The sequence below is a fragment of the Vipera berus genome (genome assembly GCF_964194415.1).
Source record: "Vipera berus genome assembly, chromosome: 4".
In the NCBI taxonomy this organism is placed as follows: domain Eukaryota; kingdom Metazoa; phylum Chordata; class Lepidosauria; order Squamata; family Viperidae; genus Vipera; species Vipera berus.
Window position 1 is genome coordinate 32,365,085 of NC_138206.1, and position 72,089 is coordinate 32,437,173.

At 39.6% G+C, this 72,089-nt stretch overlaps 3 protein-coding genes across 3 annotated transcripts in view; 2 read left to right on the plus strand and 1 right to left on the minus strand.

The window, feature by feature from the left end:
* Positions 1-8,845: 8,845 nt before the first annotated feature.
* Positions 8,846-14,748, plus strand: GPR161 (G protein-coupled receptor 161; the record flags this gene model as incomplete). The annotated part of the gene is made up of 5 exons (XM_081326616.1): positions 8,846-9,213; positions 9,580-10,304; positions 11,680-11,784; positions 12,439-12,555; positions 14,501-14,748. The coding sequence occupies 5 exons, from the start codon at positions 8,846-8,848 to the stop codon at positions 14,746-14,748; spliced, it is 1,563 nt and encodes a 520-aa protein (XP_081182742.1).
* Positions 14,749-29,520: 14,772 nt separating this feature from the next.
* On the plus strand, positions 29,521-56,533 carry TTF2 (transcription termination factor 2; the record flags this gene model as incomplete). Its single annotated transcript, XM_081327730.1, has 23 exons — positions 29,521-29,548; positions 31,465-31,576; positions 32,155-32,241; positions 32,348-32,414; positions 33,151-34,113; positions 35,003-35,133; positions 35,481-35,629; positions 35,941-36,098; positions 38,537-38,618; positions 39,769-39,879; positions 40,244-40,394; positions 41,030-41,132; positions 41,772-41,962; positions 42,392-42,545; positions 44,006-44,097; positions 45,390-45,466; positions 46,480-46,622; positions 46,718-46,888; positions 48,940-48,992; positions 53,531-53,684; positions 55,115-55,197; positions 55,942-56,016; positions 56,293-56,533. The coding sequence occupies 23 exons, from the start codon at positions 29,521-29,523 to the stop codon at positions 56,435-56,437; spliced, it is 3,480 nt and encodes a 1,159-aa protein (XP_081183856.1). The 3' UTR covers positions 56,438-56,533.
* An 8,371-nt stretch (positions 56,534-64,904) lies between these two features.
* The window catches only part of CPOX (coproporphyrinogen oxidase), an 11,845-nt gene continuing 4,660 nt past the window's right edge, over positions 64,905-72,089 (minus strand). Inside the window, exons 4-7 of the mRNA XM_081326876.1 lie at positions 71,648-71,789; positions 71,116-71,334; positions 69,177-69,281; positions 64,905-67,312 (exon numbers count right to left, since the gene is read on the minus strand). Of these exons, the coding sequence (XP_081183002.1) occupies positions 67,225-67,312; positions 69,177-69,281; positions 71,116-71,334; positions 71,648-71,789 (554 nt within the window). The 3' untranslated portion in view covers positions 64,905-67,224. The remainder of the gene's footprint in view (positions 67,313-69,176; positions 69,282-71,115; positions 71,335-71,647; positions 71,790-72,089) is intronic.

Below are 72,089 nucleotides of genomic sequence, written 5' to 3' on the forward strand. Positions count from 1 at the left end.
GTACAGAGCAAGGTAAGTATACAGTAAAACAATAGTAAAAAACAAATGAAACCCCAAAATCTGTCAGGCCAGGCCGGCTTGCTGGAACAGGTAGGTTTTTAAGTCACGCCGGAAGGTGCGAAGGTCGGGGGCCATCCGGATTTCGGCAGGCAAGCAGTTCCAGAGGGTTGGCGCACCCACTGAGAATGCTCTCCCCCTGGGGGCCACCAGCCGGCATTCTCTGACCGGTGGCACCTTGAGGAGGCCTTCTCTGTGGGAGCGCACAGGACGGAGGGGTGTTGACGCTGGCAGTAGGTGCTCCCGTAGGTAATCCGGACCCATGCCATGTAGGGCTTTGTATGTCATCACTAGCACCTTGAATTTCACTCGGAAGGCAACTGGAAGCCAGTGCAGCTCACGGAGGAGAGGTGTGATATGGGAGTATCGGGAAGCCCCCAAAAGTGTTCGTGCAGCTGCACTCTGCACCAGCTGAAGCTTCCGAGTGGCTCTCAAGGGCAGCCCCATGTAGAGAGCGTTGCAGTAGTCAAGGCGAGAGGTCACAAGTGCATGGGTGACTGTACGTAAGGCATCCAGGTAGGGTCGTAATTGGCGCACCAGGCGAACCCGAGTGAAGGCCCCCCTGGTCACAGCTCCTATGTGATCTTCCAAGGATAGCTGTGAATCTAGGAGGACACCCAGGTTGCGGGCCCTATCAACAGGGGGTAATGACTCACCCCCGATGTTAAGGGATGGAATACTCTGAGTGTCCTGGCATGCCGGTATGTACAGCCATTCAGTCTTGTCCGGGTTGAGTTGAAGCCTGTTCCTTCCCATCCATTCCCGAACCGCTTCCAGGCAACGGGACATCACGTCGAGGGCATCACTGATGCAGTTTGGAGTCGAGATGAAAAGCTGGGTGTCATCAGCATACTGATGGTATCCTACTCCAAAACCACGAATGATCTCACCTAGCGGTTTCATGTAGATGTTGAACAGGAGAGGCGAGAGGACCGACCCCTGAGGAACTCCACAAACGAGAGGCCTCGGAGTCGACCTCTGTCCCCCTGCCAACACCGACTGCGAGCGTCCCAGGAGAAAGGAGGAGAACCACCAAAGAACCGTGCCTCCCACTCCCAATCCCCTGAGGCGCCGCAGCAAGATACCATGGTCGATGGTATCGAAAGCCGCCGAGAGGTCTAATAAGACTAGGACAGAGGAATGGCCCCTGTCCCGGGCCCTCCAGAGATCATTTATCAGAGCGACCAATGCCGTCTCCGTGCTGTAGCCCGGCCTGAAACCCGATTGGCACGGGTCTAGATAATCCGTTTCATCCAGGACCTGAGGAAGCTGATGCGCCACCACACTCTCAACAACCTTCGCAAGGAAGTGAAGGTTGGAGACCGGACGAAAGTTATTCAATGTAGCTGGGTCCAAGGTGGGCTTCTTGAGGAGAGGTCTCATCACCGCTTCCTTCAAGGAGGCGGGGAAATGACCCTCACTCAGAGAAGCAGACATGACCGCCTGGAACCAGCCTCGTGTCCCCTCCCGAGCTGCATAAGCCAGCCAGGAAGGGCACGGGTCCAATAAGCATGTGGAGGAGCTCAACCTCCTCATAATCCTGTCCACTTCCTTTGAAGTCACAGGATCAAATTCCTCCCAGATGACGTCGACAAGACTGCCCGTGTCCTGTTCCTCAGACTCTGCCCAGTTGGAGTCCAGGCCGGTTCAAATCCGAGCGATTTTATCCAACAGATATTATATGCATCCCTGGCGTTCAAATTGGTTTTAATGGTATCCTGTCATATAGGGGTTTGAAAAGGTTTGGATTTTTTTTTCTTGGAGAATGGAAAAAAACTGGCTTCTGTGTCTTTAAAACAAATAGACAAACAAGATTCTTTTCAACTTTCTGCACCATCGAGTTGGCCATTCATGACTTAGAAATAATACAGTACAATAGCAGGAATTCAACTGAGATAGTTGTCAGCTGTCTAGGAGTATAAATCTTTCCATTCCCCATCATCCAATCAGAGCTGAAGAAGCTTCTTGGATGGCAAGCAAAATATCTTCAAAGAAAAAAAAGTCCAGTTGCCTCATGAAAAAGCATCTTTGGGATAATGGAGATAGTTCTGTTCCACGTAAATAATTGGAAAAATAGCACATCTTTTATTTCTGCCCTTTATGAAAGGTGGACTTGTCACTTTTTTATCTTTCATTTTAGTTAACATTAACTAAATTGATTACTAAATTGTAATTTAGTAAACTAAATTGGTTTGGGAAACAGTAAAGGTAACGGTAAAGGATATGTAATCAATTGCTTGCTTAAGAAGTAAAATCTCTGGTACTGTATTCTGTGTTTAAGATGAGGAAAAACATTGAGAATGTTGTAGAAAGAAGAGACTCACTCAAGCTCTTCAGGAAAGGAAAGGTTTATTGCACAGGTTCAGAAGGCTTAAACAAAGCAAAGGGTCTGAACCCCGAAGGGTTCATGAACAGACATATTTATACACCTCTAATTCCTAGTTATACATTGTTATACGTGTTCTTCAGCAACATCTGGAAATCCACCTGTTCTTTGCACTGGGATCATATTTTTATATCAGTTATTTTTTTTAATACGAATAATTTTAAAGTTGGGTCTTTTATTGTTCCAGAGAGAAAAATAGATAACTGAGCAATTACTGCTCTTTCTTTTTTCATTATAACCTGTAGATTAAGCAGACTACCTTACTCCTCTGAGCCATTAAGAAGCAGCTTCTAAAACTAACACTGCACAGTCATACAAACCTTGGATTTAGTTTGTCTGATTTGCTTATTGACTTTTGCTCAATTCCACCTTTTCACTGTTCCAATACATTAAAAAAGCTCATTAAAAAGCACAAGTTAAATGCCATTTTATACCTACTCTCATTATATAATGTTCTTTAACTAAACTGTGGCTTTCTGTTTTATGAGTCATTACTGGGTGAGTTGTTTCTTGAAATGCAACATGTATACCATCGTGGTTTTGGGTGTTAAAAACACAAAACATGGCTAAAGAGATGTCCATAATAGGAGTAACTTGCCACACATTTTTTAACTTAATTTTTTAAATTACCATGAATGTACAATGTTTGCTGTTTCTTGAGTAAATGCACCTTCTATATTTCTAATAATATAAACTAAATGGTAATTTCTGTCAAATAGCATTGCTTGGATTAAGAAGAAGAAAGAAAACAAACTTTCTTTTTTATTTTGTTTTTTACATACCATCTTGTATATTGTGGTTTTCCTTTCTTTTCATCTACTATAACATATTTAAAAGGAAGGAAATTGTACCATATACTGTATTCATTGTAAGTGTTATGTATAAACAAAATTCAAGCAAACTGATAACCTTCCTAATCATTTTTCTATTTAGTCAAATTGCTGCCTCTGTAGCTTTTGACGGTGACTGATGCAATATCCAGTTCGGTAGCCATGTGTATAAACTTTTAGCTGCTCAGTTAAGATAGAATGTTGCCGAGGGTATTGTGGAGATATAGTATCGTGGAGTTTCCTTGGACTGTATTATAACATCTATCTCAGTGCAATTCTATGGCTCTGTATTATAGTTTTTATTATTATTATTTATCTTCATCTTAATAAAAAATAAAATAAAAACAAGTAAAAATTCTATATCTCTTCATTTTAACCAGAAATGTAATTACTTTTTGCTAAAAAAATAAAGTTATAACCATTAACAGAACAAGTACCATGTTCATGTTCATCAATATTTCAAATATTACAACAAGAACATTCTTAAACAGAAGGGCAAGATGAGTAGACATCTAGTATATAGAAGGGGATGTGATGGCTCAGCGGTTAAAGATGCTGAGCTTATCAGCTGGAAAGCTGATTGCCTCAGTTCGAGATCTGAGCGTTTTGAGTTCTCATTATCTGCCACAGTTCTTGCCAATCTAGCAGTTCAAAAGCATCCAAATGCGAGTAAATAGCAAAGGCCGCTTTGGTGGGAAGGCAACAGTGTTCTGTGCACCTAGGCGTCCAGTCATGTTGGCCACATGACCACTGAAGCATCTTTGGACAACACTGACTCCCTCAGCTAAGAAAGAGAGATGAGCACCACCTGCTAGAGTCAGACATGAATGGACAGGGGAAACCTTTACCTACCTTTTTACACATCACTACTATATGGTACGGTTATTTTTTTTTTTAAAAAAACTACAGTGTAGTTTATCTGATTGTAGCTTGGCATATTATATGGACCTGATCATTTGGTGCCAGATACATGAAGCATATTTTATAAGTTGGTATGATATGTGTATCTGGCCAATTGTGTTTGATTCAAGAAACCACGCTAAACAAAGTATGGCTACATCTAAAGTATGAACCAAAGTTGGGAATGATGGAAAGAGTGCAATTTTTAAAAATGAGTTATTTCTCTGCACTAATAAAGACAGTCTAAGGGGAAAAACAGCAATACAGGTAGTCCTCGACTTATAAGAGATCTTTTAGTGACCGTTCAGTTACAGCGGGACTGAAAAAAGTAACTTCTGACATTTTTCACACATTTCAGCATCCCCATGTCATGTGATGAAAATTCAGATGCTTGGCAGCTGACTCATGACAGTTGCAGTGATCTGGGATCATGTGATCACCTTTTGCGACCTGATATGCCAAGTCAATGAGGAAGCCTGATTTGCTTAACTGTGTTACTAACTTAACAACTATAGTGATTCACTTAACAACGGTTGCAAGAAAGGTTGTAAAATGGACAAAATTCACTTAACAAGTATCTCACTTAGCAACAGAACTTTTGGGCTTAATTGAGGTCGTACGTTGAGGATTACCTGTAGGCTCTTAGAGCATGTGCATCATCTCAGCAGTGGTCTAAAAATATAAATAAATGGGCCTGAGATTTATTTGAGAGATTTACTACTGTTCTTGTTCTACACGTGGAAGATTTTAATAGGAACCAAAGCTTAGGGATATGCGTAACTTACAAGCTGTGGAAATGTTAGAATGCTGCTGTTGCTTAGCTTTGTACAACAAACTTTTCCATTGACTCTATTGGTTACCAGACCCACTCTGTAAAAAATATGTCAAGAAAAGTTGCCATCAAGCCATCCTGACCTGGTTTTAATGAAAACACCAAGGAAAGTGACATTATTTTATAGTGTATACGATAGGTCATCTCCTGCATTCTTGTTCCTTCATTAATTATTTTGCTTTGTTCAGAGAAGCTAAACATATTTTCTTTGTAGCTTTTTTAGAATGTACAATGTGACCAACACTGTTCTGTACCAAAGCAATGAAAAGACTTTATAGGTGAAATGACAGCTGCTATAATTTCCTATTAGATCAAAATTTAGAGAGAGAAAAGTAGTACATTTTTTTAGACTGGCATGCAGTTCTGACATCTTCATGTTGCATTAACAAATAACTAGTTTTTAAAATTCTTAAAGGCTGCTGTTCACCTAGAGATGGATGACAAATAGTTTGACTCAAGTCTCACATTGTGCTAAGACATGGTTTACTTGATCATATTCTGCTAAATAAACTGCAGTTAATGGGCTGAAATAATGTAGTAAAACCTTTATAAACCTCTGGTTTATGTCTGCTTATATGACATTGTATGATTGGTTGCTATGTTTTCTGAAATTTTGTTTGAAATAACCACTGGTTTAATTGTATAGTACAGCACATTTTAACACTACAGTAGTTTAAGTTACAATCTGTCACCACTTAACTGAAAGTAAATTCTACTGGTTTCTATTTTAAAGACATATTTATTAATTTGAAGCCAGATGTATCCAAATTAGCCAATATAAACGGTTGGAAGAATGGTGATTTATTTATCATGATTTAAACAATGTTCCTTTATTTAAAATGTGTTTTTTTTTCAATTTACAAAACTTCCCTTTATACTGAATTTGTCTGGTACAGAAGTTGTATCTAAACAAACCATCTCTTCATTTTTGTTTTGCCTTTGTGTAAGTGGTGCTCTTCAGCTCAGGAAAGAAAAACGATGCAGAGGACAGCGTGAAAGTTTAACGAAGAAATGGCATTTTGGTGGACCGGGCTAACTAATATAAATTATTTATTTAGTATTGGAGAATGTTGCCTTTGAAAATTTTATCCCACTCTCTCTATAAACCAGCCTTTTCCACATAAAGACAACTTGTTAAATCTATTTTCTAACTGTAAGAGAATTATACAAAGAGAAAAGATAATTCTTATGGAAATATGAAGTTGGGGGGGGCAAGCTGCTGAAGAACAAAAGCGCAACGGAGTAGAAAGGGCAGGGTGGGGAAGTGGGAGGAGTAAAATGGGGATGGAGGGAGTGTTTCAAGGAAGGAGGGATGTGAAAAAGTAGATGAGGGGATGGACGAGAAAGAAGGGGGGTCGGACTATTTTTCTGGGCCTCGACTGGCGGAGACTGTAGGGGGCCCGGGGGCCGCAATCTGAACCCCCTCGCCTGCATAGGTAAAGGGGTGGCAGGGCCACACGAGAGCAGTTTGGTAAAAAGGTGAGTGGGTCGTCTGACCCCGGTGGAAGGTCCCCGAGACCTTCTGGTGCAGAAGAGTGCAACGGAGCCTTTGTGGTATAAGAGCAGGGTCCTCGCCTCCTCGGAGGGATCCCGTAGACCCTGCTTTGCCTCCAGGCGACGATGGGATTTGGTATGTTGGGCGAGGGAGGTGCCCGGGACAGGAGACGCCCACGATTCTCCATGCCTCGGCAGCGGAGAGAAAGACTGGCTATATTCTGGTAACGAGCCGGGCTAAGCATTTTTTTCCCAAGCCCGAGACGAGGCATATATCGGCTTTCTGACTTCGCTGTACTGTACGGCCGAGCGAAGGCGAAAAAGCAGGCGAGAGTAAGCAGACGGGTATTCCTCCACTTTTCAGGGTGGTGTCTGGAGCATCCAGGCGGGGGCTTGTAGAATGGGCACCGCCTCTGCTGCAGTTACTGCGAGCCTGGAATAAAATTCTGGGTAAATCTTGCATCCAAGTCCCGCTGTGCAGGCCCACCATATATATTAAACAAAAACGAAAATGGGAAGGAGGGGCGGAGGAAAGAAAGAAAAAAACTGGGTGAACTGAATGCAAGATTTGATACGAGCCGTCCTAGGCCAATTTACCTGGTATTTCCAAGACCTTCATTTTCCATCTTCCAACAAACTACTGTATTGTAATTCAGTAGCCCTGGCGAATGTATTAAGAGTCAAGTCACGTGGGGAAAAAGTTTTAATTCCTGCTTAAAAAGTGATAAAGTTATGGAATAAAGAGATTATGAAATCAAAAGATTAAGAAAAGAGTATACTGAAAGAAACTTAATATAATTAAATCACACAGAGGCCCTGAGAAAGAAGTTTAAAGGACAAAAAGCAAATGTATAAATCAATGTACGGAGGTGATGGAAGCAAAGATGGCTTGCAAGGATAGAAAGGTAGGAGATGTATAGTGAATGATGATCACAAAACGGTGTTTCCTTTTTATCGTGTGCCTTCATTTCTTTGGTTTATTTAATCTTTTTCTGTTCTTTGCATACTGTTGTTTACCTTGAATGGGTCTGTATGCATGTAAGTTTTGCCTTTGTTGTTTTTTTATTATGGAACACGTTTGGCTTTGTTGTGTGTTAGGTTTGAGCTCTATAAAATAAGACCTTACAGGCAGCATTTAGATATGTTCAATGCCATCATCATCATCATCATCATCATCATCATCATTATTATTATTATTATTATTATTATTATTATTATTATTATTATTATTATTATTATTATTATTATTATTATTATTGCTACCTAGAGATCATAGGAAATGAAAAGCACCAAGTTCAATGTTGCTAATTTGTTCAGTTCATCCAACATATCCATATTCAACAATGCATACAACATAGATTTTGGGCATATTCTGTCCTAATGTGTTTATCCAGATCTTCTGTTAGTGCACCAATTACCATTCTGATTCCATCCACCTTGCTGGTCATCCTTTTCTTTAATTTACTTCCACCTTTACCAGCATTAGAACCTTGTCGAAAAAGCTAGGTCTTCACATAACATATCCAAAATAGGATAATTTGATTCTAGTCATTTCTGACTAAGAACCCTGGTTTGATTTGTTTGATGATTCCTTTGTTTTCTTGTCTGTCCACAGTCTTCTCAGGTGTCTTCTCCAACACCCAAAGCAATAATACTCTTCCCATCATGGTCCATTCTTCAGGGTCCAACTTTTGTTTCCATAAAGTGTCACAGATAATACCATTGCTTACACCATTTGATCTTTGTAGATATATAGACATCAAAGTACCTGAATATCTTTTCCAAGGCTTTCATGGATATTCCACCATGCTAGTTTGTGGTGTATTAACTGCTTGTGAAATTTGTATCGAACAGCATGGCAAAGATATCCTACTTTAAGAATATCTTTCCTTCAGAAATTGTCTGCTCCCCCAGTTCCCTTCCTCCTCTCTCCAAAAAAAATGTATTCTGGAGGTTTCTAAGGATAGAGTATTCCATTATGCACTTTCAGGTCAAAGTGAAATGCTCTTAAGCAGTGGCCCCCAACCCTGTGGGCACCAGGGAGTAGTTCTGTGGCAAGAGGTTTTTCTGTGGACTGGAGGGGGTTACTTACATAGGAGTTGTTCTGTCTGTCTTTGGCAATGCCTTGCATATCATTAAACATATCCATGTAATATTTTATAACTTGGATAAGCCTTAAGCATGTAGCATTTGTAGTATTTTAACTAATACAATGCAGCCAAGTCCATTCCTTGAGAATTGTGGAACTAGTAACTTTGTTTATGGAAATATAATTGATGCAATATGTGTATCAACTGTTTTTGTATTTCTTTAGCAGATGCTCAGCATGTCTTGGTTGCTCCGACAATGAGCATCAACTTGTCCCTCAGTAAGGAGAATGCCTCAGAAAACCTCACACTGCTGGAAGAGGGAGCAGGCAGAATCACCGAGTCAATTGCTATCATCATTATTGCTATTTTCATCTGTTTAGGAAATCTGGTGATTGTCCTCACTCTTTACAAGAAGTCATACCTGCTCACCTTAAGCAACAAGTTTGTTTTCAGCCTCACTCTGTCCAACTTCCTTCTTTCGGTGCTGGTGCTTCCTTTTGTTGTTACCAGCTCCATCCGTCAGGAATGGATCTTTGGAGTTGTTTGGTGCAACTTCTCTGCCCTACTCTATATGCTCATCAGCTCTGCCAGTATGCTCACACTTGGACTCATTGCTATCGATCGGTATGCCATCCATTATTTTTTTATGACCTGAATTGAGCTGCATGGGGAAAAGGGGTTTTTAGCATGTACCAACATTAAACATGCAGTGGCAGAGAAATATGTTTTAATTAACAATGCTAACAAGTCCATACATTGAGATTGTGGCACCAATAACTTTGTTTGATAAAAAAGCAGCATCTGAATATTTAAGCAGCAATGAAGAAGTGTGTTTCCATGAGACAACCCAAGTTCTCCCAATTACCGTAATCAGATCCAATTTTCAAAAGACAGACTCATTCCTTTAATTTTTTCATGTTTGATATTATTCAATTTCCTATGTATTGCATATATCCTAATATTATTGCACACCCTTTTTATGTTTTTCAGATACTATGCTGTCCTGTATCCAATGGTTTACCCTATGAAGTTTACGGGTAACAGAGCTGTTGTTGCCATAGTGTATGTGTGGCTTCATTCTCTAATTGGATGCCTTCCACCCCTCTTTGGTTGGTCATCTTTAGAATTTGATCAGTTCAAATGGATGTGTGTAGCTGCATGGCATAAGCAGGCAGGTTACACTGCATTTTGGCAGATATGGTGTGCTTTGCTACCATTTATAGTCATGATCATTTGCTATGGTTTCATATTTCGTGTGGCCAGGATTAAGGCACGGAAGATTCACTGTGGCAGCGTGGTCATTGCTGCAGAAGATACACAAAGGAATGGGAGAAAGAACTCGAGTACTTCAACGTCCTCATCAGGCAGCCGAAGGAATGCTTTCCAAGGGGTTGTTTATTCTGCCAATCAGTGCAAAGCTTTGATCACAATTTTAGTTGTGATTGGGGCTTTTGTTATCACATGGGGGCCTTACATGGTGGTTATCACGTCTGAGGCACTTTGGGGTAAAAACTGCATTTCCCCTACTTTTGAGACATTAGCAACATGGTTATCTTTTACAAGTGCTATCTGCCACCCTTTGATTTATGGACTCTGGAATAAAACTGTACGCAAAGAGTTACTGGGAATGTGCTTTGGAGATCGGTACTACAGAGAATCATTTGTTCAAAGGCAAAGGACATCCAGATTATTTAGTATTTCTAATAGGATCACAGGTAATTTTCTTAAAAAAATTATTAAAATGCCTCTAGAAGATACTGTAAATTGCTAGGGCAGAGTAACCACCATTTAATTAGACTGGTACAGCCACTAGTGTTGTCCATCCTTTATTATGTGGTTTCTGTGTCTTCTTCATTATTGAGAATTTTTGGACATGGACACGGCCACAATTCTTGCATATACTCAAAGCAGGCAGGACACCTTGGAGATTCATTTTGTCCAATTATCCATTTTATTCAGATAAACTTCACTGAATTGATAAGACAGAATTGGAAAATTAAGCTGAGTGCTTTCAGGAGGCATCTTTTGCCTATGTATATTTTTGTGGTATCCTAGAATCTACAACCTCTGTTTTCCATTTATTTGTTTATGATTTTAAAAAAATCTTATCCTCAGTTTAACTTTTCTGTGTAATACTAAAGTTGAAAATGGGGGTTCAACCAATGGTATAGATTAATTTATCACTACCATTACAATATCAATTGCTTTTACACAATTCTTTCTCTGTCTGTGATTGGCTCTGTTTACATTTAGCTGCTTTTGTCCTTTCATCACAGTTGGCACAAGCATTATCACATGTTTTAACCTAGATAAATATAAATGCTCAAAGCATTTCTTTAAAAGGTTTTCAGAATAAATAACAGAACAACAGAGTTGGAAGGGACCTTGGAGGTCTTCTAGTCCAACCCCCTGCTCAGGCGGGAGTTGTAGTCCTTAACCGCTGGGGCACTCCATGTGAGGCCATGGCACCCAGTGAATTTCTTGATCGCTGTCTCCCCTGGGGGCGCTGGATGACTCCAGGCATGACCAGGTCAATGGGTGCGGTAATCCAAGGCGCACCTTCATTCACCTCAAGTTTATTACTTTTGAGATATTCAATTTTTACTATTTTTGAGACAGTCAAACTCCAATACCAAGCAAAAAAGGAATATAAAGGTTTTTTCCATTGGCCTCATTAGATACAGGTTCCCAGTGATATGAAGTTTTATTCTGAATTATTTAAGAGTCCTGTTTAATAAATTCAGATGTTTACAGCCTCTCTTTTTTATTCCATTCAATCATGTCTAGTGATTGGAGACTGACTGGACGAGCCCTGCAGTTTTCTTGGCAAGGAGTGATTTGCTGTTGCCTTTTTCCCTGGGCTGAGAGAAAGTAACTGGGCCAAAGGTACCCAGTTGGCTTTGGGCCCAAGGCAGGACTGGAATTCACAGTTCCTAGCCTGATGCCTCAACCATTACGCTAAACTGGTTATTGTTACAAACGTAGCTATTATTAAATCAAGCAATGTAGTAAAATGCACTGAGGCTATTTGAAGATATTTGGTTATGATTCCAAAAGGTAATTTGTTTGGATGCTGAAATACTTTTGCAGATCTAGGATTATCTCCACATCTGACAGCGCTCATGGCAGGGGAGCGGACTTTAGGACACAGCAGCAGTACAGGCGATACAGGCTTCAGTTGCTCTCAGGATTCAGGTAATTGTTTCTTTGAATTATGTTGCAATGTACAAGAGCCAGGAGTATGATACAGCCGCAAAAAAAGAAGAAGCTTGCAATAAACGTGAAATGCAACTTAGTAGAACTATCCTAGTGCTATCCATAAAAAAATATTATGAAGCTATCATGGGATTCCCCCCCCCTCCCATAGGTTTTGTGTGTGTGTCTGTGTGTCAGTGAAAAATAATGGAAAAGGCATTGGGAAAAAGACAACTGGGCAATAAGAGTGGACTGCCCTGTAAAACTCCATGAATGTAGGAAAGATGGAGACAGCTGTTTATGTAACTTGATTCTCTCCTGCAAATGCACTGAGTAAGTTTAGTGATTAGTCAAATACAATTCAAAATGAAATTCATAACCAAAGATGGCTTGTTTATAAGAAAAACTGCAAAAGAAAGTTGAGGCATTCTTTCCATTCACTTGTTTCCTAACTCTATAATTAGCATCATAAGCAAAAGACATTTTTGCTACCTCACTTTTCCGCATTGTAAAATACATCTGCTGTTTTCTAGATGTGAGGGAGAGTACAGCTCAATGCCCATATCACAAAAATACTGTTTTTGCTTATATCCATTAAATGATTTATCCCACTAAATGATTTTGTCAACTGTCTAAGCCAGGATATCTTTTTAGGGACAGATGTTATGCTGCTTGAAGATTATAGTTCTGATGGAATCAATCACCCACATTGTGTTTACCCTCATCGACGGAGTTCTGTAACTTTTGAAGATGAAGTGGAACAAATTAAAGGTATGTTGAGGCTAGGCATGCCCATTACTGAACTGTATATAAGAGGGGAATGCTTGAACCAAGAATTCAGTCCTATGCTGCTATTTGATTTTTACTTAATTTTACTTTGAATTTAATTAACTCATTTGAATTTAATTATTTAATATAAAATTAGAACTTATAAAAGACTTGAAAATGAAATAAATGCACTAGAAAGTCTTATACCTCATTATAGCTTATAGCTCATATACATACATAATCCAGAAGGGAAAAATTAAGGAGGCAGAGAAAATAAATTCATTTTGCATAAAAAAGTTGATGCTTACTGGGAATGGAGACAACACTTCTCTGAAAATCTCTTGAATCTCTTGTCCTCTGTCGGAATCTCTTGAATATTTCATGTACTCAACTTCCAAACAACTGAACTTTGAATATTATACCATCTTGCAAACTTTAATTTGGAGAGTATAAGGGAGACTATTTTTTTTCCAGCAAATTGTCAGTCTAAAATGTAAGGCACATATGTTGGCTGAATTAATTAGCTATAAGGAAATTGACATAACCTTGAATGTTGACATTCCTGGAAATTTAGATATTGCTAAAATGTTTTTTTTTTTGTTTGGTTATCTGAAGTGCCATATTTCTGCTAAATTTGGCAAACAAATTTCATTATTTTTTTTAAAAAATACATATTAACTCCAATTTGGTCTAATGGTTAAGGTGTCAGGCTAAAAACCAGCTCAGTGACTTTGGAGCAGTTACACTCTTTCAGCCCAACTCTCCTTATAGAATGTGGTGGAGAAAATAGGAGAAGGAAGGAATATGAGGCATGTTTGCTGCCTTGTTATTTATTAAAATAATAAAGCCAACATAAAAAATATGTAGCGATAATTGCAATTATTTAAACTTATTCTTTAAGGGGGAAATAGAACAAGCAGATACTTTGCAGAATGTGGATTTATTGGACATGGTCAGTAAGTGTGGCTTTGCTGTAAGCAATTGGAACTTTTTAAACATTTTTCCCTGTAAATTTAGTAATGGCCATGCATTATTTATATTCATAGACACACGGTATAGACATATATTAGCAATTGCATCCTCACTGTCTAAAAACTGTTGATCTGTCTATGTGTCTAAAAAAAGTAAAAGTAAAATGAATTATACTGAATTCAGGAAGGATAAAGTAAACACACATTATAAAGAGATTCCTTAAAGAGAAAAGGACAAGCAAGGGAGTTTTCCACATGAAAGAAAGTACAAAGGAAAATGAAAAATATGGAAGGAAAACAGCCCCATGGATTTGTAAGGAGAAGGAGAACTGGGAAACTGTTCTAGAATGGAGAAAAATTCAGTTCTTCTTTTAGCTTTACTTAGATACTAGTATTGACTTAACAAATCATACACAAAAAGTGCAGTGTACCTATAGAAGAGAAATCTGCAGAGCATTTTCAGAAAAAACAAAATGAAACCATATATTGTAAGATTGCAAGCTCAAAATTAGAACTGTAGATGGAAGATTTAATCTGAATTACTCAAAGGGTACTTCTAGAAGTGCTGTTGCAAATGTTGGAATAGTCTGCCTATTGCCGTAGCAGAGGTGAGGAAAGAAGTACAGCATTAAATAAAGGGAGTTTTACTCTCTGTTGTAATTAAAGAAACATAGTTCCTTTAAAGGCTGTCTTTCTTATATAATTTGCTGATGTCTGAGGTCCACATACTTTATTTTTAAGTTTATGGATAGTCGTCAATTGTCAGATTAAATTATCATGCATACGCTTGATCCATTTGGTTAGATTTATAACTCTACTATCCTATATAGAAATCCCAAAGCCACAATAGGATGAATCTTCTTTGAATGTACAGTATTTCATTATAGGATAGATGACTGCAATGTCCACATTAACACTAACGTATGAGGCATTAATATGGAATTATTGGGCTAATCTCTCTCTTTTTCCTTGGTCAGAAGCAGCAAAGAACTCTATCCTTCAGGTAAAGGCTGAAGTTCACAAATCGCTGGATAGTTATGCATCCAGTTTGGCCAAAGCAATTGAAACGGATGTGAGGATCACCTTGTTTGGAGGAGATGCCTTGTCTGGCTCTTTGTTCCCAGCACGAACTGTGGCAGGCAACAATGCAAGTGCACGGCGTGGTGGCAGGATCCACATTGGACAAAAAATACAACTACAAAGCATTGAAGAAGGGAATACTTAAAATTGCTTCAATAAAACAAATAGGGGGAAAAAATCACTAAAACTGGTGCACAGCCACAATTCTTTGCAAGGAAAGCAAAACAGGTCCCTGATTTTTAAGCAGAGCTTTAAAGAATCATCTTAGTACAATATTACAAAAAAGTAACTCAAAATATTGGGAAATTAAAAGTATGGAAGGGTTCACTGATACCTAAATAATAAAGCACAAGTGATTTCACTATTTCGGTGGCATGCAGCAGCATTTCCCAAGTTGGGCACTATCCAGAAGTGTAGTCTTCAGCTGCAAGTTCTGCATCCAGCATGGCTGTGACTAACAATTCTAAAAATTGAAGCTGTATGTAACAGGAACACTCAGGTTGGGGACAGCCGCCATAGTGTTTCTGGCTGAATCTTTTTTCTGCTTTTTAAAAACTATAAGCACAGTTTAGTAATCCTATCCCTCCAACAATTTTGTCCGGGTACTTATGGAAAAAATATATAATAAAATGCAACTGAGCCCAATCAAATCTAGTATTGATTAAGGGTGAGAATTAGGTCATTTTCACACTAGTATTTTAATGTGAATACTCACATTTTCCTAAAACATTTTATATTGATCATCTACAAGGTTACATTCTCAGTTTACTGTCATCTTGTATTTTCTATATTTTTGTTCCTTTTCTAAAGTTGCAGAGGGTCCATCTTTAACACACAGAAAAGTTACAGTTTCCACAGCTATATTTTTTCTCTCCCTTAACTTTATAATGTTACAACACTATTTCAAGCACATTCATGTGTACATGCATATGGGTTTGTTTTTTTTAAATCAAGACATGTTTTTTTAAAAATAAAAGTGATAAAGTGGCATCCCCTGCTAAGTATACAAAGGTATCCTGAGTTTTAAGTGGTCAGATAGGTCAGGGGTGTCAAACTCAATTTCATTGAGGGCCGCATCAGCTTTGCAGTTGCCCTCAGGGCCGGGTGGGTATGGCCTGGGTGGGCGTGGCTAGAGTGCGTGTGGCCTACTGGGTGGGCATGGCTAGCTCTACATCGTTCGCATCAAGGGTGCCTATGGGGGCCTGGGCAGGAGTAGGACAGATCTGAGGGTCTCTGGCAGAAGGAGGGTCTCTGGGCCAGGGCCAAGGCAGTTGGGGGCCGTTCTCTCACTGTTTCCAGGATGGCTTCGCGGGCCGCATGAAACCACTTCACGGGCCAGATCTGGCCCCCGGGCCTTGTGTTTGACATGTCTGAGATAGGTAATCTGTTTTCTTCCCACAAAAGCTGGCAGATCATAGTGAAATGAATGTAGCTGCAACCTTGTTGATAGTGTGGAAAGTCAGTTGTGATGTCACTTGCAGCTTGCAGTGCAAATGCCATGTTTGTATAGCATTAGGAATCATACTTGGAATACCAAGGTATACTGATTGAGGAAGCAGGAAAGGGAGTAATTTATATGGGTAATTAGGATTAATTCCTTATTTAGCATGTGAGGAAAATCAAGTTTCATATTTGTAGGTGTACATATACATGTATATTTATGATTTCTTGAGTGCATTCAAAGTAGCACCACATTTAAGATCTACCTAATGTACAAAAGTGAGTTTTTATATTCAGGTGATTTAATTCCAGAATTAGTTGTGCATCAGGTTTTTCATGTACCTAAGATAATAGCACAAACTGAAGGTTCAAAGCCAGGATTAATATTTTGTAAGCCCTGACGTAATATTAATTTGAATTTTATTGAATTTATATACCGCCCTTTCCCAAAGGACTCAGGGCGGTTTACAGGGTACTTAAAACATTGATACAAAAATTAAAAACGATTAAAAAGATTAAATTAAATCCCTGAAAAAATATAAAAACCCCGATTAAAACTCTCAGCCTGGGCCGGAAAGCTCAAAGAGCCAGGTCTTCAGGTCCCGGCGAAATGAACGAAGGTCGGGGGCAGTCCTAAGCTCCGCAGGCAGCTGGTTCCAGAGGGCAGGCGCACCCACAGAGAAGGCCCTCCCCCTGGGTGTTATCCACCAGCAATCTTTTACCGGCGGCACCCTGAGAAGGCCCTCCCTGTGGGAGCGCACAGGATGAAGGGAACTTGATGCCGGCAGCAGGTGTTCCCTCAGATATCCCAGACCCAAGCCATTTAGGGCTTTATAGGTCATCACCAGCACCTTGAATCTCACCCGGAGGGCAACCAGAAGCCAATGCAGCTCGCAGAGTAGAGGTGTTACATGGGAGTGTCGGGAAACCCCCATCACAACTTGCGCGGCCGCATTCTGCACCAGCTGAAGCCTCCGAGTGGTCCTCAAGGGCAGCCCCATGTAGAGAGCGTTACAGTAGTCTAAACGGGAGGTCACGAGCGCATGAGTGACTGTGTGTAGGGCATCTCGGTCCAAGTAGGGTCGCAACTGGCGCACCATGCGAACCTGGGCAAAAGCCTCCCTGGTCACAGCTCCTATGTGGTCTTCAAAATTGAGCCATGAATCCAGGAGGACGCCCAAGTTGCGAGCCCTATCAATGGGGGGTAACACCTCACCCCCCCATCGTTAAAGATGGAATAGTCTGGTTGACCCGATATGCCGGTATGCACAGCGACTCAGTCTTGGCAGGATTGAGACGCCTGTTTCTCCCCATCCAGACCCAGACCGCCTCCAGGCAATGGGACATCACGGCGAGGGCATTTTGTGATGCGTATTTTACTTGTGATGCATATTTTCTTTTGGAACAATTTCATTAACATCATGTCCTCGAAAGAGCTCCTCCAAAAGTAAAAGCTTTATTTTATTTTACTTTATTTTAACTTTTTAACCTCTTTTAATATTGTATTTTTAACCTACCCCTTTTTAATCTATTTTAACCTTTTTTTAAACCTTTTTACAGGGACGCGGTGGCTCAGTGGGTTAGGACGCTGAGCTTGTCGATCGGAAGGTCGGCAGTTTGGCGGGTCGAATCCCGAGTGCCGCGTAACAGAGTGAGCGCCTGTTACTCGTCCCAGCTTCTGCCAACCTAGCAGTTCGAAAGCACGTAAAAATGCAAGTAGAAAAATAGGGACCACTACGGTGGGAAGGTAACAGCGTTCCGTGCGCCTTTGGCGTCTAGTCATGCCGGCCACATGACCACGGAGATGTCCTCGGACAAGCGCTGGCTCTTCGGCTTTGAAACGGAGATGAGCACCGGCCCCTAGAGTCGGAAACGACTAGCACGCATGTGCGGGGGAACCTTTACCTTTACCTTTACCTAAACCTTTTTAACCCATTTTAACCTTTTTAAACCTAGTTTTTAACTTATTTTTAAACCTGTTAACAAACTTGAATGGGGAAAAGGAAGAAGACAGCACTCTGCAGCAGAGTTTATCCGAGCCATTGAAGCAGCAGAAAATGGAAGATTATATTGCAAACAGACAGTCTGTTCCAGTAAGTAACTCATTCGCAGGCACCTTATCAGATAAATTTAATTTATGTGACTCATTGGAATGGGACTTACAAACCGAACTGGAGAGGGAGAGCAAACAGCGTGTAGAGCTGTTCTCCTCCCTCTCGGAGAGTGGCTCCCCTCCTTGGAACCCAGCAGCAGCCTTCTTTGCACAGGAGGGAGATGTAACAAATTTAAAGGGGGAAAATGTGACAGACTTCCTCTCTAGACAATGTTTGCTTACAGCTCAAACTGTAAACTCAATATATGATCTTTTGTCAATTGTCATAAATAAGGTTGACTGCCTGAAAGAATCTTTTGCAAAGTTTGTTAGAAGCCACCCAAATACTGTAGAAGGACTTGGGAGGACAACCATGGATAGACATGGGATGGCTAACCCAGAAAATGAAACTTGAAAAGGACCTTGTCTTCCTTCCAAAAACTTGAGCACACATAGAGAAAACACTCGATCAGGTAAAGGCCTAAGAGATGACCAATATAACTACAGCCTGCAAACTAACCAGGTTACTTTGCAAATTTATGACGAGAGTAAATAGAGGGCGTTGCGAGTAATAGAGAAGCTGTTAGGCTGTCCCTGAGCCAGCTGCTTCGCTGTGAATTCACTCTGATAGATCTACTACATGCAGAGTGGCTGCCAGCAAGAACGCAATGTATGAGAATTCTCCTATCGTTCAAGCAGCCCACAATTCCCTCCATGCTCTTCAGAATGAAGCCCTTTCTGAGCACCTTTTCAATATTTCCAATAAGGGTCTTTTGCTCAGACGAAGTGTGCCCACTCCTGAAAAAGCGTCACCGAGAGGGAACTGTCGCTTTAAATTCAGGCTGCAACAGCCCTCGCACTACTAAGCCAGAGGCTGCTGCAAGTGAACTGACCCTGAAAAGGCAAAGGAGCAATATACAAACTGTGTTGCCCACAGCTGCAGGAACTGCTGAGGATGTGGCAGAAGAAATGCTGATTGACCTATTCAGTGCATTGCTGGAACCTTAGCAAGTTAATATCATTCAAAGATTGGATGACTTAAAAGAGGCACTGTCAACAACTCAATCTACAGCAAAGCCTCTATTTAATTTGGTTCCACTAATTGCGCAACCTTGTGACAATATATTTAATCAACAATCTGCCTTTACCTCAATAGTAAAAAAAAGGTACTGTCACACAGGCTTACAGTGGGGTAACTGCACTGACTGACCCAGCCTCCGAGAAACAACTGAAAGACACAGGGCTTCATCACACAGTGCTCCCTAAACTGACAAACACTAAGCATATAATCCACCTTCCATCCTCATTTGATTTAGAAGTTCCCACAACATCTTTCCACAAGATGAATCCTCAGCTACGCCCCTCCAAAAATGGACATAAATCTACATTTATAGACTTAAGCTGGAGTACCTGCCCACTGGAAAAAAATCATTTTCCCAGTTGGTGGGGCCCTGTATTAGCAGGTCTTTTTACACACATAAATAACACCTGCCATATACCAGATGGGTAGAAGAAGGCAATAGTTGTCCCCATATATAAAAAAGGGAATAAAAAGGATCCTAGTAATTATAGGCCCATCAGCCTGATTGACATTATAGCAAAAATATATGCTAGGTACCTTTTGAACAGAATTGAAATCTGGGTAGAGGAAAACAACATCCTCACAGAAGAACAAACAGGTTTTAGAGAAAACAGATCTACTATTGATAACTGCTTTGTCTTGAACCATCTAACTGCCAAATATGCCTATAAGAGGAGACCCCTGTTTGCTGCTTTCATAGACCCTTACAGCAGCATTTCATATGGTAAATATAGAAGTACTATGGAAGATTAAATCTCTTAAAATAGAACCCAGACTCCTGGCTTTGATTAAAGCCCTTTACACAAGTACTTGTTTGTGGGTGCAGTATGGGGTTAATGGGGCCCTGACTAACAGGATTCACACAAATAAAGGGATAAGGCAAGGGTGTATCCTGGCCCCATTATTATTTAATTTATATATCAATGACTTGCCAGGGTTAATGAAGGATACCATGGTACACATGCCGATGATCCTAAATACTTACTGTAATAGTTTGCTTTATGCTGATTGTTGTGTATGTACATAGTTATTAACAAGGGATTTGCAGCCTGCAGTATTTGCTGGATTAGAGCGGGAGATTCTGCTGCAATCATTGGCTGCAATGAGCAAGAAGCGGGAAAATAAACGCTGCTGATTGGTTACAGTTCAAACAGTTCCACTATAAAAGGTTGCAACATTTGACAGTTGCTAGTTGACTTATGTGTATTCAATAAACCAGTTATTACTAAACTGCTCTGAGTCCTCGTCTATCAGAACCAAACAAATTGGCGACGAAGGTGGGATAGACAGAAGACCAGAGAATCGTCGATTTGTTGCGCGAAGGCGGCAAATTTGAAACGTGTCACAGTCAACCGAGTGGCCGCGGCGAAGAGAAATTCTCCGAATGGCGCAAATAGGGTCATTGAAGGAATTCGACCCAAACTTCCCCGAGGATTGGGAAGAGTACATCGGACAAGTAGAAGGGTTCCTGTTAGTGAACGGAATCACTGACGACAGGAAAAAGGCGGCAGCTTTATTAACGATTTGCGGCACACCAGTCTACAGAATCGCTGTCGGACTGTGTCAACCGCAACCAGTCTCTAGTGTGCCTTACGCCGACCTTTTAGCCAAATTAAAGGTCCACTTCACGCCTAGAAGATCGGAGCTGTTCTGGCGCCGCATCTTCGAGAAAAGGAATCAGAGACCGGGTGAATCCATCCAAAAATTTGTCGCTGCCGTCAGGGAAGCCGCAGTACGATGCAAGTACGATAACTTAGAGATAAGAATTCGGGACCGAGTCGTACTGGGCTTACGAGATGAACAGCTACAAAACCGAATAATTGCCAAACCCACCGGCGATCTGCAGGAGGTGATAGACGAACTCTTGACGTATGAGTCTACCGGGTATCGCGACCCCCCCCCGCAGTAGCATGGCAGCGGCGTCAGAAATCAACCAGGAAGGCTATGTGGACTGTGGGGAGGTGGATCAGCAGTGGGAGGACGAGATCGCCGAAGTCTCAAGGCGATTCGGTAAAATGGCGCCAAGACTGACCAGAACCGAGGGGCCCGAGCCTAACCGCCGGCAACAACCCGCAACGCCGCAGAGACAAGCGACCGGGGCACAACGACCTTGGAAGGACACCGCAACCCGACCAAGAGACAACGACAGCCAAAACCGGTGTGGCAGCTGTGGAGGCAACCATCCCCGCGCATCTTGCCGATTCCGGAACGCAAAGTGCAGGGCCTGCGGGAAGACCGGCCACATCCAGGCCATCTGCAGGAGCCGTGCTCGAGATAACCGCCTTAACGAAGTGGATGTGTGGCCCGAAGGTAAGGTGACCCCGTACTTAAGTGGCAAAGAGTTCCCTAGATTCAGGGCTAGAATTCCTAACCTAGGGGAGGTGGCAGGTGTCAGTCACAGGAGGACAGGGAAAAACAGCAATTTTCCAGATGGAAAATTAAAAATCATAGTCCAGCTGCAAGGGGTTCCTTGCAGAATGGAGATAGATTCTGGAGCTTCAGTGTCAATAATCTCCAGTGAAACCCTGGAGAGAATTGAACAATTAAGTGGAAGAAAAATTCCACTGACTTCAACAAATATCCAATTAACAGATTTCCAGAAAAGCCCAATAAAAATAAAAGGGAAAATCAGTCCTAGAGTTCAATTTAAGAATTTTAAGGGGGTCTTAGATCTAATAGTTACTGAAGGGCATAGGACTAGTCTAATTGGCCTTAACTGGTTCCCTGCCCTGGGCATTTGGGTTGGGGGAATAAATTCAATAATTAAAAATAAGACCCTCGAATCAGTCTGCAACGAGTTTGCAGACGTATTCGACGGGTCTCTTGGTAAATACAAGGGCCCCCCAATTAAATTTAACCTAGACCCATCCGTGAAACCCATCAGGCTTAAGGCCCGAAGGGTGCCTTTCGCGCTGAAGGAAAAAATCGAGGCCGAGCTCGACCGGCTTGTAGGCCAAGGGGTACTAGAACCCGTTGAGGGAGGCCTGTGGGAAACGCCGATTGTCACACCCCTCAAACCCAATGGGGATGTGAGAATCTGCGCTGACTACAAAGCCACCCTCAACATTGGAATGAAAAAACATGCTTACCCGGTCCCGACGGTGAAGCAGGTCCTCGCGACGATCCAGGACGGCGCCATGTTTGCCAAGTTAGACTTGGCGCATGCGTACTTACAATTGACTGTTTCTGAAGAGGCTGCAGAAGCACAGACGATCGTTACCCACAAGGGGGCGTTCCGGGTCCACAGAATGCAATTCGGTATTGCAGCAGCTCCAGGCATCTTTCAAGAAGTGATGGAGAGGACCTTAAAGGGCATACCTGGTGTATGCCCTTACTTTGATGATGTCCTGATAGCTGGAAAAGATGAAGGAATGTTAGTGGAACGACTGGAACAGGTATTGGGAAGGTTCAGAAGGGCTGGACTAAAACTAAAAAAAGAAAAGTGTAGCATTGGGGTTAAGTCCACTGAATTTCTAGGGTTTAAAATAGACAAGAATGGAATTCACCCTACCCCTGATAAAATCAAGGCAATTAAATTGGCACCAGAACCAAAAAACAAGGCAGAATTACAAGCCTTCCTTGGTTTAGTAAATTTTTACCACACATTTGTGCCTCACAAAGCTGCCATTGCAGAACCTCTCCATAGGCTATTAGATAAAAAAACCCCATGGCAGTGGCTTAACAAACATAGGGTGAGTTTCCAAACATTAAAAGACATTCTTTCCAGCCAATCCACTGTAACCCATTTCATTGAAAACAAACCCATTTACCTAGCATGTGATGCTTCACCTTATGGAGTGGGGGCCGTGATCAGCCATTTAGACAACCATGGGATACAAAGACCAATTGCATACTACTCTCGGACACTGACCAAAGCTGAGAGAAATTATGCACAGATTGACAGGGAAGCATTGGCAATTGTGGCAGGAGTTAAAAAGTTCCATGACTACCTGTATGGTAGGAACTTTACTATACTAACTGACCACAAACCCCTGTTGGGACTATTCACCACGGATAAACAGACTCCCCAAATCATGTCACCCCGAATGCTGAGATGGTCCATCTTCCTCTCAGCATATTCGTTCTCTCTCCAATACAGACCCGGCAAGGACATGGGGCACGCGGACGCTCTGAGCAGGTTGCCCTTAAACATAACTGAGGATGACCCTGCCCCTGTGGGGCAAATAATGTCCCTACAAGACATCCCGGACTGGCCCTTAACAGCCAAGGATATAGCTGTGGCAACAAACTCCGACCCAATTCTAAGGAGGATATTGGCTTGGGTTCTAAGTGGGTGGCCTAATACCAATCCGGATGCCAAATACATCCCATATGTCAGAAGGAAAAATGAACTATCAGTTCATTTGGGATGTTTACTGTGGGGAAACCGCGTGGTTATTCCTGAAATCCATAGGCCTGCTATCCTAGTAGAATTACACGAGGGTCACCCAGGTGTAGTACGCATGAAGGCGTTAGCTAGGAGCCACTTATGGTGGCCAGGTCTGGACAATAACATTGAGGAATGTGTTGCCAATTGCCATCAGTGTCAACGCTCTAGGCCTGAACAACAACACATCCGCACGCATAAATGGGAGTTAGCTAGGAATCCGTGGTCCAGGATTCATATTGATTTCGCTGGACCCTTCCAAGGGGTGACATTTTTGGTGGTTGTGGACAGTTTCTCCAGATGGTTAGAGGTAGTACCAGTCAGTTCCATGACTTCCGGTAAGACCATACAGGTATTAAGGGGCCTCTTTGCCACTCATGGGTTACCTGATATACTTGTGTCTGACAACGGGCCACAATTCACATCTGTTGAATTCCAGGATTTCCTCAAGGCCAACTCGATTAAGCACAAGACATCAGCACCCTTCCACCCATCGTCCAATGGCTTGGCTGAACGTAACGTGAGGACCACGAAGGACGCATTAAAAAGAATCATCAGAGGTGACTGGCATCAAAGACTGGCCGAGTTCTTGCTGACCCAACACACGACCCCATGTACTGCCACCGGCAAAAGTCCGGCTGAAATGAGGTGGGGTAGAAGACTAACCACCAAATTGGACAGATTACACCCAGACAGACTTCCACCTAGTGCTGAATTGGACATTCCTAATAGAACATTCAAAGTGGGGGATTTGATATGGGCCAGAAACTATGCATCTGGGGATAAATGGATCCCAGGGGTGATTACTGAAATTCTGGGGCCCCTGTCATACACTATTGAGGGGGAAGGGAATTGGAGTAGCAAGAGACACATAGATCAGTTAAGAAAGAGAACCAGTGGATGCGTACCAGAAGAAGGGGATCAAAACAGATTTGTGGGGAACAGTACATTCAGGGTCAGTGATAACAACACGCCGGGTAGTGGGGAAGCCGAATTGCAAGATAACTCAGCCTCTGATAACCAACAACAACAAGCTAGGCAGTTCAATTGGGTAACACCCTTGAGGAGTAGGCCAGCCACTACTGATCTTCAAACACAAACAAACACAAATTCACAAATTAGCAATTGGGAAACATCAGAGTCAGGCAACCAAGAGTCCAGGTCCAACACAGACAATCAGCCAAGCAGACTACCCGGTAAAGGTGTCCCCAGCTGCCAGGGCAATAGATACCCTTCTAGGATTCACAGGCCTCCAAAATACTTAAAAGACTTTGTTCACAAATAACAACAACTGGGGGGTAAGGGGTGTTGTGTATGTACATAGTTATTAACAAGGGATTTGCAGCCTGCAGTATTTGCTGGATTAGAGCGGGAGATTCTGCTGCAATCATTGGCTGCAATGAGCAAGAAGCGGGAAAATAAACGCTGCTGATTGGTTACAGTTCAAACAGTTCCACTATAAAAGGTTGCAACATTTGACAGTTGCTAGTTGACTTATGTGTATTCAATAAACCAGTTATTACTAAACTGCTCTGAGTCCTCGTCTATCAGAACCAAACACTGATGATATGATTTTATTGTCATACTCACAAGTAGGATTATGTAGGCTATTAAGAAGATTCAGCTCTTATTGCCAGGATAACTCCCTAATCATTAGCAAATCTAAATCAAAAATAATGGTGTTTGGAAGAAACCATCAGAGACATAAGTGGCAATTAGATAGTGAACCAACTGAACAGGTTAACACCTTTGTATATTTGGGCGTAACGTTTTCCAAGAGTGGATCTTGGGCCTGCCATCATCAGCGGAGTACATTTAGAGCAAAAGCCCATTTGAATTTCCTTCTCAAACTAAAGAACCATAGTTACCCAGGGTCCCTAGCCCCATTAATCAAGGTTTATAAGGCTAAGGTTACCACAATGCTCTTGTATGGAGCAGAAATTTGGGGTCTTTACTCAACCACAGTCCTAGAACAAACACAGTCCCAGTATTTGAGTTGTATTTTGGGTGTAGATCCAAGAACATCTGCTGCAGCAGTTAGAGCTGAATTGGGAATTCATACAATTCATGCATTATCTAAAATTAGAGCTTATAACTACTGGTGCAAAGTTAAGGAAATGGAGATTGATAAACTCCCCAAGTTATGCCTACTAGAGCAAATAAAACTACAATCACAAATCTCCTGGATCATCAAACTAACAAATTTTGTAAGAAGCTGCGGCCTTTCTGTCTGTTGTGTAACAGGAGAACAATCTAAAAAAAGAGTTGCCCAAAGAATTAAGGATATAGAAGCACAAACTGATATAGCTATCCTTGGTAAGGTGGGTAACTTGAAATGGCTGAGTAAATACAAACGTACTTTTCAAGTAGGCAGTTATTTGAAGTTACAACTGCCAAAACATCTTAGGGAGATATTTACGCAAGTGAGATTCGAACAGCTTGACACAATGGTCAGATATGGGAGATTTCATGCTATACCCTACAAATGAGTGTCTCTGCATTTGCGGAGTGGCAGAGGTAGAAGACCTGGCTCACATCCTATTTGACTGTAGCCTATATAAGAGGGTGAGAGACAGGTATCTTGGTCTATATACCAAATGAATGACCCATTGGGATCCCCATATCAAAACAACTTACCTTATGTCCGCCCAGAACTTGAAAATAACATTTAACGTAGCACAGTACTTAAACAAAATGATTCGGTTGAGATCTGCATATGTGGGACTGATTGGGGTAGATTGCAAGGGCGACTCCGAAATATAATTTTATCATATTTTATCTATATCTTAAATTATTGTACACTATTACAATTTCATTTTAGATTGTATTTTATTCCCATTTCATTTTAAATCATATTTTATTCTAATTCCATTTCAAACTGCTTTTATCAAATTTTAGTAACAATTTGTTGCTGGAACTTTGCACTTTGATGTGGCCCAAGGGCTAATCAATAAAGACATTATTATTATCCTCCAAACATGTTGGATTGTGGCTTCTACAATTTTATTTGTCATTGCTATATTACAATTATAGAAACTATACTATAGACCCATAGTTCTAGAGAGCACTCAGCTCTATGGCCCTGGCCCATTTCTGTGGGGAATCATTTGAATTCAGTGCTTCATTCTTTCAGCAATTATCTTCTTTTGGATTCACAAAAAGGTGACTTATAGTCCACAAGCAAGTAGATAACACAACAGTGCAGTTATTGTAACTGGGATTAATGGTGAACAGCATTCCATGAATAAGGATAGATGTTCACTGGTTAAGCAGATTCCATTTCCATTACAGATAATCTTCAATTTATGACCACAGTTGAACCCAACATTTATCTTGCTAAGCAAGACAGTTGTTAAGTGAATTTTGCCCCATTTTATGACCTTTTTTGTCAGAGTTGTTAAGTGAAACACCATTTGTTAAGTTAGTCACACGATTGTTAAGTGAATCGTTCCAAAGTTTGCAAAAGATGATCACATGACTCCAGGACATTGTAACTCTCACAAGGTTGACTCAGCCTTCCATCCTTCCGAGGTAGGTAAAATGAGGACCCAGATTGTTGGGGGCAATAAGCTGACATGGGTATACTGTAGTGTAAGTCAGTTTTTCCAGTGCTGTTATAACTGGTCACTAAATGAACAGTTGTAAGTCAAGGACTGCCTGTAATAAGGTGACAGAGTTATAGCTGAAGTTAAATTTTGCACTCTTTTCTCTTGCTATCTACCATCTTGTTTACAACATTGGAATTGTACTAAATTCTATGTTTAAAATTAATTCTGTAATTTGTTTTTTATTAATTATATTTAACATATACTATTTGCATTTCTACAGAAAATGTGGTATTTTAAATACTTTTCCTTAGTTGTAAACTGAATGCTGACACTCAAAGCAACATAAATGTAGAAGAACATTTTTTAAAATTCTAAACTCTTGCTGCCAAATTGGCACCTTAGAATATTGTTGTAAACTACTTTGAGTTTTATACAAGGAATGTGGGTTATAAATTCAATAATAAACATACAAACATACTGCATTTATGGTGTTGCATCTATTATGTATCCTAAGATTAGTTGCTAGGGGTCCAAGCCATAGCATGTTTTGATTATATGAATCCATCTATTGCTTTAAATTAATATATAGCTGCTATTGTGGCTTATTTATAAAGCAAGGCAAGTATATTATTTAGAATAGTGGTTTAAGGCATCACACTAGAAACTGAGACTGAGTTTTATTACGACCTTAGGCACAAAGTCAGCTAGGTGACCTTTGACCAGTCACTCTCTCAGCCCTAGTAAGCAGACATTGGCAAACTTTCTCAAAAACCTTGCCAAGTAAACTTCAGGGTCTTCTCCAAGCAGTCACCAGGTCTCAAAAATAAACTAAAAGACATACACACAAATTGTATATTACAGTATTGTGGAAACCTAATAACTGGCATTATGTAGTCCAAACAATTCCAGATCAAATAATGGTACTGGAAATTTGTTCTATGAGTCAAAAAATAAAGTACAGTGCATTTTTTTAAAGTTTATTATGCCATTAAATGAGATCTTGATACTGGCCAGAAACATAATGTGGGGAGATGTAAAGAATACTGTCATAGTACAAATCAGGAATGTTCATAGAACATTACTGAGGCATCTGCAAAGTGAGAAATACAACCTGACATGAAATCACTATTGATTTATTTTATTTTATTTTATTTTTATTTTATTTCCATTTATATCCCGCCCTTCTCCGAAGACTCAGGGCGGCTTACAAGCTTAGCAGTAGCCTTCATTCTATGTATATGCCTGCTTATTAGGGCTTTCACACACACCCCCAAGCGGCATTATTACAAAGTCAGCTTATTGCCCCCAACAATCTGGGTCCTCATTTTACCTACCTCAGAAGGATGGAAGGCTGAGTCAACCTTGAGCCTGGTGGGACACGAACCTGCACTAATTGCAGGCAGCTGGTGTTACTTAAGGAGGCATTAGCCCACTGCTCCACCAAGGAGCATTGCGTCAGATGTCACAATGACAGTTCATATTTGTCTTGACATTGTCTCATGCACATTTGGATGTAATCTCACTTTGCTGTTGATACTTGTTCTATTAAAAGAAATGTAATTAATGGGCTCATTCAGTACTGTGTATTCCTCTCAGAATTATTTATACAATTATTAATTTTATAAATAATTCTGAGAGGCATACACAGTACTGAATGGGCCCATTAATTAAAATAGGATATAAATAAAATAAGTGCATTCAAAAATAGACCACTGTTTTATTTTCGTATTCTGTCCGTAAGTGTTAGATTAAATGGCTTCATAATTAATACTTGGTAGAATAATTATGAAGGTTATTGTAAATACGTGCCTGTGTTAAAGAAAACCTCAAGGGGGAAAACTAGGGACAGAAGCCAACATTACTTCAGATTATAACAACTTTTGACCAGAATTCCACGGACATTCCTATTTATGGGAAAGCGAGAGACGGTATCACGACTTGACTTTCTCTATTAAGTAATTCCTGTTCCGTTGAACTGCCAAGGGGGCGCTACCCTTTTTACCCAACCGTTTTAAGGCTAAGTTGACTGAGCTTGCTTTTTCGCGCTAATGCGAAAAGTTAGCGAGGTATGAAAATATTGGCTGCCTCTCTGACCAATCGCGCTCCTTTCTTCACTGGGCGACTTTCCTATCCCTTCCGCAACTGGGCAAAACCTCCTTAGCTCGGCGCTCTGAGACGAAAACTCGGCTTTTCATAGGCGGGAGGAATGGTGATGGTTTCCACCCGGGGGAAAAGAAACAAGGGGATTGGTTGCTTTGAAGCCAAGTGGGCTTGGCGATTCCCGGGAAAGCGAGAGAGTCCTTCCCTTTTGTCCGGTTAGGATTTGATTGCTGTGAGGGGAATCCCTAGAGAGCTTTGGAGAGCGAACCATGGAGAAAGTGTTGTGCTCCGCTCACGGTGAGGACGTAGGAGGGTGGACGGGGTGACTGAGCAGGAAACCTTGGCTGAGGTGTCAGGAATGGCTTGCAAATTTCAAAGGTGATCGGGCGGTTCCCCAGTCAGTTTTTTCTTATGGGAACTACTTATGCAGTGCCAGAAAAAAGGCAGGCGGATTAATACATACGTAAATATGCAAGTTAAAGAACGATTTGGTTTCTAGAGTAGGTCACTAAACATGTGCTTCCTGATAGGTAGCAATAAATGGCTCTTCCTCTTCTCTCCCCCCCCCCCATTTACAGAAAGTAAAAGCCTTTCCTAGTCACGAAGGGAGGCTCAGCCAAACTCAATGTGTACATGGTTGTACTTTGACAATAAAGGTTCATTCATTCATTCATTCACCCATAGCTCCATAAGCAGAATAAGAGAGAATAAGAGAATAACAGGGTTGGAAGTGACTTTGGAGTTCTGATATTGATCAAGGGAATTCTTAATTGTTAAAAAGGGATTAAAATAATGTAGTTGAAAGATTTCACATAGAACAGAATACAGCTCAGAAATTGAGGGTATCTTTTGTTACAAATAGAGCAAAAAGCAGGTTCCCAGGAATCCTCAGAGTTATATTCATCACATGGCACATATAAATATTTTTCTGTAATATAACGTTCTTGCGAATGATCTTTCAAGTAAGCCGAAATCTTTGCCATTTCCGCCAGGTCAGAAACCTTTAGAGTCCATTCTTCTATAGTCGGCAGTTCCTCCTTTTTCCAATATTGACCTATTAAGAGTCTTGCTGCTGTAATTAAATTCAACATCAACTTAATGTCCACAACAGTAGCCTCTGTAATTATGCCCAGCAAAAACAAAAACGTTATATTATGGAGTGGAAAAAGTGGATTGATTATATTCAGAACAAATATGGGACTAAAAAGTTTCATTTAGCATTTGAATAAGTTTCCTTTTCTTTTTTCCTTTTTTTTCTTTTTATATGTAACATTAGTATTGCTTGTAGTCATTTTATATGAGCTAGAGGGCGATAGAGTTAATAGTTTATTGTTTTTAGCATATGGATGTTTATGATTGTTCTTTGTTTTTATACCTTGTACTTAGCTCTGGGAAGTGGGGGGGAGGGGGAATGGGGGGGAGGGATAGGGAGGGTTAGGTAGGGGTGGGGGGAGGGGGGATTGTTAAAGATAAAATGTACTGTAAAACTTTTAAATAAAAAAATAAAAAAAATAAAAAGATAAAAAATAATAAAAACAGAAATATTTTTCTGTAACACTAGGCAAGGTAGTCTTTGTCTGTTTATTCTTTCAGTCTAACTGCTCACAGGATGATAAATGGGGCACTGAGTAAAATTGGAAATCCTGACGAGGGGCTTATTGATAGCAATAAGTATCTAAAGCAGGGGTCTTCAAACTTGGCCCTTTTATGACTTGTGGACTTGTGGCATGCTGGCTGAGGAATTCTGGGAGTTGAAGTCCAGAAGTCATAAAAGGGCCCGGTTTGAAGACCCCTGATCTAAAGGATGTTATATAGGAAAAGACCATCAGCCTTGTCTCAATTATTCCTGAAAGCCAGACCCTGGAAATAAATTTCAGTCTGTGTATGTCTGTGTTAGATCATAGGATAATTTAAAACAAGTTATTAAAAGCAGTTTGATTGTAGAATTAATTTAACTAGTGTGGTGCTGTGTGTTCAATGTGTCTAGATAGACATTTGGAGGGAAAAGTGAAGAGTTTGGGTTCCTGCCCTCAGTAGGCTGGGCTTGATAATTTAAGCAGCATTTGTTATTCTAAGAACCACAGAGAAAAGGTAAAATTGATATATGAGCCTTCTGAATAGTTGAAGTGAGATTTTTTTTTAAAAAAATTAGTTAGCTTGGTACTTTTCTATCTCTGATTAAACTTCATATCTTTCATTTCCTTTCTATTCAGAGTTTCCCTGTTTTTTGAAGACTGGAAACCGAGATGGCCCAAATAAAGGCAAAAGCTTTTATATGTGTGGAGTCCAAAATCAGAAGCCATGTGACTTTGTGCTCCCCACTGAGTAAGTTGAATTTTAAAAAGTCAAGCTTGGGGTATTATCAGTTGCTTACCTACTGTTCAGCAGTTGTTTATCAGAAAGTAATTACTGTGCCACTTTTAATATAGAAAAATATTTTTAAATATGTAGCATGCTATATCCATTCATAACTGAAATAGTTTTATATTTAGTTTATAATTTTAGCTGGAGTGACAAAAAGGTATTGGAAATACATTTGTCCCATAATTATACAGTATCTTCTTTGAAGTTAAAATGTTAGTTGCCTGCTTCTGCAGAGGCTTAAAGGCTCTATTAAAGGCTTAAATATTCTAAACATTTAAGCCTTTAATAGATTTTTGTGCTGTTTATTTTACATTTTACTATGCTTTCCAGGCACTTTTTATAAAACATTTTACTGCACCTGGATTTACAAGTGATTGTTCCAAAGATAGAAGAAGGATGTTAATTCTTGTATTCGCCTTATAATAATGAGAGGGTAGTCAGATTTAAATATTTTTCACCATCTTTGATACTACTGAGGTAGCATATACATTTATTTTTTCTGTGACAAATATTTATGTAAATGCCTTTTCTTTCCATAGTCTTTCTCCTTCTCGTTGCTTGGTGCATGAAGAATATACAGTGGAGCTGCAAATTTTGATTAAGGAAGCAAAACCAGACTTGTACAGGTATATTTTCAAAGGAACACTTGATGTTTTGACAGAATACCATCGATTAATTAATACTCAGCATTTATACCCAGTGTGGTAATCCATGTTTTGTTTTCTAAACTAGATTGTTTTATCGATGCAGTAAAGCTAAAACCGAAGGGAAGAAAATGTGTGGAAATGTCCCCTGGCAGGTATACCATTGTTATTTAAGGTTTACAGTGTTATAGCAATTAGAAATCTTAAGCTCTTGTTATTTTTTTTATTACTATTTCGCTATCTTCTATTCATCATGATTTGAACTACTGTTCCAGATTAACTATGGGAAGTTCTAAAACAAAAAAGCAGAATAAATTTTGCTTTTCTGGAAGGAACTAATATTTTCTTTTCTCATCTTAAGTATTCTGCACACTCTTTTAATTATCTAAAGATTTCAGAGTCGTACTAATGTTTGATAAATGTGCATAAATTTCGTAATAGGATTTCTCACATTACACTTAGCTAAAAGTATTAGTTTATACTGATTAAGAAATGTTATGCTAACGACATTTAGTGGATATTAGTGAAAACTGAAGACAACTGATAAAAACTCATCTAAATATTCACTAAGGAAGTATTTATAACTGCGGATTTCCAACAGATTGTATTGCTTTGGAATTGGAATAAAAAGGAAAAGAAAATGAGAGAATGTTGGGATGGTTATAATAGTCTGATTTAGGATAATAATGTAGAACCACATAATGTAGAAAAATCATTATACAATAGTACCTGAGTAATTTATGAATGATCAATAATTACTGTTTCTTCTTATGGTTAGAGACTTTGCAAGATATATAAAAATTAAGGTATTTCTCAATTTGTGTTTTAAAAAAAACAGAGCAAATACTCTAATTTAAATGTATACTAATATATCATGTGGCTGTTTTATAGGATTCAAATACCAGTAAACTGCCAGGTAATCCACAGTCTCAGCATGCTTTGGAATTGCTTCATGATCATAAAAATCAAAGAAACCCATTTAAAGTTTCAAACAGGAATCACAAGCAATTTTCTTACAAACACATGAATGATAATGGGAACAGAAATTCAGGAGAAAAAGAAAATCAGAAAAGAGATGTTCATATCTCTGACAAAGAACAGCTGCCCAATTTACAGACTTTGTCTGTTAAGAAAGAATTTTCATCAACCATGCACATAAAAAACAAAGATTTTGAAGACAAACTTGAAAGATTATCCAGAGAAGAAACAAAAACTCAAATAAAACCGAGTGAGCCTCAGACTGAAAGCACAAAAATATTGGATAGACATAAAAGTAATTCTAGCAAAAGATTTGAGATTTCCTCTAGCCACATGCAAGAGAATTCATCTTTGAGATTTACTGAACATGAGTGGCAGAAAAATGAAAATCAAAAACAATCATTGTCAAGCTTCAGCTGCCACACATCAAGCATAAAACCTATTAATGAAGAGAAACTTAGAAAAAATGAATCAGAAATCTGTAGAAGCAAAATAGTAACAATGAAAACAGGTAGCAACTGGAAAACAGAAGAAAAAACACTGATATCCAAAGAGCTTGGGACTCTTCAGAAACCAAGAAGTTTCTCAGAAGAACATGCTAGAGACAATATGGAAAAAACACCAATACTATTTCAGAGGGGGAAAACTCCAGAAGAGCAAAAGTGTACAGAGAAACATTTGGGCAGTGAAAAACAAGAAACACTTGTGTCATTCAAATCATCTGTTGGGCAAGCAATTGATTCCCAGCAAGGAAAGGATTGCATTCAGAAAAAAATGCCTTCTGTATTGTCTGAAGTAGCTTCTTTGCAGATGACTAACAGTATGGATAATAAAACTCTTCACAGTCAACTGTCAGCTCAGCTGAATCAGAAACAGGTCTAATCTCTTCTTGCATCTTAAGTATTAATTTTTCAGTGAACCAAAAGATTTTCTGTATCAAAATATTAGTTTCTTAGTCTGTACTAAACTGCTGAAGCAGATTGGGCTATAAAGCCACTTCAAGGTTATTTAATTACAGTTCCCAGCAGTCTCTTGAAAGGTCCTAGGTCAGACATGTCAAACACAAGGCCCGGGGGCCGGATCCAGCCCGCGAAGTGGTTTCATGTGGCCCGCGAAGCCATCCTGGAAACAGTGAGGGAACGGCCCCCACTGCCTTGGTCCTGGCCCAGAGACCCTCAGATCTTTCCCACTCCTGCCCAGGCCCCCATAGGTACCCTTGATGCGAACGATGTAGAGCTGGCCATGCCCACTCAGTAGGCCATATGCATTCTAGCCACGCCCACCCAGTAGGCCACGCCCACCCTGGCCACACCCACCCGGCCCCTTGAGGGCAACCGCAATGCTGATGCGGCCCTCAATGAAATTGAGTTTGACACCCCTGTGGTCTACTTGAGAATGAAAGCATAAGATTTAATAGTTGCATTCCCTTAGGAATAATCTGCCAAAGGCTAAATTTGTAGGTAGAGCTGAAACAAGTAATACATGGGGCCAGAGCTCAAAGTATGTGACTGCTTTACCCTTTTTTCCTTCATTCAGAAGCTGTCTTTTTGCCCAAGCAATAATTCCTTGGTTAACAGACTGAGAGGAAGGGAAACAGACATGAATAGGAGTTTGGGCAAATAACCATTATTTTTATAAATACATTTCATTTATTATATAGTTCTTAATCATTCCACCTATGGAGAAAATAAAAGTGGGTTAAATGATTTGGCTTATTGGTAAGTAATCAGTAATATAGCTTTTCTTTTTTTTAATTTGCCCATAGAGGACTTTGAAAACAGTGAATGTGGAAGCTCTCCCAGATAAGGGTGAACGATTATTAAAGCAAGTGCAGGAACTAGAAGCTGCACTTAGCCCTTTTAACCTGGAAGCAGAAGAATGTACAATGGAAGGTAAGCCTTTTTAATAACACAACTGGTATAATTGCGCAATTCTCTTAAGTCTTCACTTAACTATATTTCCACAATAGTTGGATAGAGAGATAAATCCTTGGAAAGCAGGCAGGGTAATATTGCATGAGATGTTTGCTGTTGAATTCTCTTGAACCAAAAAGCTGTTTAGATAGTCAGAAACATTTTTGAGTTGTGCCCATCACTAATACAACACCTGGATCCATGTTACAGAATGCAGTCATAGTTGACATGTGACTAGCAGTATAGCCTTTTCCATTTGCATTCTGAAATTAGCCTATCCAGAAAAGACAGCCAAAATTATTTTCTTCATATTTCAGCCAATTCTTGCAGAACAGAAGATGTGAAGCATAAGATACAGCCTGATCTGTTCACCAAAGTCAACCTAATGCAGCCAGGCCCTGTCACAGGAAAAGAGCCACAGTTTTTCCAGAAGAATACTATGCCTAGTTGTTTTGAACTCCATCTTCCTTTGGGATCTGGTCAGTTTTGCCATAATACTTTCAAAAATATGTGAGGAAAGGGATAACCATACTGATATCAGAAATGGATGTGGAATATATGCTTAATAATAAAGGAAATAAAAACTCATTTAACTGAGACTCAAGTTTATAAATGGAAGGAGAAGAAAAAGCATAAATGCAATATAGTTTTTTGTTCATCATTTTCCATGAAATAACATTTTCAGGAAGACCTTGTCTTGATTTATTTGAACACTGGTCCTATATTAATCATTATGGCACAACAGGTTTAAAGTTGCTAATTGTATATAACTTCTTTAATTGAGTTTTAGATGACTTCAAAATGCAGATGCTTTATGGAGGCCCAATGATTAATGATCAACTTCAGGCAATACAAAATGCTACAAGTGATGCAATTAATCAGCTCCACAAATCTCTTGAATGTTGCCCCACAGAGAAATCTGTCAGTGAAGATCCACCTGAATTGAAAGTAAGTGAAAACAAAACATTATAAAGCTTTACTTTCTGTAATGTTCTCAATCAATATGTCACCAATGCCACTTAACGAGCATTCATAAAGTGCCCTAAAATTCAAGATCAGTTTCTGCACAAAGAAGGAGAAAATGGGATTTAAATAGTTGCTTACAATATTCTGGTTTCAATAAAGCCCACTAAACCTTTGTTTTCATTTCTGATAAGAAAGAGTGCTTAGAAATTGTGCAGTTAAATTGTGAATGTTGAAGAGTCTCATAAAATTATTAGTGCTGCAACACCAGCATTAAATATCTCTGGATTTTAGTAAACTGTAGAGATGGTATGATCCCAAACATAACAAATGGCACATTTATTTCATTAACTTAATTTTAATGCTACTTCTCCCTCCCGACCTCCCCTCCAAGTGGTCACCAGCCCAAAGAGGTATCTAATGTTGGCGCCTCTGCCTAACAGGTCATGTAACACAGTGGGTATTCAATCATGATCGGCAGCCACGCACATGGGGCGGTGATGGTCGCTTTGTCTCGATGGTGACTCACTTGGGATGATGGTGGTTGATCTCAGGCAATAAGAGCTTACAGGGAAGATGGTAGTCAATCTCTAATGACAACAACTTGCCCAGAACAATGTTAATCAGCCTCTGGTGACAGCAACTTGCCTAAAACAATGGCGATCAGTCTGTGGTGACAGCAACTTGCCTAAAGCAATGGTAGCCAGTCCCTGGTGGCAATAACTTGTCCAGAACGATGGCAGTTAGTCTCTGGTGATAGCAACTTGCCTAAAACAATGGCAGCCAGTCTCTGGTGGCAACAACTTGCCCAGGATAATGTCAATCCGTCTTTGATAACAACTTGCCTAGAACGATGGCAACCAATCTCTGGTGCTGGCAGAAGCCTCCCTTGTCCACTGTCCTCACCCCTCTCTGACGTCACTCCATGTAATCCCTTTTTATCTCTCCCAGCTGATCCTATAAAGGAAAAAAAAACCTTACCTCCCACTAAAAGACGTATGTCAAACTCTCCCCTAAGTCTCCCTCTGCCTAACTTAACAAGGGAAAGGAATTAAAACTTTCCAGACTACCCTCTCTTCGTCTGGCCTGCCCACAACAAAAGAGAAGGAAACAATAAAACTTCACATCTCTCTCTCTCTCTCTCTCTCTCTCTCTCTCTCTCTCTCTCTCTCTCTCTCTCTCTCTCTCTCTCTCTCTCTCTCTCTCTCTCTCTCTCTCTCTCTCTCTCCCTCCCTCCCTCCCTCCCTCCCTCCCTCCCTCCCTCCCCCTCCCTCTCTGGCCTGCTTCAAGCAAACAGCTCCAACCAGCCATTCTCACCCTCTGTCTCTCTCTCTACCTGGCCTGCTTCAAGCAAACAGCTCCAACAACTACTTTCACTCTCTCTATCCTTCCCCCTTTAATCCGGCTTGCCTGTAACAAAGCAAAAAAAAAAAAAAAGCAAATGTGAAAACCCCAGCTTCTTATTCTGTCTTATTCTCTCAGCTGGCTCAGAACAGCAAGCTCCACCAAACCGCCTCTCTTCCTCCCTTCTATCTGCTTCCTCCTCCTTTTTCTTCCCTCCTCCAAGCCACGCCCTGCCACCAGACCCATGGCAGCTGCCGGAGCTCCTCATCTTCCTGCCTAATCGGCAGGGCCCATTCTCTCAGCTGGCCCCATTCTCACCCTAAGTCCGCTACATATAGACACACACACACGTAGTCCGCATTTAACAATTGTGTGGTGACCCTTCATAGCTATGATAGTGATGAAAAAGTAACTTAACTACCCGGTCCTTACATTTATGAACTTTTTAGGTCTGTAAAGTAAAGGAAAACTGAAGTAACATCATAAGCACAATAAGTTGATTGTCCCAATTGTAGTTGCTAACCTAGGACTACATGTATTATCCATCCTTAACTCAAAATTATTAATACATAAAATTATATATTAATACAGTGGCAAAGAATTAAAATTCTTAACAAGACAAACTGATAAATGCAGTCCAGCATCCTAAATATTCATGGGATTTTTTTTGAACTGTTTGTGATGTGTTGTAGATGCGTTTTCATCTACAGGGTGGGCATTAGTCTAAATCAATTTAATAAAAATAATCCTATAAGTGGGGTTCATAATATTTCTTTATTCTGGAATACTTGAGATAGGTGTACTCTTGAGACCATTGTATAATTGAGAGAAGATGGACATATTTAATATTAGTCATGTTAGTATTTTTTTTAGAAGAAGCTACTATTTTGATTTAATGTAATAGGATGTCTGTCATTATTAAGCAAAAATATATTGGGTTGACTAGACCAATGTGGACCTTAAAAGAATTCGTCGGAACCACAGATTACCAAAACTTACAATATTTACGTATAAATACAAAATAAAATTAGATCTTGTAATAAGGTAGCAGTTGATTCCATATTTTTCTATTTTTTCAGGTCCCTCTATTGCTGCATCAAAAACAAGCCCTTAGTTGGCTTTTGTGGAGGGAGAATCAGAAGCCGTGTGGAGGAATTCTGGGTAACATATCTGTAGCAAAACAGCTGTGCTGATAGGGTGGAAGGTGGGATCTCTGAAAGCCCAGAGTTCATGGTTTTCATATTATAACCCCGTGTTCTGCACAGTGAGTTGGTAGTTCATGCTGCCATTACTAGTCTCCAACCCTAGTGTGTATATAAGAGAGTGAGCTTTCAAACTTGTGCAACCCTCCTGGCAATTAAAAGGCCAAAATGCAAAAGAAAAAAAAAGAAGAGGGCGATAAACTCCTGGCAATGTACATATGTGATTGAAAGATTCAGCTTTACCTATTCCCCTTCAGGGAAGATAAATCTATCTCACAGGAGATAAAATAAATAAAATTTAATTTTTTTTAAACAACCTAAACAATAAGTCCTAAATTCTAACTTTAAATAAACAAAATGCAAACATTCAGACTGCTTTGTTTAAAAAGAAAAATGCAACAAAAAATATAATGCTCCAAGAATCACAGGGTGAGACTGGTTTGTTGTAAATAGTGAGCACTGTCCAGATCTGAGAAAAAATATTGCAAAGATCCCGATGTACATGTCAGATCACAGACTATCCTAAATAAAGCGAGTACCTCTATGTCTAGCCTGAAGAAGAATGAGAAGAAAGCCGACAACCAAATTTAATCTTTGTCAGAGAATTAGACACAATTAGGCTTAGAGCTTCAGTGAAAATAAACAATTGAAAACTTGACTAGTTTTTTTAATATTGAAAATTTATGTTCTCTCTATTTCTTCCATTAAATTTCCTACTGTTTGTCAGAAGCTGTTTATAGCAATATTAAACAACCTTTTTAGACCTTGGTTCAACAAGCTCTTCCCCCTTGGTTTATGTTTGGGTTTCCCAAGTTCCTCCTTGAATTCTGCCCTTCAGTTTTTAAAAAGATCAAGCTTTTCCTATTTCCACATATCTCTGTGGAGATATAGTGTATGGTAAGATTTTAATTTTAATTCTCAGAAGTGGATTTGGTTTTAGCTCCAATCAGCACTTTAGCCACTTTTTCCAGATAAAATTTAATCCATTCATTTCTCTAATTATTTTTACATAAAAGAGGAAAATATATAATTAATTGTGGAAAACAGGAAACATGGAAGATGTACATAAATCCATATTTTTGTTTTATTCTGTTTTTTTTCCTTTCCAGCGGATGATATGGGCTTAGGGAAGACTTTAACAATGATTGCTCTCATCCTGGCCCAAAAGTGTGCAGAAAAAGAAAAAGAGAAGAAACTAGAGCTTTGGATGTCCAAACAAGGTACAAAAATAAAAATTACTATCTGTCAACTCATTTACACAGTGTAATTAGATTGGATTTTTTCTGGTGAATTGTTTAGAAAGGAAATATGGAACATGAACTATTTATTGTAAATAAATTAGGTATTGGCAGCACTGATCACTAGATTAGGTGAAATAGTAAAATTGTAGGGGGGGGGGAATGCTAGGAAAAGAGTTCCTTCTCTCCACAAACAGGATTAGCCATGATTTGTGGCCATTTAGGAAAGATCTAAAGCTGATGTTAGGAAGGGAAAATGTGAGGGGCCAGAACCCTGAAGAGACCTATTATGCATTGTGGTATTTTGTTTAGATCCCATTTCACCTAGTAACTTTTGCATTTTCAGATTCTATTGATACCTGTTCACAGGGCACCTTGATTGTTTGTCCTGCATCTCTGATTCATCACTGGAAAAAGGAAGTGGAAAAATATGTAAAACACGGCAAACTGAAAGTATACTTATACCATGGACCTAACCGAATTAAGAATGCTAGTAGGTAAGTGCAAAGATAGTTTTAAGATGCAGTGTTTCTTGCCCTATGCTATTGCTTTAATATGTTGGGATACTGAAAAAAAAAGCCTGGCTGTAAAGCTGTTAAAAAATAAAAGCACAAACTGACATTTCGGCTCTGGTCTTAGGCCTACAATCTCTGCAGTCATCTTCAGCCCTCATTAGTTAGTGATGAGTATCTCAGCATATTCTACAGACAGTTCTTTTGTCAGAGCTTTTCAGGAATATAACTAAGGATATTCAAAATGCAAAGTTTCCTTGGAAAATTGATCTGGAGTACCCTAAATTTATCATATAAAAATATTTGTGATCTACTCAGCTGTGTACTTGCTCTTAGCAGTTTTAATACATCTTTAATACATCTTTGTGAAGCTGATGAAAATATGGTACCAACTACCATAAGGGCTGCCTGTAATTTTGTTGTGGAACTAGAAGCAGCTGCCTGCTGATTTGTTTTGTCCCTTTCCCCATGTCTGGAAGAAAAGAGTGGATGGAAATATACCATTCATTAGCAACTTTGAAAGCAGCCACACTTATTATTCATCAACATTTAAATTAAAAACAGAATGGTAATTCTGAGGTGCCAGATTCTTTACCAACTATGTCTCCTTCTCTTTGCAGCCTTTCTCAGTATGAGATTGTTATCACTACTTACAGTATTCTAGCCAAGGAAATTCCTATACAAAAAGAAGAAATAGATGTTGCTGAAGATTGTCTAGTACAGGTGATTGAAATGTGCAAAACTGATTTAAAATAGAAACAAAGAATTGCTCTGTTGAGATAAAGACTGTATTTAAAGATAAATAGATAGACAGATCTGTGAACCTTGATATAGAATGATTTGGGCTGGAATGGTTACAGATTCACTTGTTACAATTCAGTGGATTATATTCATGACATTTCTGGCTTGTCTGTATTTCTACCTAAATAATTCTCAATGTAGCCTTAATTATATGGTGCAAAAGCAAATAGTAAAAGTTAGTTTAAAGATTAATTTAATTTTAAAATAATTTTATTTACATCTATTTTAATATAATTTCTAAAAAAATTACTTTCACACTTTATGACATTTAATTGAAGGAGTGAAATGGTTTCTTAATGTTTCAGATTAAGATACTTTTGATCTTTAAAAAAGCTCTTTACATATTGACCCGATCAATAATTTTCAGACAAATCTGTGGATCCAATTAACTTCATACTTCTTTTAATGTTCTGATGTCTCCATCTCAAAATATTGCAGTACATTTTAGAACATGTATATTGAGAAAAGATAGTCTTACATGTACATTCTAGATACATTCAAGACAAATGTGCTGGCAGTTTTGCAAACATCACAGACTAATGCTGAAATCTACTTCTCTAGGATACGTCATTTCTTTTCTGTCCTCTAGTATGTATACACTGGGCTCGAATTATACTGGATGAAGCCCACAATATCAAAAACCCCAAAGGGCAGGCCTCAATAGCTGCTTGTAAACTGAGAGCTACTGCCAGATGGGCTGTCACTGGAACACCCATTCAGAACAACCTCTTGGATATGTATTCTTTGCTTAGGTAAGTTAATCTCATTAATGACCAGGCAAAGGCTTTGTAAATTAAGCATGCTTCTTTCTTTCTTAAATGGGTGTTGTCTTCCTCTATCTCATACATGCTCATATTTGCTAATTGTAAAGGAGAGGCTAACTTAATATAAGCCTAACGCAGGGGTCTTCAAACTTGGCCCTTTTATAACTTGTGGACTTCAACTCCCAGAATTCCTCAGCCAGACATGCTGGCTGAGGAATTCTGGGAGTTGAAGTCCACAAGTCATAAAAGGGCCACGTTTGAAGAGCCCTGGCCTAACACAAGTCTTTTGTTAATAAAGTGGGCTTGTATTTTGCACATAGCTTTAAAAATAAAGTGATTTGTCCTGAATCTGTTAATCCTCGACAGCATTGTCTCACCTGTCTCTACTGCCTTCCTCTTACTGCCTTTTACCCACAGGTTTCTTCGTTGTTCTCCTTTTGATGAGTTTAAAGTATGGAAGAGCCAAGTTGATAATAATACAAGAAAAGGAGGAGAGAGATTGATGATTTTAACCAAGAGTCTCTTACTACGAAGAAGTAAAGACCAGCTTGATTCATCTGGCAAGCCTTTAGTAATAACATTTTTCCATTTATTTTTGCCATTCTGCTTTCTTTAATAGATCACAAAATTACAGTTTTTCTTGCTCAACTGTGAAAATAGGGTATATTACTTTTTTAATTAATTAGACAAATTTTATTTTACACTCAAAAATTTTCCTTTGTGAGACAAAAGAACAATGCTCTCTTTCCCATCTTTTTTTTTTAATCCCATTTATATCCCGCCCTTCTCCGAAGACTCAGGGCGGCTTACAATTTAAGCACAAACCAATGTGCTTAGCAATAGCCTTCATTCTATGTATATGCCTGCTGATTGGGGCTTTCCCCCCCCCAAGCGGCATTATTACAAAGTCAGCTTATTACCCCCAACAATCTGGGTCCTCATTTTACCTCCCTCGGAAGGATGGAAGGCTGAGTCAACCTTGAGCCTGGTGGGACTCGAACCAGTTCCATGTATAAAAAAACTGAATGTTACTTAAACGCTGGTGACAAATAGCAGCTCTATGTATCAGTATAGCTAAAAGGAAGTAGAACAAATCACGTATGCTCTATTCATTCTACGCTCCCCAGCATTTTGGCCCAGCATCTACCACATCTTCCCCATAACAGTAAAAGTTTAATTTAAAAGATGGAATATTTGAAAGCAAGATTTTTACATTGTTTGCTTCTGCCAAACTGAGATTTTAAATTCTGTACTATGTGCTACTGGTCTTCAAGTTTTATTATACTTGACTATTGATAGAATTTTGAGGAAAAAAATGGTAAGGCAACAGACTTCTGAATCATTTATGCACAACACTGTTATTGTGTTGCTTTGATAAATATGCTTAAGATGTTAAATATTTTGCAAAATTTCCTTATTCTTACCTGGTTGGGTTTCAGGGTTTTTTATTTTCTGTCGGAACAAAACAGCATATAATGTGCCAGTATTTTGTTCACATGGCAACTTCCCTCCGTCCAGTGCGCTCCCACAGAGGGCCTCCTCAGGGTGCCTCCCATCAAAGAATGTCGATTGGTGGCCCCCAGGGGGAGAGCGTTCTCTGTGGGCGCGCCAGACCTATGGAACCGCTTGCCGGTTGAGCTCCGGACGGCCCTCGACCTTCGCTCCTTCCGGCGCGATCTAAAAACGTATCTATTTGAGCAGTCTGACCTGGTCTGATGGCTTAGGGTTGGGGTTTTAATACATCTTAATTATTGTTTTAACCTTGGGCATTTATTTAATCGCTTTTAACTTTTGTATCCTGTTTTTGTATTTGTTGCCCTGTACACCGCCCTGAGTCCTTCGGGAGAAGGGCGGTATAAAAATATAATAAATAAAATAAATAAATAAATAAGTTCTAGGCCTGGGAGTGGAATGAAAAATGTGTTGTCTGGATTTTTCATAGGGTAGAACAGTCTTCCACTTTAATAATTTTGAGTACCCGATCACGTTGGTACAGTCTTTAAAATTGTTCTGTTTCTTCCTTCCCTTTAGATATCTCTGCCTCAGCGCTCTGTTCAGGTGCACAGATTGAAACTCTCTGAAGATGAACAGTCAGTATATGATGTACTTTTCAAACGATCCAGGTGTGATACCTATAAGGGCATAAATGTATAAATGTATCTGTTAACTTAGTTTCATGGATTAGCTCTATTTTGAGACTATAGTTAACATTTTCAGCGCGGCTTCTTTCTTGGGAGAAGCATTTCTGTATAGTTCCTAATCTTGCTCTGTTTTCTTTCTAGTGTGCATTCCGTTTAAAAGCACAGAGAAATCAGTTGTCTATATGGCAGAGTTACCATCTCAGAGACACGTTCCCACAAAAGATTAATGTTTAGATGTACGGATATCATGAAGATATAATGAATATCTTAAATAATGAATAATGAGATAGATACAATGAACAACATTAGGTGGCCAATAAATTTAATGAATAAAATACTGGTAAATAATGAGAGAAAAATAGTTGCATTCTTTTTTTATCTGGGTCTGCCCCACCATTATTTTTTGTCTCCTGAGAGGTTTTTTCTAAAAGGATATGGCTTTCGACATAATTCTCTTTTTCCTTAATATATGAAATTGCTAAATGATACATGTTAATTCCTTTGTTTACTACAGATAGTCCTTACCTTACAACCACGACTGAGCCCAAAATTTCTGTTATTGAGTTCTGCCCCATTTTACAACCTTTGTTGCCACAGTTATTAAGTGAACCAATGCAGTTGTTAAGTTAGTAACACAGTAACACAGTTAAGTGAATCTGGCTTCCCCATCGACTTTACTTGTCAGAAGGTTACAAAAGGTGATCATATGACCCAGGGACACTCCAAAAGTCTTATTTTTTTATTTTTATTTTTAATCCCATTTATATCCCGCCCTTCTCCAAAGACTCAGGGCGGCTTACAATTTAAAGCACAAATCAATGTGCTTAGCAATAAATATGAGTCAGTTGCCAAGCGTCTGAATATTGATCACATGACCATGGGGATGCTGCAATGGTCATAGGTGTGAAAAATTGTCCTAACTCACTTTTTTCCAGTGCTGTTGTAACTTTGAACAATCATTACCTGAACTGCTATAAATTGAGGACTACCTGTACTTGAAATATTTTCATTTGCTCTCCATGTTATATTCCTCAGAAAAAGTCTTATATTATTTATACTTTCATTGGTATTTATGGTTCATCTTGAGTTTGTTGGAGTGATTTGTGATCAATCCCTTTATAAATTGCATTCTCTTTTTGGCCAGAGGTTTCTTGATGGCACCAGATTAGCTGGTTGGCCCACCTCCTGTCATTGCATCTGTGCTTGTCTGTCTTGGGTTTGTATAAAAACAGGGAAAGAGACCTGTGTCTTCATTATGCCTTCTTGATGTTTAGGTCAACACTGCAGTCCTTTCTCAAACACCAGGAAACTTTGTGTACAGGCTCTTCTGGAGACAACCCATTTAATACAGGTAAGGTATTAAATATCTCTTGTACTCTGTGTAGAAATGTGTTGATAGGAATCCGACCAGGCTGTTCCAGATTTTTGTTGCTGTTTTTGTAACCTCATGTTTCCTATTAAAAGGTAGTAATTTGTTCTAATAACAGTACACTTATCTTGAAGAAACATCTGGGTTTTTTTAAAAAAATAATGGGTTGGCAGCCTAAGGCCACAAGACTCTACAGCCCCCAAACCTTTTTACATGCCATGAAGCTCTTTCTAGCCACAGTTGCCAGAAACGGGGCAATTCTTTTGCCCCTCTGAGGTATAAATAGTTGAAAATTGTAATATAGCCTTAGATTACAAGTAGTCCTCAATGTATGGCCACAACTGACCCCAGAATTATGGCTGTTAGTGGTCACCCACATGATCGCCTTACTTAACAACCATAATCCCTGCTCTCCCCATTGTGGTTGTTAACCAGAGCACGGGATGTCTTGGAGTATGGGAGGCCTGGTGCTGTCCTAGGCTAGCACTGCAGCATCTCCCCAGGCATCTCAGGACCTCCCCCACCCCCTGAGACACTCGGTGTTCTCTGCCCACCTGGCTGCATCCTACACCTTTGGGCCTCTTCCCCTCTGCTCCCCCATTCTGCTTCAGTCCACTTAGTTTTCTATAGGAAAGGGAACTCCCATACAAAAGCCACGTGGTACCATCCTAGAAGACGGTGCCATTTTGGAAGCAGCTACAATTGCAATAATTGAGACATAACTCAAATGAAACTTAGAATTCTTCCTCCCAACTCCCAAGTGTGTGCGCCAGGGAGGGTTCCCGTCTCCACAGAAAGAAATGATTTTTATTTCCCTTTTCCATTTGGCCTAATTCCCCTATCCACTGGTTTGGCCTCCCACCCTCAAATTGTAATTATAGCTTTCAGAAACCAGATTTCCCATTTCTGAAATGAATTCTGCTCTGAGAGTTTTGTCTTTGATACGTATGCAGTTTCCTCTTTATTTATTTATTTTATTTATTTATCTTTGATAGGAGCACAGCAGTTGAAAGAGTGTCAGCAGGATTCCTCAGGAAAGATGGTGAAAGACAGGTCTCCCGTCTCCACCACCATTCACATCCTGTCCCTCTTGCTGAGGCTTCGTCAGTGCTGCTGCCATCTTTCTTTGCTGAAAGTGGTAACTATGGCAGGCTTGCAGCTATTCCTCCCTTCTGATGGAGATTATTTGAGTTCAGAAATTGGGGATCCTTGGCTGTATCCTTTTTCTTTCAGGCTCTTGACCAGGCTAACATGAATAGCGAAGGCATCTCTCTGTCAATGGAAGAACAATTCAGGGCTTTAAGTCTGACGGAACCTGATAGCAGTGATCCATTCTCGATGGTGAATCTCTTTGGAACGGCTTTTGTTGCTGATCTTTTTGAAATGACCAAGCAGAGCACCAAGGTAGGAAGACAGTTGCAGTCCTTTCAAGGGAATTCCAGATGTGGTGTCTTTTTTAACAGAAGTAAAGAGGGAAAGAGGATTATGTATATATATTTATCAATATGCAGACAGACCATCACTACATTCCGAGCGGGCTGTTAAAGAACCTCTTTATGGGGAGCGATATGAGTCTTACTACAGTAGCTTTGACTCCATGCTCTGCATCAGCACTGACTCTTCATTTCAGACTCCTGATTGCCATCTTGAATGGCCAGTCTCCAAGGAATTTTATTTTGATTTTGTTAACCAAGTAGAACTTAGTTCAGTTGGGAGGCCTCATCAGCTCCCGATCGTGCAGAGCATTGTATTCACCTGAGTAGGAGCTAAAGAGTTTGTGCATGCTTTGTTGCTCAATGTGGCAAGGGGCTGGATTTTACTGAGTCATTTGTATGGCGTCTGGTTCTTCGTCAGGTGCCCCGAGTACTTTAGTTAAAGGAAGTTTACTTTCATTTGTTTAAGTAAGTAAAACTTTGTGCAGTTGATTGCCTTCATTGACTCCTAAGTAAGTTAAAGTTATCTAAAGAGATTCTAATAATGCACAAGGTGAGGAGATATGGCATGGGGTGAGATGAAAAAATGCATATTTGAAATATGGTTGCAATTTAAAATGAAAAAAAATGGCTTCTATGCTACATATGCTGGTAATGACCTATAAAGTCCTAAATGGCTTGGGTCCGGACTATCTAAGGGAACACCTGCTGCCGGCATCATCTTCCCATCGTCCTGTGCGCCCCCACAGGGAGGGCCTTCTCAGGGTACCGCCGGTTAATGAATGCCGGCGGGTTATTCCCAGGGGAAGGGCGTTCTCTGTGGGTGCGCCTGCCCTATGGAACCAACTACCCACAGAACTTAGGACTGCCCCCGACCTTCGCTCATTTCGCCGGGACCTGAAAACTTGGCTCTTCGATCTGTTTGGTCCAGACTGTGGGGTTGTTAATTTAACTGGGTTTTAGATTTACTCTTGGGGCTTGAATTTAATTTAATTGTTTTAATTGTTTTTAATTTTTTGTATTCATGGTTTTAACTGCCCTGTAAACCTCCCTGAGTCCTACGGGAATAGGGCGGTATACAAATCCAATAAAATAAATAAATAAATAAATATGCTTTTTGCATATGAAAGCCAGTTTGGTCTAGTGGTTAAGGCCCAGGCTAGAAACCAGGAGACCATGAATTCTAATCTTGCCTTAGCCATGAAAGTCAGCTGGGTGACCTTTGGCCGGTCACTCTCTCTTAGGCCAACTCACCTCACAGGGTTGTTGTGGGGAAAATAAGGAAGGTATGTTGGATATGTTCAGCACATTGCGTTATCTGTAAAAATAATGCAGATAAATAAAATATGCTACTTTCTGCATTGATCTTACACACTTTTCTCATTATGGACCTAATACATTCACAAATGGCTTTTAACCCAAAAGCAAGATTGTATATCCATGCTTTAAAATAATGTATTTGTATTCATAGAGAAAAGTCAAATAGATTACCATTTTGTTTTAATACTTCAGTTGCTTCAGGCAGCAAAATAGGATAGGGGTGTGTGTTAAAGGGCCATCTTTTTTATTTGAGTTATATGACTATACGTAGCTAGGCTGGCTCCAGAGTCTTCTCTAATTACAATAGAAAATGTAAGGTTGGCTGAAGTACAGGTAGAAAAGTGAGTAGTTCTGCTGAAAAATGCATTTTCCAAAACAGCTTATATTCAAATTGATGATTGCAATTATGCATTTTTAAGAACTAGTTACTTATTCAGTTTGTTTTCCTTTCCCCTTCATTCCTTTCTCATTTGTTACCTTTTTAAATTAGTAAACCTAGTAGAGAAATATTCTTCTTTCCTATTGGACCTATTTAAGCTCATTTAAGCGCTCGTATTTTCAGATGAGGACAAAATAAAAATGCTTTCCATCAATAAATTTCCAGTTTTTGGCTTTACACGCAATGGAACTTACTTCTAACTAAGCAGGTTTAAAGTTGGGCAGGCTCATGGTTATGTATTCTTTTCTCTCTCGTCCTTTTAGATTTCTCACCTATTAGAAGAACTGAAGGGAATTCAAAATCATTCTCAAAAATGGTGAGTATCCGAGCACGATGCCTCAGCTACCCTCCTCTCTGCCGGCCTTGCTGCTCCCAATTGATGTTTGCTGTCTTTTTTTCTCCGTCTGCCGATGAACCAACTGCTGGCCATGCACATCCTTCTCTGAACTGGATTCTGCCTTCTTGCATTGCTTTGGAAAGCTTTGCAAGAAGGCCACACCTGCCCCTCTTCAAATCACATGGGCAATTTCACAGGTAGCTTCCAACAAGCAGAATCGGTGGAGAAGCCGGCAATAAAATCTCAAGTTACAATCCTGTGATATCTTGCTTAAGCACCATGGATGGTTTGCTTAATGACTACAGCAGAAGTGAGATCATGATCATGTAATGTCTCACTTAAAGAGCACATCATTTAGTGATAGAGTTGTTATTCCCAGTTGTGGTTGTTAAGCAAAGACTAGCCGTAGAATAACACAGAGATATTTGCCTTAAGAGGTTCATGTGTGGCATTCCTAATGTTGTTTTTTTTTAAATCCCATTTATATCCCGCCCTTCTCCGAAGACTCAGGGCAGCTTACAACTTAAAGCACAAATCAATGTGTTTAGCAATAGCCTTCATTCTATGTATATGCCTGATTATTAGGGCTTTCGCCCCCCCCCCCAAGCGGCATTATTACAAAGTCAGCTCATTGCTCCCAACAATCTGGGTCCTCATTTTACCTACCTCAGAAGGATGGAAGGCTGAGTCAACCTTGAGCCTGGTGGGATGCGAACCTGCACTAATTGCAGACAGCTGGTGTTACTTAAGGAGGCATTAGCCCACTGCTCCACCAAGGCTCTTGCCTTGAATGTTAATATGTAATAAACATTTTAATAGTACTTTTTACTAAAAAGTACAATTACAAAAGTAAAAATTAATTAAAAAGAAATAATGGAAAATACAGAAAAGAAAATAATAAAGCAAAAATAAGAATGCAGTAAGGAAAAAGAACTATATAATGAAATTTCCTCCATCACATCAAATGAAAACAATTTTAACAACTTATTGACTTCTCTTAAAATATAACAGACAGTCTCTTTCCATATCCCATCTCTTATCTATAAAATCTTTAAAACCTAGTCATATCAGTTCTGATCAGCAAAAGTCCATTAAGGGTTATCAGACATATCAACATGTTTATTTTAACCTTGACCAAATAAACCAATTTTATATTCCCTCCGTTACTTTTAGCAATTTTGATCTTTAGTCTCTTCTCTTCAAATAATGACCTAGAACTTGATTTCTTTTCATTTTTGCTTTGTCCCTTCTCAATTGTTCAAAGCTTTGGAAAAGTAAATCAAATATAGGAAAAATATCAAGGTCTCTGTCTGGGCTTGTTATATATATAACTTTTAATTATTAAGTCAGCACTGGGTTTCTTTTGTATTTCAAGTGTATAATATTTTTCTGTATCATTTTTGTGGCCTGTCATTTCTAAATCCACTTTCAGATCACTCATAATAATAATAATAATAATAATTTTATTTATTTATTTATTTATTTATTTATTTATTTGTTTTTATATACCGCCCTTCTCCCGAAGGACTCGGGGCGGTGTACAGAGCAAGGTAAGTATACAGTAAAACAATAGTAAAACAAATGAAACCCCAGAATCTATCAGGCCAGGCCAACTTGCTGGAATAGGTAGGTTTTTAAGTCACGCCGGAAGGTGCGAAGGTCGGGGGCCATCCGGATTTCGGCAGGCAAGCAGTTCCAAAGGGTTGGCGCACCCACCGAGAATGCTCTCCCCCTGGGGGCCACCAGCCGGCATTCTCTGATCGGTGGCACCCTGAGGAGGCCCTCTCTGTGGGAGCGCACAGGACGGAGGGGTGTTGAGGCTGGCAGTAGGTGCTCCCGCAGGTAATCCGGACCCATGCCATGTAGGGCTTTGTATGTCATCACTAGCACCTTGAATTTCACTCGGAAGGCAACTGGAAGCCAGTGCAGCTCACAGAGGAGAGGTGTGATATGGGAGTATCGGGAAGCCCCCAAGAGTGTTCGTGCAGCTGCACTCTACCAGCTGAAGCTTCTGAGTGGCTCTCAAGGGCAGCCCCATGTAAAGAGCGTTGCAGTAGTCAAGGCGAGAGGTCACAAGTGCATGGGTGACTGTACGCAAGGCATCCAGGTCCAGATAGGGTCGTAGCTGGCGCACTAGGCGAACCCGAGTGAAGGCCCCCCTGGTCATAGCTCCTATATGATCTTCTAAGGAGAGCTGTGAATCTAGGAGGACACCCAGGTTGCGGGCCCTATCAACGGGGGGCAATAACTCACCCCCTACATTAAGGGATGGAATACTCTGAGTATCCTGGCATGCCGGTATGTACAGCCATTCAGTCTTGTCCGGGTTGAGTTGAAGCCTGTTCCTCCCCATCCATTCCCGGACCGCTTCCAGGCAACGGGACATCACGTCGAGGGCATCACTGATGTGGTTTGGAGTCGAGATGAAAAGCTGGGTGTCATCAGCGTACTGATGGTATCCTACTCCAAAACCACGAATGATCTCACCCAGCGGTTTCATGTAGATGTTGAACAGGAGAGGCGAGAGGACCGACCCCTGAGGAACTCCACAAACGAGAGACCTCGGGGTCGACCTCTGTCCCCCTGCCAACACCGACTGCGAGCGTCCCAGGAGAAAGGAGGAGAACCACCGAAGAACCGTGCCTCCCACTCCCAGTCCCCTGAGGCGCCGCAGCAAGATACCATGGTCGATGGTATCGAAAGCCGCCGAGAGGTCTAATAAGACTAGGACAGAGGAATGTCCCCTGTCCCAGGCCCTCCAGAGATCATTCATCAGAGCGACCAATGCCATCTCCGTGCTGTAGCCCGGCCTGAAACCCGATTGGCACGGGTCTAGATAATCCGCTTCATCCAGGACTTGAGGAAGCTGATGCGCCACCACACTCTCAACAACCTTCGCAAGAAAGCGAAGGTTGGAGACCGGACGAAAGTTATTCAATGTAGCTGGGTCCAAGGTGGGCTTCTTGAGGAGAGGTCTCACCACCGCCTCCTTCAAGGAGGCGGGGAAGCGACCCTCACTCAGAGAAGCAGATATGACCACCTGGAACCAGCCTCGTGTCCCCTCCCGAGCTGCATAAGCCAGCCAGGAAGGGCACGGGTCCAGTAAGCATGTGGAGGAGCTCAACCTCCTCATAATCCTGTCCACTTCCTTTGGAGTCACAGGATCAAACTCCTCCCAGATGACGTCGACAAGACTGCCCGTGTCCTGTTCGTCAGACTCTGCCCAGTTGGAGTCCAGGCCGGTTCGAATCCGAGCGATTTTATCCAACAGATATTGACCGAATTCCTCAGCTCGACCCTGTAAGGGCTCCTCCCTCACCTCTTGATTCAGAAGGGAGCGGGTCACTCTAAACAGGGCAGCCGGGCGATTATCTGTGGACGCGATGAGGGAGGAGAAGTAATTGGCTCTCGCCGCCCTTATCGCTGCGAGATAAGACCTAGTGTGGGTTCTTAGTCGCAACCGGTCGGATTCGGATCGACTGGACCTAATAATAATAATAATAATAATAATAATAATAATAAGTTGGAAGGGACCTTGGAGGTCATCTAGTCCAACCCCCTGCTAAGGCAGGAAACCCTATACCATTTCAGGCAAATGGCTGTCCAGTCTCTTCTTAAAAACTTCCAGTGTTGGAGCATTCACCACTTCTGGAGGCAGGTTGTTCCACTGGTTAATTGTTCTAACTGTCAGGAAGTTTCTCCTTAGTTCTAGGTTGCTTCTCAGTCACAAATTTGTCCAGTAAAACCTTTTCCTCTTCCATAACATTTTTAAACTCAGTCTATTTATATAGACAGACATTCTTCAATTAACTTATGCGTCCATTCTTCAAAAATAACCTTTAATATATCCAATGTTAAAATATGTTGCTGTCCTCTATTAGTCAGTAAAATTTATGTGTTCTTCTCCTTTAATTGTTTATTTCCTTCTGGTCCCATTTTCCCATGGGTATTCTTATAATTTATTTCAAATCCATCTGGACCCTTCATTCTTAAACATGTATCTAAAATTTCTTTCTCTAACATTGAAGGAAAATCACCTGGTATAGTAAAACCTGTTGATCCAAAAGTTTTTAATAGCTGAAAAATAGTTAATGAGCAATTTCCAAAAGTGATTAGAAAAGGTAATACACAAACCCAGTGTCTTTTTGCCCATTCGCTTGACTCTTAGAACTCTAAAAACCCACCAGAGACGAAGTGTGGAGCACTTGTGTATGATCTCGCATCTTCCCCTTGTCCAGAGAGGAATTATCTATTTAACTGGCACTTCATTCCACCACAGTGATCAGATCTGCTTTTAGTTGAGATGTCTTCAGTTTGCCATTATCCCCCCAGTATCCTAATAGCCATCTCCATTGTGTTACAGAAGTCTGTATTTATATATTACATTTATTGTTACACCAATTATGCTAGATTGTCCAATATTTTGTGTATATTGAAGAAGATGGGTGATTTTGTTTCTGAAACATAAGGTTTGAACCAGAAACAACATTTTTTGGCTTTCTTTTCTACCTTTATAGTGTTGTTGTATCTCAGTGGACAAGTATGCTAAAAATTGTGGCAATACATCTTGACAAGCTTGGCCTGAAACATGCTGTAGTGGATGGTTCAGTGAACCCAAAACAGAGAATGGATATCGTTGAAGAATTCAACAACAATCCTAAAGGAACCAAGGTATGAAAAAAGTGCTTCAAGGTAATTATTTTTCATTGCTGCTGCTTCGGCATAACTATTTCTAATTTTAGGTATTTGCCTTTTTTTTGCACAAAATAGCAATTGGAATGTTAACTGACTATTCTATTGGCAAAATAATTAATCTGATTTTTATATTGGAGTGACTGATTTCAAAGGCCTTTCCCTAACTATTCTGAATCAGCTAGAATTGTCTGTAATGATAGACTGATAGATTACACTTTGCAACTCAATCTGCAGTCTGAACTGCAAGTAAAAGTAAAGCCTTCCACTGATTCTTTTCATAAGACAGTTTTGGTATTTCATGCAGGGTTAGATTCAGAAATCTGCATTCTGAAAGTCATTACAGTCATAGTGTATGACTGTCCATTCAATCAAATTTAAAGCTCTAATAGCTGAAATCAAGGGACGCGGTGGCTCAGTGGGTTAGGACACTGAGCTTGTCGATCAGAAGGTCGGCAGTTTGGCGGGTCGAATCCCGAGTACCGCGTAACAGAGTGAGTGCCTGTTACTCGTCCCAGCTTCTGCCAACCTAGCAGTTCGAAAGCACGTAAAAATGCAAGTAGTAAAATAGGGACCACTCCGGTGGGAAGGTAACAGCGTTCCGTGCGCCTTTGGCATCTAGTCATGCCGCCCACATGACCACAGAGACGTCCTCGGACAAGCGCTAGCTCTTCAGCTTTGAAAGGGAGATGAGCACCGGCCCCTATAGTCGGAAACGACTAGCACGCATGTGCGGGGGAACCTTTACCTTATAGCTAAAATCAATTATTCCAAATCAATGACAATCTGCATTGAAGTGAAGAGTTTCTGAATTTTGTAAGTCTTATCCTGTCCATGTTACAAAAATCTCACTGCATTCCCAGGGTAATGCAGAGGAGAAAAATAGATAGTCCTATTCTAGGAGGCAAGATCAAAAGAACTTATGTGAAAAGTGATTTCCACCTTTCCACATGAGAGTGGCAGTATTCTTGTATATAACTATGTTTTCAAAAAGTATAGTTCTACAGAGAGTGTTCTATGAATTTAGAAAAGCAAATAAGAAAAGCATCTATTTAGAACTTAACTGACTGCATTCGTGCTTGATCTTAAACCACGACTTTTAACTTTTAGGTCAGAAGACCTTTGTGGCTTTGTTTGCTTATAATGCTATATCTTAATGGGTTGAGTTATACATTATTAAGACAAAGACAAATCCACCTTGTAATTTAGTGGACTTTGTGGGAATTTTGCTTTATATCTTCTCCAACCTGGCACACTAGATGTGTTGGACTGCAACTCCCAGTATTTCCTGTCATCATAGCCAAATTATAATACACATCTGGATGGCAGTATAAATCAGCCCTTGAATATATAGTATATCAGCAACTTGTGAAGTAATAAACCAACTATCCCTCTTATTCTTATCATAGGTGTTGTTGATTTCACTTCTGGCTGGAGGTGTTGGCCTTAATCTGGTTGGAGGAAACCACCTCTTCCTTCTAGACATGCACTGGTAAGATACAGCAGTTTTTTATTTCCATGTTAGAAAAAATATGTTGTTTCCAGCTACAATTAAATGTGATTAAAAGAATAGCATTATTAATTGAGCTTCCCAAATTATGTCCTTAATTCTTTTGGTCATTTGCCATTCAAAATAACATGTTAAATCTATACCTGTTGGCTGTTTAATGAAATGAATCTAACATCTCCCTATATTTGTCAGTTACCTTCTAAATTATTGTCATATTTTCATCATGCCTTATTTTATATATATTTATTCAACTGAAGATGGCAAACATACCTAAAACTACTGGCTCCTGTTTTCCATACAACACTATGTTAAGGTGGGTTTGGCTGAGAGTGAGTGACAGGCTGAAGCCACCTAAATGGTTTTCGTTCCTAAGAGAGCTTAACTTTTTCTTTGTCAGCACCTTAACTACTATACCATCTGGCTTTTAAATTATTTTTAATTGCTGCCCCAGGTGGTGAGCTGCTAGTGGCTGTTACTATCCATTACTCTTTCCATATTACATATTAACTGCATTGAACAGGAATACTAGTTGTGCAACAGAACGAGTAGAGAAGAAGAGACAGATGAATAGACACTGGGAAAAATGATAGATAGAAAAATGATTCTTCTAAAGAAAAGATGATTCTAACAAGGTAGAAAGGGAAATCAATTGCTTGCCATTTGGTTCTGTTTTCACTTTTTTTTTGTTGGTTATAAGTGCTTTGTTACTTTTTCCTTAAATTTCAGGAATCCAGCACTAGAAGACCAAGCCTGTGACCGCATTTATCGGGTGGGGCAGCAGAAGGATGTTAAGATCCATAGGTAGTGCTTCACAAAATGTCTTACATCATTGCTATACGTTTTGATAGAGGAATTGTGTCAAGTCCAGAGCTCAAAATTGCATGGGTAAAATTATTTCAGTTTTAACTACTATCTTTAAAGAATTGTAGAAATTTCAATTTGAGATTGTTTAACTAGTTCAGTCACTTGATCCAGTGAAGAATTATCACTTAGCTGAAAGCCAACTGGCAGTGTGTTAGAATTTATAGGAATGATGGTTTAAAAACTGACCTAATTGTATATTGTGCTTGGGTTTAGATTTGTCTGTGAAGGAACTGTGGAAGAAAAGATCTCAGAGCTGCAAACCAAGAAAAAAGAATTAGCCCAGAAGGTGTTATCAGGAAAAGGAGAGTCCTTCGCCAAGCTCACTCTGGCTGATCTCAGACTTCTGTTTGGCATTTAGCTGTTCATTTTTTAAAAATTTCTTCCAGCACACAGAATAAGTGTGCATTTGAAAAGTTCACTATTCTTTAATAAAATGGCCAATATTATTACGGTACAGTTCTTTTGTATGTGTAAGTAACTATTCCATGAAAAGAAGGACTTACTTATTTATCAAAGTTAGGTACCACCCATCTCACTGTCAGAGCAATTGTGAGTGATATTCAGTTAAAAGCATAAAAACCATTTAAAAGTGCAGGTACATCAGTAGAAGTAAATGGGTAGAGACAAAGTTAAAATAAAAGGCATGCCAACCACCCCCAGGGTTGCATGTTACTTTGTGAGCCCCATGTGAGTTGGCAGGGCCAAGTCTTCAAACTCTTTTGAAAGGCCAGGAGAGAGTGTCCCCACCTCACCTCTAGGAGGAGATATTCCTCAGGGTGGGGGCAATGGCAGAGAAAGCCCTCTTCCTATCCTGCCAAATTCTTCAACTGATGAGGTCTGTAACACCTTCCCTGCTTTGGCCAAATGGGAAGGAAGGACTTATGTGATGGGGATAACATGACCCCCATATCATGTTGGCTTTTAAGGTAATAAGCCAGACCTTGAACTGGGCCCAGAAAAAAACCAGCACCCAAGGTGCTTCATGCAGCAAAGATGTTACATGTGTCATCCCTGGGCAACTGCATTCTGCACCAACTGATGCTTTGGATATTCTTCAGGGTAGCCCCATGTAAAGGACATTGCAATGGTCATATGGAGATGACTAGGACATGAGTGACTTAAGGGGGGGTGTCTCCTGATCCAGGAAGGGGCCTATCTGGTATGCCACACCCTGGATACAAAGGACCCCCCTACTCGCAGCCACTCTGTCTTTTCAGGGTTCAGCAGACGACTGTTGCTTCCCATCCTGGCCCCCACAATATGACTTGTCTATAAAGTCAAGAAAATTCAGAAAATGTTTTTGGTAATATATACTACATTCATATGGTACAACATACTTGGAGCTACTGCACCAGAAATTGAATTGATTTTAATGCAATAGGATGTATTATATCAGACATGTCAAACACAAGGCCCGGGGGCCGGATCCGGCCCACAAAGTGGTTTCATGTGGCCCCCGAAGCCATCCTGGAAACTGAGGGAACGGCCCCCGCTGCCTTGGCCCTGGCCCAGAGACCCTCCTGCCAGAGACCCTCAGATCTGTCCCACTCCTGCCCAGGCCCCCATAGGCACCCTTGATGCCAATGATGTAGAGCTGGCCATGCCCACCCAGTAGGCCATACGCACTCCAGCTGCGCCCACCCAGTAGGCCACGTCCACCCTGGCCATACCCACCCGGCCCCCGAGGGCAACCACTGCTGATGTGGCCCTCAATGAAATTGAGTTTGACATCCCTGTATTATATAATTGTACTTTCATTTTACTATTTTGTATTGGCTTTTGCTATAGCTCTTGTATGATTCTTAGTCTTTAGATTGTTTATACATTCCATAAATAAATAAGCACATTGTGGATAGAAATGCAGAAAGACGTACATTTTTGCATGCAAATGTGGCTCAAGTATTCTTCAATGTTCAGATGAGGACCGGTCATCCTGATGCTAATAAGATTAACAATTAATTCTCAATAACAGTGATTTTTCATTCAATTGTACTAGTTAATGATAGATATAGAAGCTGTTATATACATTCCTATGGCAACTCCAGTTTCCCCTGTGTTTTGTCAGACATCCACAGAAAAATCAGCTGAGGGGAAGGCAGAATAGCTGTCTAATGTTTGGATTATCGGTACTTGACAAAAGAAGCCCAGTGAAGTAGTTTGGACATTTACTGAATAATCCAAGACACTAATAGCCAATAACACGAAAAGCTGATATTAAGGGTGTGGTCCTTTAAATGTGCTCCTTCACTATGTATGATTTAGTTAAGCTCTCTTAATGCCTTGTCTTGGTGAAAAAACAAAATTAAAGCTCATTTCATGTTATAACTGGTTACATTATGAAATATATAACAGGATAAATTCTGAAATGCACCACTTTAAAAAACTGAGTTTGCTACATTTTAAAGACAGTTCAAAATAGTTTAAATAGCTAAAATGTAGAGCAGTATTTAATCTTAAAGTTGGTCCTAGGACCTCAGTCGGATTCCTCAAGACTCGAGTCCATAAAATCAAAATTATTGGTCAACCAATGTTGAAAACTATTACAGTATTAAAATTCAATCAAACAATTGTGAGGAGTGATAGTGGCAGTTAAATGCAACAATTTTAATTTTTCATATGATAAATATAATCCATACAAACATGGGTTCTCCATAATTTTTAATAATGGAAAGAGTCCTGAGGAAAAAAAAGTTTAAGAAACATATAGAGGATATAGATATAGAGGATATAAAAGAGGATATATAGATAGATATAGAGGATATATAGATAGATATAGAGGATATATAGAGGACATAAAAGATATAGAGGAACTTTTGCATCTGTTTTGAATTATGAATGGAGGCTGATACAGAAACAGCTACTGGTAACTTGTTTAACACTGAAAACTAGACAAGACTATATGTAACCTATCTAAAAGTAATGGCCCTAGGACAGTTGGTAAATTTAATTCCCATATATTCAGTCTGAGATGTGAAAAAGTGTTGTGCATGGTAATCCATGCAACAGTAGAAACATCAGTAGAACTGCTTGAATATAATCTAAAATGTTTGAAATTAAGCAGGACTCAAAGTACTGTATAAAATCACGAACCCTAAAACAGTCTTTCAGAGCTTCGTGAATAGCTCATCTGTTGTAAAATTCATTACTAGTAACAATTTGGGAAGAACTCAGAAGCATGTCAGGATGGCCGAGCGGTCTAAGGCGCTGCGTTCAGGTCGCAGTCTCCCCTGGAGGCGTGGGTTCGAATCCCACTTCTGACAAAGTCTTTTTATTTCCTGAGAACGCACTGTTTTGCAAATTTGAACGTGATCGCTCAATTGTAAGCATACCCTAGGTCAGGGGTAGGCAACCTCGGCTCTTTTATGACTCATGGACTTCAACTCCCAGAATTCCTGAGTCAGCATAGAATTCTGGGAGTTGAAGTCCATGAGTCATAAAAGAGCCGAAGTTGCCTACCCCTGATCTAGGTTTTTCTTTAGTGCATGCAAACACGCACAAGCATTCCCTCTATATCTCGAGAAAGTAGCCGCTGGACGCAGGAGGCACGGGCTGATGTAAAGAAGATCAGAAGGCTGGAAAGCCGACGAATCTTTCGGAGGACAATCTGCACGAGCTACACGGGTTGTTGTTGTTGTTGTTGTTTTGCAAACGGGCTTTTGTTGAATGCGTTTGCTGGAAAACTTGCTGGCTGTTCTGGCTCCTAGGCTAGGCTCTATTCTCTTTCATCTTGTGGTTGCTCAAAATTTCTTGGAAACCGAATCTTACTCTACAGAAGCTCAGATGGCCTTTTGTACAATAACTTCAGACGACCTGTAACGCCAAATGCCTGGAGGGGTGAGAAGCCAATCTAGGACAGGGGCAACCAAAAGACGAGATGTTTAGTTTAATTCGATTTCATTCTTAAAAACGAAAGTGGCTTTCGTTTTTCGGATTATGTTAATAAACAGAGTGGCAATTTAAATAATCTGCTGAAAATCCAGCAAATGGGAGAACTTCAATGATAGTGGGTCAAATATAAATATTCCGCTTTGTCTCCTATTGTGTTTTGGATTTTTCATCTGATTCTTTTGTTGGGCTTCATCTCATTCTTTTTGAACAAAAAGATGCAAAAGAATGTCTATATGTGACGCAAAACATGTCTGGCAATACAGTATAGCAGTTCAAAACTAACACCTTGTAACTTTGAGATAGACATCATAGGCACCGCTGGGATTCGAACCCAGGATCTCCTGTTTACTAGACAGGCGCTTTAACCAGCTAAGCCACGGCGCCCAAACTTGACCATAAATTTTTCCAGGGGGCTCTCTAAAGAATAAAGTCTTTTTTTAAAAAAAATAATAGATCAATAAGTCGCCCTGGAAAACTCTACCCTGCAGAGTGGCAAGTCTATCCTAGAGCTACTTCCATATTTTGGTCAGATAAACCCAACCACAATGCTATCATGAGCTATCTCAGACTTTCTTTATGGTTGTCAGTAAAAATAAATAAATCCACAGCACTGCTTTTTCTTACCATTTTGTCATATATTAAACAACAAAAAAAATATGAGTTGATTTTACTAAACTCTTGTGTTCTCTTTAAGTACACAGACTCTTGCTAACACACTTTAGACTGCTCTGCAGATATAATATCGGTGGCATCGCTCTTGTTAAACAAAATACAATGTAAAAATCCCTTTACAGTTGTTTTTGGCTTTCAGGATTGCCAAAGGAAAATAAAATACAAAGTTGTTCAGATAGCAAGCTCAGATACTACCACTTTGCTCCTAACTTTGAGGTAAGACTGCTGAAAAGAAGCTCCAAGTTGCAAAAAATGAGTTAGATTGCTCATGGAGAACATAAAACTAGACTCAAGAATTTGCAATGTTTTACCTAATTTTACTTCAAAGATAGTCATTGTCCTGACATCCTGCCCTCAGTTCTACCTAGATGCCCTTTCCAGCCCCTACCACAGTTTCTCAATCCTAGCAACTTTAAAAACTCTGCCTCAGGGATTCTTGGATTTCATGAATTAATGAGGGGATACTAACTACAGTACTGGCCTTAGTTGTGACCTGGAATAGTTAACTGAATATCCTATTTTCTCCAGCAGGTTTATCAAATACATGAGAGTGGCATGCACATTGCACACTCATATAACATTGTCATATTTTATATTGTCTTTATCACCAATCAGAATTCATATGGCACACCTAGTGCATTTTGCTTGCCTTACACTGCAGTTTATATATTGCACTGTGGTTTAGGATTTACTGCAGACTCAGCCAGCAATTCATGGAGAATGAACTTGCATTATTTAGAAGGGCCTTTCCTTCACAGTGAAAATACTTATATAAAATTCTAGTTTGGAGAAGGCTTTGAACATATTTAGTTAAAATGTTTGCTTTCCTAATGAAAAATATGTGTGTTAAACAGTAATCTGAAGACATTTGAAACAATCTCATTTTTAGAATTGATTTTCTGAAAGAGAGAAAACTTAAAGTGCTTCCTCACGGAGGGCCGGTTAGCTCAGTTGGTTAGAGCGTGGTGCTAATAACGCCAAGGTCGCGGGTTCGATCCCCGTACGGGCCAACTCTTTTCTGTTTCTTCGAACAAAAACATTTTTTTTCGTATTTTTCCCCCCACACGATTCAGTTTGCTTTCCAGTATATAATTTAGGCTTTGCAGAGATTTCAAACAGCCATCTGTATCAGTTTCATAACGTAAAACATCTGACTCTGCATTTTGAATCCCATAGTGAAAAATTACGTTTTGTTGCACCGAAGAAGGAATCATTACCGAAAAGAATTACGTTAGTTTTAGTTAGTTCTATTATGTTTTACTAAATGAGACATTCGAAAAATTTTTTTAAGAGGAACTGCCGTGACTCGGATTCGAACCGAGGTTGCTGCGGCCACAACGCAGAGTACTAACCACTATACGATCACGGCACGCCACTGGAGAACCGGTGCGGAGTTTTGGTAATTGTAGTATACATCAATCTTTCTAAAGGGACAACTAACAGTGGAGCGTGAGTCTTATTATTTGGTATTCCTTCCTTCCCAGATATCTTTTCTGGAACTTTCCAAGAAAAGCAAAAAAAAAAAAAAAGCGAGAGTGTTAAACAGCAGAATAAAAAAAAAAAGAGGGTCATCCAGCAAAGGGAAGCTCTGAGCAACCCGACGGCGGGTATAAGCGAGCGGCTTTTGAAAATGAGGCAGCCCGATCAGCTTTCTTTTGCCACGTTTCAAGGTCTGGAGCGGGGGAAAAAAAAAGACCACGATTTCAGAAAGGCATTTCCATAAATCTGGGCTTTTAAATTCGGTTATTAAACAGCGGACTGGATTTAAATTCGTTAATGTCGAGGAAAGGGGCTTATATAGCAGGGGTAGGCGACCTCGGCTCTTTTATGACTCATGGACTTCAACTCCCAGAATTCCTGAGTCAGCGTAGCTGACTCAGGAATTCTGGGAGTTGAAGTCCATGAGTCATAAAAGAGCCGAGGTCGCCTACCCCTGGCCTATAGCAACTGAGCTCTCCCGCAGAAGTTGTAAGCAACGTATCACGAATATTTTGCATTCGATTAAGTGGATTTAATATTGAGCATGTCTCCCTCTCTGCTCCTCACGTGCAGCGGGCTACCTATAAACTGCCCGGTCCTTTGAAGCCTTCGCACTAAGCAAGAAAACGAGAGAGACCCTCAAGCCAACACTTTCATAGGTTGAAGGGTTTTGGAAAAGCGCCTGAATTCCTGATGCTCACGCGGGCTTTTATCGTGCCACAAGTATTATGTTACAGGGCGGGCGGCTAAGAGCGGACTCGAGATACTACTGTCTTGCCCTTAAAATGACACAGGATTACGGGTGGCTCTCGGTGGATAAAACGAAGCATTTATTTGCGGCTGGGAAACAATCACGCATCTTAAACATGACCTCCATTCTCAAGACCACGCGCACCAGATTTGGAAGACCTCACGTTAAGTTCACAACAGCCCCAAGTCTGAAAAGAGCCGAGTAGTCGCGTTAGGTTGACTCTGCTGAGAAGTTTCGGCTTCATTTTTACCCTTCCTCATGAAGCTTACTGGAGGAACTTGGACCATTCACTGTTTCTGATCTGCGCCTTCCCCCACCCCCACATTGAATTGTTGTTAGTTGCGAAGTCGTGTCCGACCCATCGCGACCCCGTGGACAACGTTCCTCCAGGCCTTCCTGTCCTCTACCATCTCTGGAGTCCATTTAAGCCAGGGGTCTTCAAACTTGGCCTTTTTATGACTTGTGGACTTCAACTCCCAGAATTCCTCAGTCAGGCATGCTGGCTGAGGAATTCTGGGAGTTGAAGTCCACAAGTCATAAAAGGGCCAAGTTTGAAGACCCCTGATTTAAGCTCACGCCTACTGCTTCAGTGACTCCATCCAGCCACCTCATTCTCTGTTGTCCCCTTCTTCTCTTGCCCTCGATCTTTCCCAGCATTTGGCTCTTCTCCAATGAGTCCTTCCTTCTCATTAGGTGGCCAAAGTATTTGAGTTTTAGCTTCAGGATCTGACCTTCTAAAGAGCAGTCAGGGTTGATCTCTAGGACTGACCACTTTGATCGCCTCGCAGTCCAAGGGACTCGCAGGAGTCTTCCCCAGCACCATAGTTCAAAGGCTTCAATTCTTTGGCGCTCGGCCTTTCTTATGTTCCAACTTTCACAGCCATACATTGCAACTGGGAAGACCATTGCCTTGACTATTGAATTAACACAGCATAAAACAAGGGAAGAAGCCTTCCCTCCCTGTGGAGGTTGTTAGTTATCTCAAATGTGCTTTTTCAAAAGGCAACTGGACTGTTTTTTCCTTGAAGAAGAATACAACTTCATCAGTAACTGATTCTTGGGTAAGAAACCAAACACTGTTATTCTTCCTCAAGGAAAAAAACAGTCCAGTTGCTTTTTTTGAGCCACTTACCCTGTCTTTAACAAGGAAAGCCAACTCATATTTGTATGAGTGGTAATTTTTACTTCTGGGAAAAGCCCCAAATTAATTTCTGGCTCCGCCGATATCATAAACAATTATAGCCAGGTGTGTTTTTTTAAAAAATAAAATTCTTGTCTCCTGCCTCTGTGTTTTAGCTGGCTGGGAGGCAAAAGTTTGCAGATGGGAGAAAAAAATGGGAAGAAGGCAAGGTAAACAGGCTTTGGATTGTCAGAGCTGAGAGCACTATTTTTTCTTTACTCTTAAAGGCCAGGTAAAGGCCAATACCATGTACAGTACAGTTTCTAAAAACCATCTTCAGATCAGGTTATCACAATGCCTGATTTTTGAACATCCCTGCTTATTCCCCATTCTTTGTGTTTTGTCAAATCTCCCTGAGAGTGAGTCTAAAAACCATGGATGCTGGCAGATATTTGGATCACAAGTAATTTATGAATGGTATGAGGTGTGATTAAAGCCAAGGGTTTTTTTACACAACAGCTAAGATATTTAAAATTTGCGTCTTGGTGTGATTATAATGCTGAGTTACAGAATCATTTAAGTTAGAAGAGCCATTTAGGCCACTGAGTCTCTAGCTCCATGTTTGGAGCAGAAATATATACAAAAGCCTCTCAGGCAGAAGGGATTATTCAGCCCAGCCAGTATTTGAATGCTCCAAAGGGCAGCATATTATCCTCTTGGAACTGATTCCCCTCTCAAATTGATATTATAGTTAGGATTTTTCCCTCCTCGTTTTTATACGGCATCAGTCATTCTTTTAAGATTATTTTGTGGTCTGGAGTCTAGGGTGATCAGAGTTAAATTTCTCAATATGAACTGAAATGCCTTATCAGAAATGTTTGCACTATAATGCTTGAAATAAAAATGCTACATAAATGTGTTTGCAGATCCAAGTTTTTTATTCAGTTTTGGTATTACAATACAAAAAAATAATAAAGATCCCACTAGCAAAAATAACATCAATAACATATAGTGACAGTACAGAAAATATTTTCAATTTTGCAAAACTCTGAAACAACTAAAAAAAATTGAGAAAATCCTTATTCTTTTCAAAACTGAAGCAATGTTTTAAAATGCTGCTGCAAATCAGAGATCTAAAATTTTTAAAAGTAATCATGTTAGTGCCTCCCGCATATTTATTAGCAGTACTCTTAGGAATATGATGCTGGAAAAGGCATGTCAAGCTAAGAAACATATGATCAAAGAGAACATTTGTAGCTGAGGGTTGAACTGTGGGGTCCCTGTTGCTCTCTGAGCTTGGTGGTTTTCTTTTAGACATTTCATTACCAAACTAGGTAACGTCATCAGTGCACTGGTGCTCAGCAGTGATGTTACCTAATTTGGTAATGAATGTCTACAAGAAAACTACCAAGGAGCCCATGTTAAGGAACATCTTCAGCACACGTCTGAGAATTTACTGTCTGCATAATAAAGCACTGTCTGCAACAGCTTGAAATGCCTGTTTGTTCCTACTCATAGATTTCTATATTTTCTGCACAAATAACACTGAGGAGTTTATAAAGATGCTCACAGATAATGAAGAAATAATATGAAAAGTTGGGTTCACTATGAAAACTGTGACTTTCTGAAGCTCATAAAGATGGGAAAAAAGATCCATATACATTTTGAATGTATTGCTATTAATGTTAGAGTTGCTGAATTTTTTTCAGGAAATACTCATGGTTTTCTCCCTTCAGTTTCTGTATAATGCCAAAGAACTATCTAGTGGACAAAACCAAAGGAGATTCTCAAATCTTTCTTAAATGCTGGTTGTTTTTCACTTTTATTATTCTTTGCCAATATTCAAAACGCAAACTGAACCTAAGCACAGTGGTTTAGATTCAGAGATATCTTTTAGAAGCAGGAGCACCTTCATTTCCTCATTCTACTGCAGCCCATTATCTTCTTAGAAGCAGACCAGGGAGGACCCAGGCAGCTTGCTGAGAAGTAATCTGGTTACTCCAGCTGTGAATGAGTTTTACATTTTTCTAGATCTAAACCACTGTTAACATACAGCAGCTTGCAATTCAATTCAGTACTCCTGAAAACTCATTTTATTGACATGGATTTAAGAAAGCATTATTAGCTGAGAACTTACGTTTCTATTGACAAAAATGTAAAAAGGTGGCCAAAATTAAGCATCAGATATCTGTGTTCCTCAGAAGCTTGTTTCTCTCCTTCCCATTACTTAATTCTTAAAAGTTTAATCTGCTGCCCAGTACATAGTTTACTGAAGGAAACACTTCTCTATGACTGTCTCAGCAAAGATTGTATGTTTGTGCATGTACATGCAGATACTTTATGCAGAATTGATTATGAGCACTTGGTATAGAACATATGAGAAACATATTTCAAGAAAGTATGTGAGAAAAAAACTGGTAACCTGAGGTACAATACCACCTTATACTCCTCCTGAATTTAAGTTCCAATGTGTTCAACTATTCAAACATTATGCATTTACTATATAAGAATCTACATTTATTAAAAGTATTTCTACAGAAATGTAATTATTCATTTAAAAAAACTCTTGTGCCAGGTGCTGTACAAATGCAGAACTATGAACTTTGGTCCCTGATAAAAAGTCTGGGCTGCATTTCATCTTCAGTCAAGGTGTGGATAGTTACAAAGTTTTGTGAGGTGGGACTGAGTTACCAAGATAATTTATCCACTTATTGCACCCTAAATGATAGTAGCCAATGTAGTACATTCTTTTGCAATTTAACAGATGATCATGAATCAAATACAGTAGCATTTTAGATTAAATTACAAAAATCATGGTACTGGAAGCTGGTTGGCAAGGAGTCAGAAACACTGCAGGCAACTGAAGACTAAACTGGGTTTGTCAACAACTGTTCCTTTTGTGAAAAGTAAGAACATGTGTTTTAAGTCCCTGAAAGAGAGCCATGTAGTCTGCACCTCAGTAACTTGCAGCACTTCACTACATTCTGTTGTTAAGTGCATGTCCTCTTGACTTAATATAATTTTCACACAGATCTTTACAGTTCCACTAATACAAATGACCAACACCTACAAAGGAGCAATAAAATTCACAGAGGATAGAATCTAATACTATTCCTAAGGCATGAGGTGAGAGAATAGTGAAACATTCATTAACTGCCATGCAGTGACAGGTGAATTTGGGAGTAGGCAGCAGAACAAGTTCTCTCCTCACTGCTGAACATGGTCAGGATTCTATTCACTGTATCCAGTCTCTGGGATGGCGCAAAACTTCTAGGATTTCTGCTTCCTTGGAATTCTCTGGTGGTGAATGCATATACTCCCACCTGAAAAGTGGATGTGTACAAAACAGCTATTAGTACTTTTTTTTCTCCATACACTATTTACAATGTAAGGTTTTAACGTCCAAAGCAAAAAATATTATCTATTTCATACTCACCTTATTGCAAATTTACTCCTGTTAATACTGTAAATGTTACACAATAAAAAAATCTCTATGGCAGAGGAAAGGATTTACTTTCTATTATTTTCTCTAGAATATCAACACACAATTTCTAAAGCAAACTGCATCTGAGGTTGAAAGACAAGGCAAAGCAGGGTATGTGAGTAAGACAGAAATAGGGAATTTCTAGAATGTCCTATTTTCACTTATGTCTCTTGAATTGGCCACAACATATTTCACTCCCCTGTTATTCATCAATAGTTGTAGCTTCTCTCAGAACCAGCCACTACATTAGTCACTGGAAAAAAGAGAAATTGGATCAAGTATACAGAATACAAAAACTCCTACCTGGTGGTCTCTCTCTCTCCCTTTCTTTTTCAATTTAATGCCCATTTTAGTTGTTTCCCGTTATGTTCTATCATCCCCTTTTCTCTCTGGTTTTGCCACACAGTGACTTTATTTATTTATAAGATTTATATGGCTGCCTATCTCATATGATGACTTTAGGAGGCTAAAAACAATTCATGAAGACATGGCTAAAAAAAGAGTAACTCCCTCCCCCCAGCCAAACTGACACTCAGTTCAACCCCCATCCTAGTCTGATGCTTGGGAGAAGAGTCAGGTTTTCATGGCCCTCCAGAAGGCTAAAGGGGTAGGGATCTCAGAGAGAATTCCAAAGGGCTAGAGAGCTCAATGAGAAAGCACATCTCTGAGGTCCCATAAGGTGGCAACAATTAAGGAGGAGAACTAGGGACCCTATTTAACAAAGTATGATGGATACCCTAAGGAAGTGGTCCTGCAAAAAACCCGGTCCTGTGCCTTGTAGGTCTTTAAAGTGATAACCAGCACCATGAATTGCACTGGAAAGCAACTGGGAACCAGTACAGCACATGCTAACTTGGGTGAACTGCACATGGCACACTGCATTCTGAACCAGCTGCAGTTTCTGGATTATTTTCAAGGTCCCTTGTAGAGCACATTGCAGTAATCCAAATGGGAGGTCACTAAGGCATCAGTGGTTTGGTTCACATATCACAGTATACTACAGTATACTACAATGTGGATTGCTTGTTCTAAGACAAAAGATACGTGAGCTCAGGCGTTACGGTTTATCAACTGTGATTTATAAATTAATGTTGCCTATAGGTGAAGAATATGGCTTCTCTAACAAACTCTATCTCAGAATAAGATAAACCTACACAATTGACACTTACTAATCTTTAAGGTTAAGAAAATACTTCTTTTGCTCTGCATAGCTGTTTCTCCCTTCCTTTTGAAAGCTGTGCCACTTTCTTTCCTAATAAACATTCAATTCACTCCTATCGAACAACAGAGGGGTTCACTTCAGAATTAACACTTCAGTTCTTTTGATCTCTGAACAATGGTTATGATTGTTGCGGATTTTACGGATATATGGATCTTATGATAGGTCTTTATTATGATATGAGTTGTTTTATCATACAGCTTTATTATATAAACTAGCTGTATATAAGCATTGTAAATAAGCAAATAAATGAATTAACATATGCATGACCCTCATCACTGGGTACTCATTTAGTTCCCCTAATCTAATGACTGTCTCTGGTCTTTCTAGTCAACTTTCATCAAGTGCTACTTATCACAGTAAAGTTTCTGAATGTATTTGAAATCAGATCAAGACAAGGGCTTTAATTTTACTGTAATTATAGCCCATCTTTTTTATTAAACAATCCCGCAAATCTGTTTTGCTACTTCAGTTATGATCTTACCTGGCAGTAAGTGGCAGAGACATAAGAATACTTTCAATTCTTGACCCTGGTGTTGCAAGGCCAAACTTTGTGCCTCTATCATAAACAAGATTGAATTCCACATATCTGTTGGAAACAAACAACAAAAGTATTCCTCTAGTATCCTTAAATGGCATTATTCTTCTGATTTTGCTAACCACTGAGAAAGGCAAAGGCAATATGGTACACTGCAATTTAATTACTGATCCAGCTTAGCTTTTACTCTGGCTTTCAATGTTTCATAAAACATTATTTACCTAAATTCAGGGTAGTTTTTTAGAAACATCTATTAAAACACACATAGAAAGTCGTGAACTATTGAGTGCTCAATAGCTCAGATTTCCATGGCCGCACAGAATCCTGAAACACATATTAATGAACTGCCACCATAAGGAGTAGTTTTAGAAATTATCTTTTTTTTTCATTCAGGTCCTTGAATAACAAACAGAAACATCACTGAAACTTACAGTAGCATTTGTATATCAATAATGGCTCAGACAGCATCTTTCTAAAAGTATGGGGAATGTATTATATTCTTACAAAGTAAATTACCTATCTTTTGCCATTTATACAATTCTGAAAAGAGGATAAGGGGAATACATCTTATCTCTTCTGTAGAAAGTCCTTAGTTTAACCTATTGCACATATTTCACTATTTTTTTTTAAAAAATCTTCATTTGTCTTCTTCACTGGAACAAATATTAAATCTATTATTTAGTACGATGTTTGAACTTAATACAATTTTCTATAATACCTACTGGTCCTTTCACTCCACTGCATATATTTCTATAGCTTACAACAAAATTATAAAATATTGTTTAATCATCATATAGGGTAAAGAGCAGTTAATCATAAGGAGGAAATAACATGTTTGGTGGAAAGACTGGATAAAAAATTAATAAGTAAATAAATAAATCAGAAATAATGTATAAGGCTGGGATATTTAAGAAATAAATTCTATGCCAGAACTACACCCTAACCTAATAACATTTAAGCAATTATAATTTCTCTAGTATGTTAAAAAACTAGAAATCAAAGGGAGAGTGGAGAGGATATTGCAATCACAATTAATTTCTTCATATATGGCAAAAATTGGTGTCTGTCATAAAGATCAGAATCAGCAACTTAAAATTTGGGAAGAAGATAAAGAACTGATGGCAGTAGAAATAGAATGTTATTTGTACAATTTTGACCTATGGAGTTTTCTACCAACTTCTTTTCTGTTTTATTGTTATTTCTGTGGTTAGCCATAGAAAGACTAAGTATGACATGATACAGCATCTGTTTCAGAAAATGAAATGTTGGAGAGTTACTTCATTTCAAAAACCTCATTCTTATCTTCCAGACCAGCCATAAGAAATGACAGTGGGTGGAGGTGGGGCTAAAACAGTTAGAACCTACATGCTTTATCAGAAGACACAAAAGATCCCATTTTTTAAAAAAACGAAGTCCAATCCAGAAAAAAAAATTCTACTCCATCTAAATTGAATTGGTAACACCAACAATTGCCATATCATCAGAAGAAGATGCTTACTTAGCCTGGGATTAGTGACTAGTTCCAATACTCAAAAAAGTGAAATAAAGCAGTTTGGGAACAGAGAAATCTTAAAATACGCTGTTTAAGTGGAATATATATTTTGACTGCATTAAAAGTTTTCAAACTTTTTCCAAAATCATATTAAACTGTTACGGATTAATTTAAAAGTGTTCTATAATATTTAGTCTTGAAAATAAAAGATGGGGGCATGTGTATGGCAGTTATTAGATCTGAGTCTTCCAAAACCCATAATACAGTAATAGAAAATCAAGACACTAAGTCAGGAAAATATGGACTAAACAAAGAGCCAGAATGTTTGGGCTAGTGGCCCCAAAGGGTATACTGATCATCCATCCTGATACTCATAAAGATCCTCTTACTCACCTCCCCCTGCGGATCTGCTGCCATAATTTTTCTTTTGGTGAGAACTTGTCCTGTGAGTGTTTCTTCACAATGGGAATGTAACAAGGCACAATAGCTTTGGCACAACTCTGCACAAACTGGAAAACTTCTTCTTTTGAAGGCGAGTCCAAGTCATCAAAGAAGATGCCTCCTATTCCCCGCCGTTCTCCACGGTGCTTGATGTAAAAATATTCATCACACCTGTTAACCCCAACATTGCTGGTTAAAAGGGTAACGCAGACACAGAAGTCTGAAACACTTGAGTCAGAAGATGAGAAAACAACCTAGTGTGACTGCTTTGTTTCTAAAGTAAACGTTCTATAATTACTAAATAGAAAATATTGCAATATGTGCTAAAACCGTTTTAAAAAGAGAAAGACCTGCAATCACTTTCCTGGCTAGAATGAAGAGAGGCCTATTAATTTCAAGAGCTAAACATACATTTATTTCCATCAGTTTCAAGAATGACAGCAACCATTCAAAAAAAATATTCTGATATGAAATTCCTATGTACCATTTCTTGAACTTAGGATATAGTTCAGGATTATGCTGATCACAAGCGTCCTTTAGAGTTTTATGAAAATGAATAGCATCTTCTTCATTCAAGTAAGTTGGTGTAAGGTCTGTTCCACCACCAAACCACCACTGTTTAGCACCTAAGAGAATAGAAAAGAGCCATCATTTCTTTTTGTTGAATTTTTGGTAGATACTCTTGTAAGATAAGAAACATCATGTTCATTTAGTTACAATTCATCTCTAATACAGAAAAGGGACTATTATGATCTTAAGGACTTAAAGTAATTTAACTGAAGAGACTCATTTCATGCATGGTTACTTAATATATTAGATCTCCTCAGGTTTAATGTTATACAAAGTCAAACAAGTACAGCATGCACATAAAAAGCAAATTGCTAGTTCTGTTTCTTGGACACACAATTTATCTCTCTACAAAAAAA